The sequence below is a fragment of the Watersipora subatra genome, chromosome 3 (genome assembly GCF_963576615.1).
Source record: "Watersipora subatra chromosome 3, tzWatSuba1.1, whole genome shotgun sequence".
NCBI lineage: Eukaryota > Metazoa > Bryozoa > Gymnolaemata > Cheilostomatida > Watersiporidae > Watersipora > Watersipora subatra.
In genome coordinates this window covers 75,808,966-75,881,054 of record NC_088710.1, presented here as the reverse complement: position 1 = coordinate 75,881,054, position 72,089 = coordinate 75,808,966, and the positions used below count along the sequence as shown (strand labels likewise).

General features: G+C 40.7%; 2 protein-coding genes across 2 annotated transcripts; both read left to right on the top strand.

The window, feature by feature from the left end:
* Positions 1–30,863: 30,863 nt before the first annotated feature.
* On the top strand, positions 30,864–36,793 carry LOC137390990 (ankyrin repeat domain-containing protein 24-like). Its single transcript, XM_068077304.1, has 7 exons — positions 30,864–31,542; positions 33,110–33,225; positions 33,711–34,122; positions 35,401–35,496; positions 35,724–35,819; positions 36,043–36,138; positions 36,690–36,793. The coding sequence occupies exons 1-7, from the start codon at positions 30,864–30,866 to the stop codon at positions 36,791–36,793; spliced, it is 1,599 nt and encodes a 532-aa protein (XP_067933405.1).
* Positions 36,794–64,053: 27,260 nt separating this feature from the next.
* On the top strand, positions 64,054–68,417 carry LOC137391407 (uncharacterized). Its single transcript, XM_068077870.1, has 2 exons — positions 64,054–65,289; positions 67,926–68,417. Exons 1-2 carry the CDS (start codon positions 64,069–64,071, stop codon positions 67,932–67,934), a joined length of 1,230 nt encoding a protein of 409 aa, XP_067933971.1. The 5' UTR covers positions 64,054–64,068; the 3' UTR covers positions 67,935–68,417.
* Positions 68,418–72,089: the final 3,672 nt, after the last annotated feature.

Sequence of the window (72,089 nt, the reverse complement as noted above, 5' to 3'; positions counted from 1 at the left end):
CAGGCTACAGTAGGCTTCAGTCTAAAAATGTGTACAGTTGGAAATGTCAATATGATGGTGCGATGTTTTTGTAATATTCCCTTCTCTCTTTCTTCTCACTTGCCTCCTGTTATAAAAATAATGGGTATTTTCATAGCAGCTTCCTTGTGCTTTCTCTTCTGCAATAAGATGTGAGCGAAGTGCCTTAATTTAATAGCTAAATTCTAATTTTACTAGTGTAGAAGCAATAATAAATTATAAAAAATATGTTATATTGTTTTTGTGAACTAAACAGAAGGGCATGATGATTAATGACTTAATGATGAATTAATGCAAAAACTTGAATAGCTGATTGAAGCGTTAATGTTAAAGGCTTACTTGCAACAAAATTTACATTATAGTTATTGGGTATCAAAAGATTCAACACTTCTTACTCTGCTGTGTTGTAGGTACAAAATATGTGGAAATGTGATTACAAGCTCTTAAAAGCCCAAAACGAACAGTTAATTGCAGCCATCATGAAACCGCCGTAGCTAAAAATGATGGGTATTTTCATAACAGTTTTTGTGCTTTCTCTTCTGCAATAATGTAGGAGCAAAGTTCCTTAGTTCGATCGCCGAGTTCCAATTTTAATAGTCACACATGTTGTACCTGTAAGCAGAAACAGACTAATTGTAACCAACAAACATTTGAATTGTAAAAATAAGTGAAAGATTAAAAATATTCTACACTGTCATGACCTTTCCCTTTTTCATTCCACTCTCATCATCGGTCATGTACTCCTAATATTTTTTTGTAAAAATGTGATCTATTCATATAGGCTATACTTTGGTCAGTTCTTAGTCTTCCTTAAAAATGGCCAAAAGGAAAATCATGACGCTGAGACATTGCCTGACATGTGAGAACCTTTTTGGGTGTCTAAACTGTAGCCTTTGTGTAACGTGTTAAACTCATATATTATATAATACTAAGTGAATGCCCCATACATTACCATTACCATTACCTTACATTACAATTGACATTACAATGCCTACACTATATTACCTAATACATCACTTTTACACTATACTAGGGTTGCACGATAGCTCGATAGTCAATTTCGATAGTCGATAGTTGTCTTTCTCGATATGAATATGTTGCCTAATTTTAGCTTATCGAAACATCCGAAACAAATATAGTGCTATCGAATAATAAAAAGTAGTACAACTCGATAGTTATCGCCCTCGAATAGCTCGAACACATGGTTAACTTGAACGGATTTGTTTGGTTCGTTCCAAAGCAGTGATAAATAACTTTAGATAACTCGACCTCAACTTTGTTAACTCAAACAGTTTCTTGCCCAACGGCTGCTACGAAAGTTGTTATAGCTTTCGAATATCACTTTCTTCCAAGCCATAGAAACAAACCTCAACTTTTAGTAGTTCTTAGACGTCATTATTACCATAATCGGCAAAATATTTTCGGTAACAACTTTTCTAAAGCTTTGCAAAAATCAAATTTTGCCAATTGTAACAGCGCGGTATGCTGCTCTAAGGTGGTTTTTAACTCCTAAAAGCCTAAAGATTTCTTGAGAGAAAGTGTCGGGTCTTATAAGCATTTATTAGCAAGACTGACATGAGTACTGACAGGCTAACGAGACTAACAAAGATCACAAGCTTAGTACAATGTCAGCATTCCTTTATATAATGTTGGTAGCATAATAGTAATTAATCATACTGTATAATAAGCCAAGCACAAGATACAAAAAGGACACCAATAATAAGTAATACTATTATAATTTTGTTGCAGGCACAATGGTCAGACAAAGAAGGTCAACATAGACGCAAATGGCAACTGGGTGCTTTACAAGATCGTGTCCAGGTGTAATGGTGGATGCAGTGCAGTTATTATGTAAATGAATATCTTAAGAAATGAATACTAATAAAACGTATGTAGATCTGTTACACAATCTTTTGAATGGAATAATAGCTGTCATATAGAGGAGATATCGCAATATTTCAATGTCGAGATAGACATATCTCACACCTTCCTCCTTAGATGACGTCACGGTCGTAAATTCTCTTCTAGAGGGGGTGGGGTGTTTGGTTGTAGATCTGAAATGGTTATTGGTAAATGTAGCGTGTTGATGCTATTGAAGGGTCATCTGTATAGTACTTGCTGAAGTGTCTGTATAGTAATTGTTTGTCTGCGGCATGTCTGACATTGTACTGCACTTTTCGCGAATACCCAAACTCGTATGTTCGCAGGATGTGCCTTTGTGTATCTTGTCGATGGCTCACAAATTGCTATGTGCTGTCAATTTCGCGTGTATATAGTTGCAGCTCCTGAGAATAAAAATAAGAACAGGTAGTATACCAAAGCCATAATAAAGTATAAAACCAATACAAAATGTGAGTAACATCCTAACTAAAGAAGCCCTACCCTACTAATCAGGCTTTGGACTAAGGTCAAACAAAACAAAAATTTTAAGCATATATCTCATATATAATATAATAGTTCTATTTACTCATTTCCTTTATTCAACATTTTCTCCCATCCACCGATAAAAAATGGCATGTGGCAAGTGAATAAGTATAATATGAAATAACCCAAAGGTCAAACAGTTGACAATTAAAGTGCTAGTTGATGAACAGTCCAATTACAAAAACAATTTATCTTTTAGGTAGAACGCACAGAGAGTGTCAAAATTAATCATATAATCCTTGAACAAATTAACTTAACTCAGCTCTCAGTAGTCTCGACAAATGGAATTGGTTGTCGTCTGATTCACCAGAGGGCTGTGCTCTCACTGATATTGGCCAGGTAGCTTGGAATGTATCTGCATCTGTAAGCTGGTGTCCTTGATGTTGCTGTTGAGGGAGGGGAACCGAAACTGACAGCTAATTCAGCTGACATTAGGAATTGTGTGCTCTTTACGCACATGAATTTTGAGGATCAATTTAGACTAAGATTTAACTCAGATTACTACATTTCTCAAATAATTGATTATAAATAAGCCAATCTGTAGGAACCCAATCCATATCTCTGCAGACCGCCAAATTGACATTAGGCCTACTTTCTTCAAAATTTATTGAAATATTTTTCTTTATTGCTAAAATCAAAGATTATACATTTAATTATGTTCTGCCCCTTTCTAGTTTTATGCTGCTGTTCCCTTACTTTGCTAAAAATCGATTGCTCTAATAAAAATCTTACCGACCATGATCTCACTCGACTCACACCAAATTCTTATCAACCCTATCTATCGATCAATCTTAATGGAATTCCTAATTTAACCAAAATATTCGTTCCAAGTGATCTACGAGTAATTTTCTCAAATCCACGTCTAATCATTACACGAGGTATGTTTGGTATGCATACTGCGTTGGATTGAGCCACCAACACGTAGCGGCGTACAAAACGTCTTACACCACAGGTAACAACAATCCCTAACTCAGGGAGCACTGCGTTGGACTGAATCACCAACACGCAGCGGCGTACGAGACGTCTTACGCTACAGGTGACAACCAATCACTAACTTCGGGTAGCACTGCATTGGGCCGAGTTACCAACACGCAGCGGCATATGGAATGTCTTATGCTACAGGTAACAAGTCACCAACTCGGGCAACGTTGCGTTAGATTGTGTCACCAACACACAGCGGCGTACGAGACGTCTTACGCTATAGGCAACACAATTGCTCGTCTCTAGACAGGGGTCGACCCCCGGTCGACAGATCGACAATCTACAGCAAGGTCAACAGGGTCGACAGCCAGTAGAGGTCGACAGGTCGACTTGTCCTGATATACCGAGCAGCGCTTAGAGGCAAAATGCCGAGATACTTGCGATAAAGCAAGTAATTCTCCTTATCAGAAAAACTGAAGAGAGAGATGGTTCATGGAACAACATGTATTTCAGAACGAAATAATAAGGCTGATGCCTTCCTTTATATACTATAAGATATGCAAATTAGTGGAACATAAGGCCAGCCCACATAGCATCTAAACTCTCGTCGATCCGGGGAAGGGGGTAGGCGTCCTGGCGAGTGACACTATTGAGCTTTCTATAGTCCACACATAGTCGCCACGCCCCGTCCTTCTTCCTCACCAAGACCACCAGAAAGCTCCAGGCCCCGTGAGCAGGCTCAATCATGCCTTGTTTCTCAAGAACCAAAACCTGTCGCTCGATCTCGGCTTCTTTCTCATGTCCTACTCGATATGGGGGTTGACGGATGGGCTGTGCCTCTGGGAGAAAGGGGATTTCAAGTTGTACCAGGGTGGTAAGCCCCACATCTTCGCTTCCTTGGCTGAACACATCCGCATAACGAACCAAAAGGTCTTCCATCCTTCTGTGCTCGGTAGGGGACGAGCAATGCGGCGCCGCTTGTTGGAGCAAATCCTGCATGGGGGGGCACGCTTGAAGGTGAAGGGGGATGTTCCTTAGAAGTCTCGACATCCTCCTTTGCTGTCCAGGGAACCCCTATTTCGTCCGGCCCTACTCCAGTGTATTGTCCCACAATCGTCCCTGCCGTCACGCTGACTGGATGGTCGGTAGGATTCATACAGCGGATGGCCACTCTTCCCTTTTTACCGGGTTGATGTAGGCTGGCGGCCACCATATAACTGCTTCTTACTCCTTCGATCAGCCCTACTGGCTGATAGGATGAGGACGTGAGACACCCAGCAACTAGGACCTCGGCTCGAGGAGGAAGCGTTGTGGCTCGCATTATTTGAACTCCACTTGTCGGGGGTCGACCCTCTCTGTCAGTGCAAGTCAATTTCTGCCCATTTAACACCAACGTGGGTTGCTGAAAATTCATCTCACAGTGGTGGTCGACCAAGAATGGCATGCCCAGGATGGCATCCTCCTTCAAGGCACACACCACTAGAGATACAGTGACTTGGACACTCCTGACTCTGACTGGGAGAGTGATGAGTCCGTGAAATTGCAGCCGTGTACCATCTGCCATCCGCCCATAGTCTTCTCGAACCTCTAATCGGCTCTTGACATCCTTGGGTAAGTGCTCAAAAACATGCTGTCCCAACAGATTAGACGTGCATCCGGTGTCCACGAGAAACTGGACGGGCTGCCCTCCGATGCGACCTGGCAAGAAATAGCTGCTATTATGTGGCTTCCACAATTCATCTCCATGGGTTTGTCCAGCTTTGCTCATTCTCTGGGGGCCTTTTTTGGAAGGCCGAGACGGCTTTGGCCAGACGTATGTTTCTTTCTTGGTTTCTGAGGGTGGGAGACCTGCACACTCAGGTAAGGGCTGATACTGGTTATGCAAGGGGACCGGTGGCGACCAGGGGAGGAGCCTGTGTCGCCTAGTCCGTCGTGGCCATTGCCACTAGTCTTGCATTGGTATAGTAGATCCACAGTCAGCACTTCCCACTACTGCTGTGGATGGGAACCGTTTCTCGACCTCGTAGCTTGAGGTGGTTGTCTTTGGATAGCTTGAGGGCACCGGCGCTGTACGTGCCCTGTCTGGCCGAAGCCTCAACAGTTAGGTTCCTTTCGCTACGCTCTTCGCCGCCCCAATCGGTTTCCTTCTTTTAGTCCATCTGTTAGCCCTTTTATAGCCAGTAGGACGTCATTCAGGGTGGCTGATGGGGGATCCAAGTGGATGGGGGTGACTGTAGCAGGGGTAGTCTCCTCATTCTCCACTGTCATTACTAGGGGTCGAGCACCAGGCCGAGGAAGAGTGGGCTGAATTTGCAGGAACTCATTTCCTGCCTGCACTGCTTCCTCTAAGCTCTGGGCTTTTACTGCCAAAAGATGGCGCTGGAGGTACGTGTTTCCTAGAGTCAGGGAAAACGCATCCATGGCCATGTTAGCTTGGTAGGAGTCCGGAAGGTCAGTGTATGCTATCTTCACTAGACGCTCCATCTCCGTTGCGTGCTCTTGGAGGCTAGTCTTTGGCTCCCTCTTGAGGTGGAGCCTACTCTTGGCCTCTCTCGGGGAGAGTCCGTACTTTGTGCGTAAGGCCGAGAAGATGGAGGCGGGTGAATCTCCTCGACTGCAACCTCTGGCCCCCTCTTTCAATGTCTCACGCAGGTGGAGGAGAGTGGCCTTCTCATTCCACTCATTAGCTTCTGCAACCTCTTCGAACTGGGAGATGAATAGTTCCACATCTTCACTCCCATCGAATTTCGGTGGCTTGAAGCTAGCCTCCCTCCTAGGTATTTGTAAGGCTCTGGTAATAGCCCCTGTCATCTGACCAATCTGGTCGACCTGTTGTAGCTCTGCCTCAGCCAGATGTCTGGTAGCAGTCCGTCGGCTGCTTGCATGGTTACAAGGGTCGTCTTAGAAGTCCTTTTTACAGCAGTCTAATCCCACCGCTGCCACCAGTGTGTTGGATTGAGCCACCAACACGTAGCGGCGTACAAAACGTCTTACACTACAGGTAACAACAATCCCTAACTCAGGGAGCACTGCGTAGGACTGAATCACCAACACGCAGCGGCGTACGAGACGTCTTACGCTACAGGTGACAACCAATCACTAACTTCAGGTAGCACTGCGTTGGGCCGAGTTACCAACACGCAGCGGCATATGGAATGTCTTATGCTACAGGTAACAAGTCACCAACTCGGGCAACCTTGCGTTAGATTGCGTCACCAACACACAGCGGCGTACGAGACGTCTTACGCTATAGGCAACACAATTGCTCGTCTCTAGACAGGGGTCGACCCCCGGTCGACAGGTCGACAATCTACAGCAAGGTCGACAGGGTCGACAGCAAGTAGAGGTCGACAGGTCGACAGGTCGACTTGTCCTGATATACCGAGCAGCGCTTAGAGGCAAAATGCCGAGATACTTGCGATAAAGCAAGTAATTCTCCTTATCAGAAAAACTGAAGAGAGAGATGGCTCATGGAACAACATGTATTTCAGAACGAAATAATAAGGCTGATGCCTTCCTTTATATACTATAAGATATGCAAATTAGTGGAACATAAGGCCAGCCCACGAGGGCGTAGTGTACTGGTTTTTGTCTTGATCTACCAGTGTGCCTAATGGCGACCTGACAGGTCGGCTTACATTAAGCTTGCCGTGCCTATAACTGTATGTGATTATAGAAGACCACGTCAACCCTAAGGTCCGTCGTCTGATTAGCTTAGGTCGACCTCTCTTCTATAATTAGGTCGACCCAGTCAGGGCACCTTTAGCTGCTGACCCCGTAGTCAACTAGCTGACCGATGATGCCTATACTGGTCGTCTATCCGGCATTAATTCTTTGGCTGACTGCTCAAGCAAGAAATGAAGAGAGAGTGTATGTGTGTATAATTGTATTGACTATATTACAAACAATTGCCCCCACTGCAGGCTGTGCATTCCTTTATATAGGTTGTGATGTCAAGCGTGCAGCTCGCCCATGTAAGGGCATAATGACTATATATGGTAATAATGACCATATAAGGATTAATGACGCGTGGGTTGACTAAGAATATGAGTAAGCATGCACTGTAACCGAACTGTATAATATGGGTAGTAACAAATCTGCCACATACGCCGCCCCTATAGACGGCTATCCATCTATATAGACATATATAAAAAATAATGCTAAAAAAATAAAAAAGAATAGTAATGAGATGATAAAATAGAGAAGGAAATGAGTCTAAACCGCTTGTTACTGTCACAGTTACGGGCTGGCCTCTTGCTGGTCGGCCAGCTTTTCTAAGTATGCGGCCGTCCTACGCAATTGCTGAGCCTCTAACCTCAACCGGTCAGCGGCTGACATTGACTTCCTTGGGATCGAGATTTCCAACCTCTCTGGACGTACACTCACAGTCCAAACGGAAATCTGAGGCTGGTGTTGACTGAATGATTGGGGCATGGCAGCACATTTTAAACTAGTCGCTGCCGATGACGTAATCGCTCCCGAATTTTTTGATTGGATACTGTTCAACTCATACTCCCGCAGGTGCGGAGGCAGATTCCTACTCCTCTGAGGCCTGCTAACATTGTCTGGCTGTCGGTGGACAGCTGACTCTCCTGCCTCCGCACTTGCTGGAGTGCAGTTTTCTGTATCTCGGCTTTGCTCATTGGACGGCTGGCCCTCTGGGTTGTCAAAAGCTTCCTTAGGAGTTGTCCCATCGTCACCTTCCGAGTTGTCTTTCCTACTTGCCTTTTCTGCATTTTCAGCTTCGAAGACGGGCTCTGCCTGAGTTTTTCTGTTGTTTTTTCTTACTCCACGCATGTTAGGCCTCCTACTAGGCTTAAGCAAGACTGGGGTTTTTCCATGATAATTACTGCAGGGTTTGTAAGCTCTCAACTGGTGTACAGACTGTACAGAACGCTGTCCCCGGCGTTCGATTGTGTACGTATGATTTGGAAAGCTTTGGGTTACCCGGTAAGGCCCAACTCTTTTGGCTGACAACTTGGAGTTCTCCCCCTTCCGTCGACGTCTGCGGGTCATCCAGACCAGGTCGCCAGCCTTGAACAGTGGTGGTTCAGTGGTGTCTTCAGCCACGATTTCTAACTGCCTGTGCCTGAGAATCTCATGGGCTTGTAAGAGCCGATCTTGGATTGCAATAGCGTACTCATTCGTACTCTAAAAAGATTCCACCGAACTCCCATGTTGGAGTTGGTCAGGGAGGCGCAACTCCCGACCGAGCATCATGTAATTTAGAGTTTCTTTGGTGGCTGAATGGGGAATCCCCCTCAGTGTTCTCATTAAATGTGGTAACGCGAGATCCCACTCTTCCTGTCCTCTTCCAGTAAGGAGGGCTCGCAGGGAGTCTCCGAGTATTCTGTTATTCCGTTCAACTATACCGTTACCTTCAGGCCGGTATGGAGTCGTCCTTGACTTCTCGACTCCCCAAAGTCGACACAGCTCCTGGAATAGGCCGGATTCGAACTGGGCCCCCTGATCAGTATGGATTATTTCTGGCAATCCGAAATAACTGAAAACCCTTTCTTCCAGCGTACTGGCCACGGTAGGCGCGGTGGCATTTGGGATTGCGATAGCGTCCGACCACCTAGTGAAGTGGTCGGTCATCACAAGAGCCCAGATGTTTCCTCGGGTGGTTAAGGGTAGGGGGCCGACCGGGTCTACAGCCAATCTCTGCCACGGTCGACCAGCGTAGAGCCTCTGTCTATTCGAGGTTGTTGCACCAGTGCCATGTTTGCCCTGTTGGCACACTTCACAGGACATTACCGTCCGACGTACGTCACTGGTTATTCCTGGCCAATACCAGCCCAACTGGACCCTTTTTAGTGTTCGATCTACGCCACTGTGGGCTTGTCTATGTGTCTCCCAGATTAGGTCTTGTCGCACAGGTAAAGGGCAGACGGTGACTGCTTTGCTTCTACCATTTCCTGAGATTGTCGCTGTCAAGACCCCGTCGGGATCGATCCGTAGCTGCGAAAACATGTTGGCTAGCCTCTTCAACTCTGGGTCGCCAAGTTGTAAAACTTGGGCATCTATGGGTCTACCAGTCAACACTGCCTGGTAAATTTTTCCGATTGCCGTCTCTGCTCTCTTTTGTAGTGCAACAATTTCGCCAGCTTTCGTCTGTGCGGAGGGCCGTTTTTCTATAATAGGGGGGTGCTGACCTAAGCCTTGGTCGACCTTCTTGTTTACACTAGGGTCGCCCTCCTGGATTGGCCTGAGGCCGGCCTCCTTGTCTTTCCGAGGCCTGCTGTTGGGTCCGACCTGGTCGCTTTCCACATCTGCCGGGACGCCCACTGCTTGGTTCCTCCATCTCTGGGGTTGTTGGGGCAGAAGTGGCCACTCAATCTCATCCAGATTTCCCGTGGGTACTCGACTTGATGGAATCATCCCCTTCTGTAATTCTTTACAGATCTCCGAGCGGGGAGGCCCACCATCTCGTCTATCTATTGAGGCACATTGCTTGCAGTCTTCACACTGTTGCCTACTCAAGCCATCAGCATTTCCAAGCTTCTCTCCCTTTCGGTGCACAATCTTGTATCTGTGTTCCGACAAGCTTTTCAACCACCGGGCTATCTGACAGGAAGGTTCCTTCTTCCGGTGCAGCCAGACTAGGGAAGCATGGTCGGTCCTGATGACAAACTCTCGACCGTACAAATAGGGCCGGAAATGTTTCACGGCTAACACCACCGCCAGGAGTTCTCGCCTCGTGACACAGTAGTTCCTCTCCGCAGGGGAGAGCGTTTTGCTGTGATAGGCGATAACTCGCTCCTGTCCTTGTTGGACCTGGGACAATACGGCCCCAGTTCCGATGTTGCTGGCATCTGTGTCAAGTATGTACTCTAAGGTCGGATCTGGGTAGCCTAGTACAGGGGCTTGCGTCAAGAGCCGCTTGAGGTGACTGAAAGCTTCTTGTTCAGGTTGACCCCACTTCCAGGTGGACCCTTCTGCCGTGAGTAGTGTCAAGGGCTTGGCAACCGAAGCGTAGTCGGGCATGTATCGGTGGTAGTAACCGGTAGTGCCAAGAAAAGCCCTCAGCTGAGTTACATCGGTTGGCTCCGACCACCTGTGGATCGCTTCCACTTTTTCCGGATCCGTGGCTACACCAGTTGAACTCACCACATGTCCGAGGTACTTCACTTTTGTCTGCATGAGGGTACATTTAGATGGTTTTAGTTTCAAGCCGGCTTGTCGAAGCCTGTCTAGTACTTCTGACAGCCTAGACAGGTGACTCTGGAGGTCGGCTGACATGACTATGATGTCGTCCAGATACAGCAAGAGCGTCTTCCAGTGGAGCCCTTGCAGCACTCGCTCCATAAGCCTCTGAAACGTGGCAGGGGCCGACGTCAGCCCGAAAGGCAGCACTTTCCATCTCCAAAGCCCACTTCTCGTGATGAAGGCTGACTTCTCCTGCGCTCCCGGCGACAGGGGTACCTGCCAATAGCCGCTCATCAAATCGAGAGTGCTGAACAACTTGCTGCCTGACAGAGCATCCAGACTGTCATCGATCCGAGGAAGTGGATATGCGTCCTGTTTAGTGACCCCATTCAACCTCCGATAATCAATGCACAGTCTCCAGGTTTCATCCTTTTTCCTGACCAGGACCACAGGAGAGCTCCAAGCTCCATATGCCTGCTCTATCATTCCTTGTTTGGCCAGCTCAGAGACCTGCCGATCTATTTCCGCTTCTTTCTCAGGGCCAACCCTGTATGGGGTCTGCCGAATGGGTTGAGCATCCATTATCGTGGGTATCTCATGTTGGACCAAGGTAGTCCGACCCCCATCTCCATCCCTTTTGCTGAAGACATCGGCATACTGATCAAGGAGCCTAACTACTTGTTGTCTGTCGTAGTCACCCCTACAGTGCACTATAGCTTGGCTATACAGCTCTTTCACGTGAGGAGCCACCTTTGGGTCAGGCCGGGTATCCTGGCTTGGTCTCGCTCCCTTTGGCCCCCCTCTGTCCAGGGCTGGCCGATTTCAGTTTCATCAACTCCTGTGTAGCTGCCAATCACAGTTCCTGACGCTACCTGTACAGGGAAATCTGTCGGGTTCAAACAACGCAGGGCGACTCTTCCCTTCTCATCAGGTAGGTGGAGGCTGGCAGCCACCATGTACCGATCTCCTGATCCCTCTACCATTCCTAAGGGTTGGTATGTGTGGGTCGTGAGGCGGCATGTAACCACCATCTCCGACCGAGGTTGAAGTGTCATGGTACGGACAACCTGCACCTTGCTCACCAAGGGTCGTCCGTCCCGATCTGTGCAGATCAGCTTCTGACCATTCACTACCAATGTGGACTCTTGGAAATTCATCTCACAGCATTGGTCTGTCAAGAATGGCATCCCGATGATGGCATCTTCTTTTAGGGGGCATACAAGAAGTGATACAGTCACTTGTACACTTCTGACTCGGATGGGTATGGTCAACATGCCATGAAAGTTTAGGCGAGACCCGTCAGCCATCGTGCCATAGTCTGTTCTCTCTACCAGCTGAGCCTTCAACCTCGCGAGAAGCCGGTCAAAGACATGACGGCTGAGTAGGTTGGAGGTGCATCCACTGTCTATCAGGAAATGAGCAGGTCAGCCCATAATCTTCCCAGGTAAGAAATAGCTACTACTGTACGGTTTCCAAAGGGTGTCCGCAGCCACTCTCTCAGGACCGACCTGCTGGGTCGTCCGACCGGTGTGCTGCCACCTCTTACGCCGTCTCCTTGTCTGGAGCTTTTCTGTAACCACTGGGTTTAGGATTTGGATTTCCTCTGTTTGCTGCTCAGTTAGTGAGTCAAAGGAGTTTTGTAGTAGGACTGAGGTCGACCCATGGGGGGTCTGAGGTCGACCTGTCCAACATGGGGTTTGCCAAGGTGGCTTTCTCTGGTTTGAGGGTCCACAGTCAGTATGTCCCCCTACTGCTGTGGACGATGCCCGTTTCCCTGCTGCTGGTTTCTTGCTGGCTGGGTAGCTGCCATCCGAGGACACTTTCGTCTGACATGTCCGACTATTCCACATTCCCAACAGCTGGTCGCCCTTCTGATCTGCTGCGGCTCTGGAGTAGTCCGACCTTGGCTTCTGAGTCGGCTACCATTGACCGCCAGTCTTGTCGTCAAGGTGGTCAGCTCCTTTAGGGCTACAAGGACATCTTCCAACGTAGCCGATTTTGTAGCTTGTGGGAGGTCGACCTGGGCTGCCTTGGGGTCATCCTCTTGCTCCCCTTCTATAGCTATGATGGTTGACCTTTGGGTCAACCGAGGATTAAATGGCTGAATTTGCAGAAAGTCATTTCCAGCCTGCACTGCCTCTCCCAAAGTCCGTGCACCCACCGCTAACAGATGCCTCTGTAGATAGGTGTTGCCCAATGTCAAGGAGAAAGCATCTAATGCCATATTTGCACGATGGTGCTCAGGCAGATCAGCATAAGCTATATTGGCTAGTCTTTCTATTTCCGCAGCATGATCTTGCAAGCTAACCTTGACTTCCTTCTTGAGGTTTAATCGACTCCTGGCCTCTCTAACTGTCAGACCAAATTTAGTTCTCAAGGCCGCAAAGATGGCATCCGTAGTTTCTCCCCTGCCACAGCTTTTAGCACTGTCCTTCAGCACCTCTCTGAGGTGTAGACGTGCTGACCCTGTAGACCATTGATTAGCTTCAGCTACTTCCTGAAACTGACTGATGAACAGTTCAACATCATCACTGCCATCAAACTTAGGGGGCTTGAAGTCCCTCTCTGGTCGAGATTGCCGTAAAGCCTCAGTTATGGCGTCAGCCATCTGCCCATACTGATCAGCTTGATGGAGATCAGCCTCAGCTGCCTCTCTCCTAGTTGACCGCTTTCCAGGCATGGTCAGACGATCCCACCGCTGCCACCAGTGTACTGGTTTTTGTTTTGGTCTACCAGTGTACCTAATGGCGACCTGACAGGTCAGCTTACATTAAGCTTGCCGTGCCTATAACTGTATGTGATTATAGAAGACCACGTCAACCCTAAGGTCCGTCGTCTGATTAGCTTAGGTCGGCCTCTCAAGGCACCTTTAGCTGCTGACCCCGTAGTCAACTAGCTGACCGATGATGCCTATACTGGTCGTCTATCCGGCATAAATTCTTTGGCTGACTGCTCAAGCAAGAAATGAAGAGAGAGTGTATGTGTGTATAATTGTATTGACTATAATATTACAAACAACTGCCCCCACTGCAGGCTGTGCATTCCTTTATATAGGTTGTGATGTCAAGCGTGCAGCTCGCCCATGTAAGGGCATAATGACTATATATGGTAATAATGACCATATAAGGATTAATGACGCGTGGGTTGACTAAGAATATGAGTAAGCATGCACTGTAACCGAACTGTATAATATGGGTAGTAACAAATCTGCCACAGTAGCTACTCGGAAAAAGATAAAAATAAAATAGGGCACAACTCCCTATAAAAAGAACGTTATTTACGTGGTGGCAAATTCACCACAATACTTAGCTATTTCATAATCACCCATTGTACATAAATGGTCTATGATAATTAAGCGCCATCTCATGATACAAGAGTTGTGTTTACTTTGACTCGCAATACATCATAGACTAGTTTTAGCCACATCCGTTTCCTGCTAAGGTATTAGTAATAAGTAAACGCCGTGTTGGCCGTGGATAAATATGCAAGCTATAATAAGGATATATACTGAAACTTCAGCCTAACTAGTAAGTAAGGTACTAATCCGCAAATTTGTTTCATTTTTTTTAGCTGATTTTCCCACTGACTCTACCTCTACCCCTACAACCTCTATTGCTGATTACACCGATGTGAAACTTACGAACAACCTTACTACTGAATATGAATCTACTATTATAGCAATCAAATCTACTATCAAAACACCGAATAATTCATCACTGATTCTTAGACTGTCAATAGCTATTCCCCTCTCTTTAATTATAGTTACCGTTATCATATTAATCTATCGAATCTATGCAAGAGGGCAAAATTGCAATCAACAGCTTACAACTAATCAATTAATTACCTTAGGCCAGTTATTAAATCTTTCTACCATAAGTGACAGTAAAGAAGATGACATTATGTTTGACCGAGGCCATGACTCCAATCCAACTGCTTAATTCTTCTAGTCTTTTCTTCTTTTGTCACAACACTATTATCCAATAGCATTTATCGCTGTTCCTAAAGCATACTTGTCAGCTACAGGTCTGTTTAATTACTTAATTTCTAATTACTAACCATTTGTATTTTGTGCATATTTTACATAACCATATTGACCATGCATTTGGTCAAATAAGCTGTGTTTAAGTGTTCCACAGCCCGCAAAAGTTCCAATCAATAAAAGATATAGGCTTACTTTCCGTGACTCAATACCTCAGCGAAATGCCAGTCTAGACTCGAGGTCGCAAGTTGTATGTGTGTTTAGTCTGTCTAAAGTCTGAGTCGGAAGTATAGTCATTGTTCTGAGTTTTCTGGTTTGAAGTATCAATACTTGCTTGCGGGTGCTCACCTCATTTTACTGACACGTATTGTGGTATGGCTGTTTCATCCAGCAATGGAAGCTTGCACTTCTTGAGTCGTTGAAGATGCGTCACAAATTCGACTCCTACAGGGGTCCCTGCGGTACCCATGGCACATATGTATGCATTCAAACCTCGTAGCTTGGTAATCACATACGGACCATAGTACTGGCTGGTGAATTTTTTAACTTGACCAGGAGCTACTCGAGGTACTAAAATATAAACACAGTCGTCCACAGCGTAATCATGTCTTTTGACATTCAAGTCATGGTAGTACTTGTAACTTGCCTGAGCAGTGTCAATATTGTCTCGCGCTTGAGCCCAAGCTGTGGCCAGAGATTCCCTCATGATGTCAACTCTTGATTTTTCATCGGTGTAGCTCCTAGGCATAGTGATCGGCACACACAGATCAAACGGTATGTCAAGCTCTTTACCATATAACATGTAGCTAGGACTGAAATGTGTGGAGCTGTGAACTGTGTTATTGTAAGCATGCAACACATACTTGGTCATAACATCCCAATTCGTTTGTGAGTTGTTAATTACAGTTGACATGAGATTACTAAAAGTACAAAAAAAACTCTCTATCCCACCATTGGTTGATGCTTGAAAACTTGAAATAGTTCGTTTGTCAATGTGAAGTGTTTTTGCCAAATCAGTCATCACATCAGATGCAAATTCTGTTCCATTATCGCTTAGAAGAATGTTCATTACACCATGAGGAAGTATGACAAATTCAATTAAGTTATCGGCAACCGTTTGGGCTTTCTTATCTGCTATTGGCCTTGCAATAACAAATTAGTGAAACTGCATTGAAAAGCTATTAAGTATTGAACTCCTTGTTCTGTCAAAGGTAGGGGTCCAAGCAAATCCATACTCACTCTCGAAAATGGCCTTTCACAGTCTATCGGTTGTAATGGGTATATTGGATTAACATGCCCACATTTTCTTTGATTGCAGGGTACACAGGCTGCTAAAAAGTCAGCTACACAACGAGACATGCCTAACCAATGGTAACGCTGAGCAAGGCGTTTGAATGTGCGTGATCGACCAACATGACAGCCAAAGAGCGACGAGTGGTAAGTTGCAAGCAAGTCAAACTGTAAGGCTTCTGGAACACATAGCAAAGATCTCACTGCATCCGGTGGGCTGTAATACAGTACCTCGTCTTGCAAGAAGTAGTTATCTTTCTGATTCTCAAAGTGTCTATGTTGTGTAGCATCTAGATTGCCAAGCCTGTCACCGTGTGCAAGGAAACGGATAATTTGTGCCTGGAATTTGTCCTCCCGTTGAAAATGCTGAAATTCCAGTAGGTCTTCCTTGGTTGAAGACAAGCGAGTAATAGTAGAACCAACTACACAGTTGTCTGGAATAGAAACCCTAGACAGAGCATCAGGCACAACATTAAACTTCCCTGGCTGGTGTACAATCTTCAAATTATATTCCTGCAGCTTTAATGCAAATTTGGCCAATCTAGAGCACTTGTGTTGGCAAGTCATTAACCATTTAAGCGGAAAATGATCAGTAATAACAGTGGTCTCATGTCCTAATATGAAATGATGAAAGGTTTTACATGCATCAACGATTGCTAGAGCTTAGCGCTCATAGGTTGAATAACGTTGCTGAGCTTCATTAAGCACTTTACTTTGATAAGCAATGGGATGGTAGCCATCCTCAAACCCCTGGCAAAGCTGTGCTCCCAAAGCGAATCTACTGCAGTAAGTGTGTACAAAAAAGGGTTTACTAAAATCCGGATATCTTAGGATTGGATATTCAGCCAGCTTATTTTTCAATAATTGAAATCTAGTTTCACAGAGCTCAGTCCAGACAAACTTTCTATCATGTTTCAGCAGCTCCAAAAGTGGTTTAATTAGGTCACTATAGGAAGGTATATAAATCCGGTAATAGTTAATCAATCCAATAGTCCTACGGAGCGAGTTCAAGTCATGTGGGGCTGGGAAACGTAGAATTTTATTGACTAGCTCAAATGTAGGCTGACATCCATTTTTGGTATACACATGTCCTAAGTACTGAACCTTGTCTCGTGCAAATGATGATTTTTCTGGGTTAACTTTAATACCGTGAGCAAGGAATCAGTCAAGAACTACGCCTACATGTTGCATGTGCACGTCTATGTTGTTTTCACTGAACACCAAAATGTAATCAAGAAATGAAAGGCAAGTTTTCCAATTTAAGTTTGCCAAAATCGTAGATATTGTTCTTTGAAATACTTGGGGTGAATTTTTCCAACCGAAAAGGAGAACTTTGTATCTGTAAACACCATTATATGTTACAAAAGAACTGCGCTCACGATCTTCTTCGCTATCTAAGCCTATCTGCCAGTACGCTTTCATCAAGTCAAGTGTAGTAAACAAGGATTTTCCTGTTAACATTTCTTTCACACAATCCTGATGTGGCAAAGGAAATGATAGTGTGTGTGCACATGCATTCACTTTGCGATAATCATTGACGATACGCATACTAGTACTGTTTTTCTTTTTCACTAAAATAATTGGTGATGCCCATGCACTTTGAGGGGCCGGTTCAATGAGTCCGGCCTTCAACATTTTAGCTATTTCTTCATCTAATGGTGATTTATGTACAACAGGTATGCGGTATGGTGTTTGTCGGATGGGGTGGGCATCACGAGTATCGCACACTCTACCCGATAACCCAGCAACATTTCCTAAGTCAAAGGAATGAGTTGCAAAAGCTTCACGCTTTGTCTCCAAAAAAATTTTGAAACGCTTGCGGTCCGTTTCACTCAAAACAGATTTACTCAAATCAATTTTACTCATTGGGTCAACAGGCTTAGTGTTCACATCTCTAAAAATTTTATTTGCATTAACAGTACACAATTCATCGGTTGTTAGAGGGACAACTACACCAAAGGGTGTGCCTTCAAAAACTGTTATGTAACTCCTTGAGGTATTTATGACTCGACAACGGACATGGTTGTTACCTGGATTCAACGTTTTTGCAATCATTAGAGATTCACGTACTACTGTTGGCTCAAAAATCACATGATCATCTCCCAATATTGTATTTGGTATGCAGAAATTGCTATCGCTCATGGGTGGGAATATCAGGTCACGATTTGCAAACGCATTGCAATACTGCACTGTGTCATTAGAAACAGCGCAAGAGAATGCTAGTTTCGATTTCTTTTCCATGCTTTTAATTGTCAGTCTGCCCGTGAAATAATCATTGCTTAGCTGTCCAAGCTGTTTTAAATTATCTACACCCAGTATTATAGGATATTTACATATCTCAATGACAAGTAGTACGGCTTTAATTGAAATACCTCCTTGCAAATCAATTGGCATATAAACTTCACCAATACCCTTAACAATATGACCACTCATAGCTCTAACTGATCGAGATGTTTCTTTAATTTTAGATTTGACGCCAAGTTTAATACATAACTCAAGACTGATGGTAGAAACCTGAGCTCCAGTGTCAACCAGAACTGAATGTTTTTGACCAAAAATGAAGGTACGTACTAATGACTCATGGATCAGGCTAGACATATTACAAAAGAGATCAGCCATAGTCGGTGCGGAACGATTAGCACGGAGTCGTCTTGTCCTTACTCTCGATGCAACTGGCGCAGTCATTGGTCTGGTAACCCGTCCTAGTCGTATGTTAGGTCTAGTCAAGTCATGCTGTCTAGATATAGTATCATGTTGTGGTCGATTGTATGATACAAATGGTAATGGAGTTGGTTTGTCAGAATCAGATGGATTATCCTTTTCACCCTGTTCATTAAGTAATGGCTGGGCTGTGTTTGGCAAATGATCAATTTCGGCCTCTTCAATTTCAAAATCAGGTTTTGTTGAGGTTCTTGTTTTGTTACTCTGCGTCACTGTTATTGAAACATTAGCTTTTTTATCCTGGTTGTCAGGGGGGGCATTCCCTAAGAAGTATTCTCTGAAGTGAATTTTAGGATCTCTAGCAAAATTTTGGCACCAGTACAAATTCGTAAACATGTCCAAATGAGCTGTAATGTTACATAGATGCAACAAATGAAGATCCAGAACAGTTTTACATTCCATGTCCCATAGTTACTCAAAAATGAGAAGGTACCCTGGTTAACTATGTTATTGGCTAATGCATCTGATTGTTTCAAGGGGTCGCTATGAAAACTCGAGGTTACACCTAAATGTTCCAATACTTTAGCCTGGTAAGAGGCTGAACTTGTCCAATCATTTAGTGAAAACTTGTCTCTGAACGTATTCCAGTCATATAGCAATAATTGGTGAATTACAACTTTATCATGCTGTGTACCCAACGATGAATAATCCAAGAAAACCAAGTTGATGGAGTCAGTTTTAGTAACGGGTGTCAAGTCACCGGTAGCGTGATGGTAATAGTACAACTGATCATGTAGTGAAACTGGAATTTCCTGGTTTAATGTGCATTCCCCATAATCCTTGTCATGAAAAACAATATTCGTGTGAGTATCCAACCAAACCGTTTGATTGATGCTAGCAATATTGGCTTTTAATGGTATTCGGTGAGAGCATGTGTCGCTTGACTGAAGTGAATACTTTTCAATAGGCTCACAAGGATACACTGCTAAGAATTTATGCGTCAACTTAGCATACACATATGTGTTATTTAGCAGATGTCTGGCGGCTAGGGTAGAGTTTCGCTCAAAAGAATTAGTTACTAGCTGCACAAGTGATTGCATAGAGTGACAATTGTTTAGGAAAAATGCTCGGAACATATGGTTATAGTTAGTATGAATTCTTAATTCCATTGCTTGTAATTTCGAATTGAGTTCACTATCCGTTACTTGCCCATCAACCTTTAGAATATTTCTTTTACCCCGTGAATCCTCTTTTACTCTACTGCAGGCAGTACCTTGGTCTGAAAGTTTTACATCACCACCACAGATTTCTTTTTGTTTTACAACCTTGTTTCGAGTAAAGCTAAGAGCCAACTCACCATTTTCGGCCATCCAAAATCGATCTTGAAATTTCCCAGAGAACATCTGGTGTGGAAGATACTGACACTCCTCTTGTTGGTCAGGTTCCCATAGCAAAGCTGAGCCATCTTTGAGGTTACAAAAACCAGAGAGGTAGGTGCAGTGACCTACCACACCAGCTGGACTCTCTAAATTTTCCACTTCACCATGACATTTGAAGACGGTAGTTTCATACAAGTATGCATTAAATACATTAAATTCATATTCAGAACAACATTTAAATCCAGTATGGAACTCCGGTTCCGCTACATTGTCAGTCTGAAACATGGAACCAATTTGCATTAAGTCACCGTACGGAGAAGTGTGCCAGTTGTACATAGAGTAGCAAGTGTCTCGTGTTACAAGCTGGTCAAGGTAGTCGTCAGTTCGTGTCTGTCCATTTCCAAAAAATCCTGAATATGTCACCATTTTAGTTTGTACAACTTTGCAATGAAATGCGGTACTCTTATATTGCACAAGGTTAGGTTTGTAAAGTTGCAAAGTCAGACTATACGGCTCGTGTGCTGCAGTGGTGTCTGGCAGCACACAAGGTGGTAACTGAGGCAATTGAAAATTGGCTACAGTATGACTAGTTCGACATATCATTGGTGATTGTGCACAACGCAAAGTAAGCAGAGAGCAGAAGCTCAACATCAATAGCGTAGAGTGTGGTGCTTTCAACTTAGCTCCAGAGCAAGAATGCAAATTAGGTGGTCTAGTTGGATGATGTGAGTCTTTACCACGGGGACCACGCCCACTTTTTAATCTTTCTTCTGCATCACTAACACTACTACCACGTTCAGGGTGCATAGGAATGTCACCTTCATTCAAGAGTACGATATCATATACCTGTTGTAGACCTTCCTTTGGACTCGCCCCTGGATTATTACTCACCATTACTGGAGCATTGCGCTCTAGGGAAAAACTGTCTAGGATCTCCGAACTCTCGCTTGCTAAACTTTTGAAGACCACTTTACACACATTGGAAATAGCTTCCCCTACCTGTACTTTGGTCTCCACAACCTCTACTACAGCGACCTCAAATTTAGGATGCACTACCGTTTCAACTGAAGCATTCACTTCAGCAACTGCAGGTAGTACTTCGACTACTTCAACTTTACCTGCATCAATATGGCATAGCTCCGTCTGGTCTTGTACGTGTTCAATAGCCATGTGGTCATATATGACTGTATTATTGTCGCTTACCTGGTTAGGGTTGCCTGAAGCGATGGAGGCAGGAGGTGTTGCAAGTGTATCCTTTGGTACCGCAGCCGAAGCATAGGCTGCCTGAGGCTGATAAGTAGGTGGCTGAGATGTAAGTGTTTGTAGGGGTTGTGTGGCTAACCAAGCCTGAAACCATTGAGGCATCTGACTCTGGTTGTTCCGCTGCCTGTCTCCAGATGGGTTACTGATATTCGACCTACCTTGTTGGTCTGGGTGGTATCTGTTACGGTTAGGATTAGCATGTCTTGGTTGTGCATACACGTTACCCTTACCTTGTTAGTCACAGAATCTGGCAAAGTGGTTTTCCGATTGGCAAATAAAACATTTCCTAACTTGTCTATCGAACCTAGTATTTTGGCTTGGATGCCGTCTGGGCTGATTGCTAAAGTTAGCAGACACATCAGCAACCTTTTTGTCGACCACCAAAGCAGTTTCAACACTAACAGCTGCTTTTAAAATTTCAGAAAGAGATTTTCCTGGTATGCCCATAATCTTTTCTTTGATCTCAGGCCTCAAGCCTGCTCTAAAATGTAACAAGATGTAGGGGTTCTCTTCCCCAGCACTACCACTAGCAACTATTTTACGGAATCTTTCATAGTACTCCCGCACCGTTTCATTTCCACCCTGTCTTACTGCAGAAACTTCCATTGCTACTTGCTGTTCACCTTTTACAGCATCCAATTTGCTTTTCATTAATGTTTTTACTTTGGTATAGCTTACAGAGCTCCCTTCTGATTTCAAAATCTCCTTCAAATAAGTTGCAGCCAAATCTTTAATGTACAGTTGTAAGATTAACACATAGGATGCTCTTGGCACCTCATGCAAAAGGCAACAGGTCTCAAATTGCATTGCAAAACTATCAAAGTCATCGTCCAAGCTCTTGGCTGAAAACTTTAAACCAAATTTCACCCATTCTTTGCGGTATTTCGCATTGCATGTACCGCTTTCTAAATCAAAACTTACCTCTGAATCATGATCATATTTTCTCTCATGTTTCGTGGTCGCATCTACCAACTGTGATACTCTCTGTGTTAAGAGTTTCATCATCTCCTCAATTCTGTCTGCTTTGCCTGTCGCTTCTCTCAAAGCTGTCTGTTGCTCATCCAGCGCGTCACCGACTCCTGCAAATCTTTCATTCATTTGCTCTCTTAGGTCTGGGTCTGCTACTGATGAGCCCTGAGCCTGCTCCGCCGGCTCATCTCCTCCAGCTCTCATAAGGCTGCTCTCATGATCCTCCGACATCTTCTCATTGCCTCGTCAAACCAAAACTTCTGACACCAATGTAACAGCGCGGTATGCTGCTCTAAGGTGGTTTTTAACTCCTAAAAGCCTAAAGATTTCTTGAGAGAAAGTGTCGGGTCTTATAAGCATTTATTAGCAAGACTGACATGAGTACTGACAGGCTAACGAGACTAACAAAGATCACAAGCTTAGTACAATGTCAGCATTCCTTTATATAATGTTGGTAGCATAATAGTAATTAATCATACTGTATAATAAGCCAAGCACAAGATACAAAAAGGACACCAATAATAAGTAATACTATTATAATTTTGTTGCAGGCACAATGGTCAGACAAAGAAGGTCAACATAGACGCAGATGGCAACTGGGTGCTTTACAAGATCGTGTCCAGGTGTAATGGTGGATGCAGTACAGTTATTATGTAAATGAATGTCTTAAGAAATGAATACTAATAAAACGTATGTAGATCTGTTACACAATCTTCTGAATGGAATAATAGCTGTCATATAGAGGAGATATCGCAATATTTCAATGTCAAGATAGACATATCTCACACAATCATCCGGTTAGCGATTGCCCTCCAAAAGCTAAGAAAAGTGAGCTAACCTTCGAAGAAACTCAAAGAAAAATTGGCAAACTTGGTCTTGGTTAAAACAATGATATACAACCCCCTGTATATCATTGCTGGGGGCTGTATATCATTGGTTAAAACGCTCAAAAAAAATATGTCTTTTCTTCTGAGCATTTCAACAGCAATCAAGTTTGGCTAATTTTAATCTGAAAACTTCCTGGCAATCACATCACTTCAAACAACAAACCAATTTCAAGTGATAGAACAGTCTTGATACTCTGTCAAATTTTTTTTAAACTTCACGGTAGAAGCCTTTTAATTTGCAACAAGCCATCTATGCATTTGATTTATATATAGTTGTACACTTATCTACTAATAAATACATAGACTTGTGACAGTGCTCTGATAACTTGAACTATCTGATAACTCGAACACCTTTTCCTATTCCTTCCCACAATCCTCGATCTTTTCAGGCACGATAATTCGATAGTTTTACCAGCTGCCAAGTCACTCGATAATTATCGGTGAACTCTGTCTGCTCATTGATAGTTTGATACTATCGCTATCGGAGGGACAACTCCAACGATAGTCGATAACACATTTTCAAACAACAAATTCCATTCCTACACCATGCTACCTACAACTGTTTATAAGCTGCTTTTGTTACTTCTGCTACGCCGAGCATTCATCTGGTGAGGCTGAGATCCCAACGTGTCACACAATGTCGTAATGCACATTATAACCAATGTAATGAATATCTTCACTATTATTGATTGTTGTACTCAGTTGAAGGCATAGTCTAATGGGTAAGCTCATGGCCTCTAGAACTAGAAGTGCCAAGATCCAATCCTATGTAAAGCATATTTTTGTCACTAAAATCTGATCTCTATCACTGGACTGACAGACTCCCACATTCATATATTTTAGCCAACTGCCAGGGGGCATTGCAGGGGTAATAAAAACAATTACGCAATGAATTTGAGTAACATACTTAGTAAGCCAGCGAATGTAAACTTATCTTTACTAAAACAATGACCGCGTCTGCAGACGACTAAATAATAGTTACGTCTTGCATAACTATAGTCAACTGTTTAGTTAATGACCCCATGAGCTTCAAGCTTGATTATTTTAAACTATGCCATGAAAATGCTAGCAGTCATTGATAGCTTGGCTATTAAATTGTAGTGGATTAGATCGTTCTTCTGCTTACAAGGAGATTCTGAGATCAAATCATTTGTGAGACAGATTTTTTATTCCTAAATTTTAAATGCTATAATTGGACTGAGAACAAACTTAGAGATTTATATACATATATAGATATACACTCTTGCAGAACTATGATCAGGCACATTTCATCCAAGTCCTTCAGCTAGCTCTACCATCATCAGGTCAATAATGTACTCCTGAATATGTTATGAATAAGTCAGTTATGTTAGTTTCCGACGCACTCACAACACCCAAACACTAGTTTCAATTTCAGTCGGTGCCTTTGACACTCCCTATTTATTAGAATGACGTCATTCCAATAAGCCAAAGCTTTCCTCAAGCTATTTGCAGTGTACACGCAGTCACGAAAAACCAAGCTATGTTCATTAATTGTATGCAAGCTACAATATCAAAACGATTCAGTTGAAACCTCAAGCTGAGCTGGAGGTTTTGGGAGATGTCAAAACACTTGTCAAACAGTATTTCTATGTTCTTTAGTAGTTGTAGTTTTGCTGTCTCATTCTTCACTCATCATCAGTTTTAATCTAGACTGTTAGTTTTCATGCTCCTAAAGTCTGATGAGATAAAAAGAGAAACATATCAGTTTACTTTCTAGTCTTAGATTTCTATTATTCAGTTGTCTTCTCTTTATCATCTATTTAGTCAGTTTACCTATTCTATTTTTAGACTATCAACACAATAGTCCATGGCTGTGGTGTTAAATCGCATGACAGAAACAACATGTCATCTTATTTTGGTTTGTACTTCTATTTTCAAATTTTTAGTGTTTTATTCATTTGAAGCATCTACATACATCTGCACCCGATGTTTACATTCTCAGTGGTGCTGCTAGGTGCTGCCAGCCATATTTTAAAATCAGAGCAAACCATGAACTGATGACTAAGTTTACGCTGAATACCACTGTAACAGTTTATTTCTATAAAATGCTCAAAGTTCAAGTCTAATATGTCCCTTTGGTTGATTACAATCTCCAATATGACAGCTGGCATCAAAAAGCTTTTTTCATTCTACTGTTTTTACATTCAGGAGTTATATGCTCTTCTATGTTCAAATAATCTGCTTGTTCAGCCTCATTAACTAACAGACGAAATGGAAACAATGGTGCAGCAATATTTATCATAGGTTAGGGATACTTGAAAATTGATCACATAGGCCTGCACATGTCCATACATTTGAATTTAAGCTTTCCAGATGCATCTCACTCTAATGATTGGGAAATGATCAGTTAGTGACTCTAATAAGAGCATTTGTCATGATCATCAACCATGAATCTTCTATAACAAGCGTTTCATTATCGTAGCCTTTAAGCATTACCTATTTACAGAGATTTCATGTCATTGCTAATATTTGTTTTTAAAAAAATATTTACTTATTCACCTCCAACAAGACTTGCTTATCTCAGCTCATCACGTACCCTGATCATCACAACTACATGTAGCTACCGTATTTCTTGTGTAGCCTTCCTGTTACATTTTGTGCTGTTCCCTTCCTGGCTACTTACTTATACTGGCAGTTCTAGTGTCGTGCCAGATAGGTTAGTGGTTGGCTCCAGTTTCAGCATCCCATTACCTCCGTTAGAGAAGGCTTAGTACATGTCATGTCCAATAAAAACAAGAGTAAAAAAGTTTTGACTTCATTAGATTTTTTCGCTTCAAAGAATCTTCTTGGTTTTAATTTTAAATTTTCACCCTGTGTATTAAAATATATTACAGTAAAACGTCTAACTAACTCAATGGCGCTTTATTTTTCTACCCTTTTTACAGTGGTGGTAAATTGGAGGCAGCATTCAAATAGAGGCAGGCAGTGTGTTTGTTCGAATGGCTCGTCAGAATTTTCGAAAGATAAATTTAGCCCTATTACGGGCGAAGCGAAACATAAATATTATCACTATCAAACATAATCGTATCGTTTACATTAATAACGATTTCTATTATTGTTAGTGATTAATTATCAATACAATGTTGTGGGCCCTTTTCTACTGATCACTTGATATTATGGGTTCATAAAGGTCAAAGAAAGTCAAAATGACAGTCAAATAGAGGTGGTATTCAAATGTAGGTAGTGTTCAGAGGTTTTACAGTTTATCAGAATTGAATTGTTTTATGTTATAGGGAGAGTGTTACTTTAAGATATCAAAGTACTTTTATGTAGTGCTAGTCAAAGCATCTAGAGATGTTAACGAAATGATCCTTCGCTACTTTTTTGTCTCCCATTTAATATTTTCTGGTTCATCAATAGAAATAGAGCCATACCTCAACATACGAGCTAAATGAGTTCTGGAACATAGCTCCCCTTTCAATTCTCATATCTCAAAACAGATTTTCTTCTGTAATTAATAAATAGGAAATAATTTGTTCCTTCCAGTAGAATAAAGAAGCTAAAGTGGATATTACAATGGAAATGTGTTTTTCATTGGTCTAATTCACTACCTGCAGTCACAAAGTAACAAGTACATATCTAATGATTATGGTCTGCAATAAAACAACATCGTTATATGCAGTACTGTATAGAATTTTAGAGGCATGCGTAGTAGAGGCTAGCGGTGGTTAGGGAAATATTTGACTGCAACTCGTTCTTTATACTACAGTTTTGCCACAACACTAAAGAAACTTTCCATTTAATTTAAATTAATTTAGCTGCCTTTGCCTGCAATTGAAATTAAGTTTTAATTTTACATTATACCTATTCAAATTTTGTTTTCATTTTCCTTTGTTACCTTTTCCAATTAAGATCAATTTGCTTCACTTTTAAACTCAATTTCACTTCTACTCATAGCTAGCCTTCTTTATCATTTTTATCTGACAAAAAAAGATGAGTGATGCTGTTCTCGTAATTTATGCACTGAAAACTGTCTTGTATGATAGTATCTCTAATTTGTCTCTTATTTCAAGGCATGTATTGGCTCAGAATTCTTTCCGTAACTAAAATTTCCTACCAATTGGGACGCTCTTTTGTCAGGGTATACAGTGTTTCTATTGTTCGTTTCACAAAGGAAAACAGGGGAGGTTCACATAAAACTGATGTTGTCATCTAAGAATATCTTTGTACTATAATATATTACTAAATAAAGTACCAAAAATACTGTCATCACTGGCAGGTTTCACTGCTGATTTTTTAATCCAGTTTATCGAGGAGTATTAGATAACCTAATTTCTGTGGTGATTGTCACAAAATGAAGAGATGATAGTCAGCATATAGTAGCCCAGTGAAACTTTGCTTACAAGCTATATTATGTGACAGACAATCTGGTGAGTGCCAGCTGGTCACATTCGTTGAGTGCTCTCTTCATTTCCATTCACTGCTTTAAAATAGCTCAACTTGTAGTTTGGGTGGGCTCTCCTTGTGTGGCAATAGCTAAAAATTGTCAGTTTGAGTTCAACAATAGAGGATAGTAGGTGGGCTTTGAGTGTGATACAGAGGGCTGGAGTTTAACACTATAGTGAGACTCTCGGTAAGACATAATAGTAACAAGTAATAATAGTAATTATAATATTAATAATAGCAGTTTATAGTAATTTATAGCTATCAACTATAACTAGTAATTTATTAATTATACTTTGTTTATAGCTCTGTTTCTCTTGTTTTCTAAACAGATAAAGAAGTGGTATCACATGTTTCAATTCCATCCTGTATCACACCTGTATTGTTTGTTAAAGATTTTGTGTGTTTATATGGAATTTTTATCTAAGGCTCAGCATGGCGAGTAACAATCATGCTAATTCTTCACGGACAGTTCCATCTTCTTTTACAATTCCAGGTCAATGTAATAAAAATGTTGATGTCTTCAAGAATTTTATTACTCTTCGATAATTATCTGATGATTACATACGCCCAACCCAAGGTTGACAATGTACGCTTACTATACATTGAGACTATTCTGTACATTTCTCAATTGAAACTATATCATCTGCGGAGGAATTTTGGCTGAATGACAGAACAAGTTGACTTGGAGGGTATGTCAGAGGATATTCAGTTTACAATTTAGAATTCCAGGTCAATGTAATAAAAAGTTTGATGTCTTCAAGAATTTTATTAGGCCTACTCTTCGATAACTATCTATAGATTACATACGCCCAACCCAAGGTTGACAATGTACGCTTACTATACATTGAGACTATTCTGTACATTTCTCAAATGAAACTATATCATCTGCGGAGGAATTTTGGCTGAATGACAGAACAAGTTGACTTGGAGGGTATGTCAGAGGATATTCAGTTTACAATTTAGAATTGTTTACTACTAAAATTACCGTGAAACCTCTATTTGAATGACATTGCATTATATTTTTTAGCTTTTTCCCTATAATGGCGGTCAAATAGATGGCGGCGTTGTATTTTGCAAATGGCTCGTCTGAATTTTGGAAGCCAAGTTTGACCCTTTTACAGGCAAAGTCAATATCTTAACCCTTAATGTCATTAACTTTTTTGAATGCAATAAATCTGCTAGCTTGTCGAGGATCTCTAAATAACAAGCATGGGAAGCTGAGTAATATCTCTACCAGTTGATATCTATTGCTTGCAATTAACCCGCGATGATACATATAGCACGTGGTTCTGTTACCCTGCCTTGCAATTTGTTAGTGCTTCGAATTTTTTTATTTTGTACCCAGCTTGGAGGTATAATTTCATGTTATACTATATTTAACATAGGATGCTATTAAATAATAAATGCTATAAATCTGGAACTGTACAAACTTTATAGTACTAATTTATCAGATGTTACAAATGTGTACATTCACAAACAAGTTACATAAACAAACCATACTTCTTACTACCTGCAGAAACAAAAACTAAGATGTTTGAAACTAAATATTTGCTCGTTAGCTTCGCCAATTGTGTTCTGATTGTTGCATTTGATAGAACAGACATCTTCTGGCTATTCAATACCTTCCATATGGTTTTTTAGCCTCATCTCTCCTTCTGCGTCGCTGAACTAAATGATATTAGCGTCTAAACAATTTTTTGAGCAGAGCGAAACACCTATGTGTTGCATTTCCCACAAATTATAAACCTATAGCGGCATCGCTAAGCACAACTTTTAGACTAAAATTAGTCGCTCACATACCATCGTAAATGTAAACCGGTTTTTACATACATCAAAGTATGAAGACCGTGTCAAACAAAGGAACTACTATTAGTCTGATACAGTTATTAATTATTTCTACAGTGTTGCTTTCAAAGGTAATTATAATTATTAGTTATTAATGGAACCGAGTCATTATTAGTACAATTTTGAGAACACTTTTCTACTGTTCACTCGCTATTGTGGGTTTGTAAAGTTAAAAGAATGTCAAAGTGATGTTCAAATGGAGGTAGCGTTTATTTAAAGATTTTATGGTAAGTTAAAATAAATTTAAAAGAATTTATCAACTGCTTTTTGATTGCAGCTGCTAGTACCAAACTTTGTCTTTAGAAAAGTTGTAAAAATACTTAAATAGTGTTTACTTACTGCTAGCTTGCCATGTCACACGATAAACTGACCAAAGATAAAATATATAATTTTATTGATTTAAGCAGGCGTACCTTATTACAACTATGGCCACATTTTGCAATGAGCAGACAAATCCTTATTTCAAACAAAACTTACCGTGTCTTTGAAAAGTCTAACAAGCTTTTAAGCATCCTTGACTTCAATGCTGTTTATTATCTGCCCTTAAACTAAATGTTTGGTATTTGGGAATTTATCTGAGAAACAGTAGCCTTAATTAGTAGACCTTGACTAGCACCTGCCGTGAGCTATCTTACTATGTGTGACATATGCTAGCAAGTGTCTATAAGTTATGCACTGTTGTTGCTAGCTCAGTGTGAGTGGCTGATATGCTGGGATATTTAACATACTCACTCAGGTCTTTAAATATTTTAGGTTTTTTTTTTAATTGCTATTCGTCACATTACTGTCAGTGGTCACAATGTGAACATTTATAGTGACCAAGGCTATTCTGCCACAAGTAATAGTAAAATAATGTTTTTTATTTTATTGGATGAAATGAAAAATATTTAGTTAAAGTTTATTATCAGACTGGCTAATAATAATCTTTGCAGATATTTCAAGTGCATTTTTTTAGTAATTATAAGCAGATAAACTTCACTTTAAATAATACACAACAAGTGAAACCAGGAACTTAAAAGGCTGTAGAACCAGCCAATCATGAAGCTGCAGTAACAATTTCCTCCTGTTCTTTTATTCAATATCTGATAAATTCATCATGAATCACTGTTTGAATAACTCTTATTCAGCTCAGCCAATCAGGAGACAGATAACATTATTATAACCAGCTACAAGCTATAAAGAAGCCTGTAGCAGTCAGAGCAGGTGACAAACAGAATAGCAACAGGAAAGTATAACTTATATATTATATTAGCATCTGTTGATATTGTACTTACTGGGAATAATAGAGTAGATGAAGAGAGACACTGAGTCAGTGTGATTATAATATAACTCTGACCTCCTGAGACTATCATTCTCTACCCCGAGGAGACTCATAGAGTATGTCATGTAGTGAGGTTAAATTAAGGTCAGGAGGCTCTGGTCTCATTCCTCAGTCATAATCCGACCAGCAAATACTTCCTACTGCAGATATTTCGTGTTTCTCAGCTTTGCCAGAGTCTGACATCCCTGGACTCTTTTTCTATTCTGTAAATATCCAGGGTTCAGCTGCAGCCACTCTGTTAGGGTTGGCAGCTTTCCAACTCTGCAGTTGAGTCGCATTTTGTACCCATTTCTCTATCATATTTTACTGTATGCAGCTAATAGAGTGCAGTACATCTGTTACAGTTAAACATGGAAGGACTGCTGAAGGATTATGTAAGAAATAGAAAGACAAATATTCCTGCATTGAATGCAGCTCTGGAGAGCGTCAAACCTTCTGACTTACTAAGGCTACTGATTACTATCAAGCATGACTCACACACAGCTGTTATGGTAGCTGCATATGAAGCCCACACAGAAGCCTGTCGTCTGCTTCTCTCACCAATCAGAAGAACAGCAGACGAGTTGCTCTGGATGAAGAGGAAGGATGGATGTACAGTACTACACCTTGCTGCATGGTGGGGAGACAGTGAGTGTGTAGAGTTACTGATAGACACAGTGAGTGATGAGAGGAAGTACAAGTTTGTAGCTGAGAAGGATGAATATGCTAACACAGCTATAGGAGTGGCTGCATTGTGGGGAAGGAGCAAGTGTATAGAGTTCCTCCTCTGCAGCTTCTCCTCACTACAGAGAGACTCCCTATTAAACATACAGAGTAACAACCTCTACACTCCACTACACTATGCAGCATACAATGGAGAGACAACTGCTCTGAAGGTCATGTTAGGATCCGTGTCTCTAGTGACTGTCTCTTCACTCCTCAACATAAAGAATAAATACAACAGGACTCCATTGGAGGAAGCTGAGTTTAGGGGAAAGAAGGATTCATCAGAGCTATTAAAAAGATGGCAGCTGGGCTCAGTAGTAGAAGGTAGGATTGTTATACAGTGTGATACCAGCTACTCACTTAAACTGTTCTACTGCTAAACTCTTCAGTCTCAGCAACTTTCTACTGAAAATCTAAACTAAATGCTAGTAATTCATTAATTGTATACTTTTACTGGTAAACCCTGGGACATACCCTGAATAATTGCATCTCTAGTTCCCTGTAAACTCACTGAGTCTTGCATAGACAGAGTGCTGCTTGTCTCCAGCCTCCAGCTGAACAGTTTATAGTCTGAGTATTTCAAGTAATATTAATATTCAAAACTGGTAGGATTGAAGTGATGTTAGCAGCTCTTTAAATATCAACTCCTTGTGGCAGACTCAGTAGCTTGGCTCTCGTGTTCCACACTATTCTGTCTGTTAATATTTCTGTATTTTGAAATGTCTGAGATGTGAAGAATTTAACACAATAGTAATGATACTATGATTTATGTATGTAGTAGTAGACTAGTGAGTCATTCCTTTAAGCTGAGGTTAGAGGTAAAATATTACACTCCTTTCTATGAATAGCTAATCATCTATGCAGCAGTTTTTGAGGGAAAGTAGAAAGTATTACTACCATGTTTTACACTGCTGTAGATTATCCTCAGCCTTTTAATGATTAAATAGTTTAAGTTCCTAACATAACATGACTCTATCCTTTGTCATGTTTAGTAGTAGACTAGATGAAAGGCTAAAGTACATATTGTAGCAGCCTCTTGCTTCAATATTCGGGCTTTAAATCTATAACAATAATAATGTTTGATATAAATATTAAAATTAGATTAACCTTCTCTTATTTTAAAAACTCTAAAACAATGTGGGGTTTCATTTTCTATGGCAGATGCTAGCAGGAACAGCTAGTATGGTGTTGAGTTCTGTTAGAATTTCATATTTGCTGGTGCTGCTTAGAGAATTCCTTACCGAATGGCAAGTTTAATTTTACCAGATGCAGGTAACCTTAATTCCAGTAAAACTGGTGGATGTGAAATGAGCTTTTATTTTATTCAAGCAATGCTTCAGGTCATGTCATGTTTTGCCTGACAGGCAATAACTACAGGATTTTACCACTATTTTGAGCGGTTCTTGCTTGATATTGATTCAGGTCATTAACTTACTGTGTACTCGGCTTGGTCATGCTCTCCTCACTCTAAAAGTAGACTAGATGACAGGCTAAAGTACATATTGTAGCAGCCTCATGCTTCAATATTTAGGCTTTAAATCTATAACAGTACTAATCTTTGATATCTTCGACTGAATCTTCGACTGATAGATGTGAAATGAGCTTTATTATCTTATTAGCTTTTATTTGAGCCACACTTTTACACATCAGATATTGTCTCTTGTTTTACTTGGTTGGCAACAACTAAAAACTTTTACGGCTGTTTTTCTGTATACCAAACGGTACACTGAACTTTTGTTGGTCAAATGATTCTCTAGCGACCCGCCTGCAGGAGGGCACAAGTGCGTGTATGCAGTAAGTTTCACTTCTCAAGAAGCTCGAGCAAATAGGTAGCGTCTGGTTAGCTGGGCAGCTCCACCGCGACTAATATTGCAACTCTTGTCTCTTAAAGCAAGCAGCAAGCTTAGCAGACTGCCTGCCAGCCTCTCTGCCTGTCAATCCACTTGCTTACCAGCCACATCTGCTGGTGCTTGCATTTTTGTGTCTACCTTGCTGTGTCCACCGCTTGTTTGACTGCTCGTCTGCCACCCAGTTCGCCCGCCTGATTGGCTGGGTCAATCATGGTCATTTGTGTCGGCGCCGAGTTGACAATGATTTCTCGCTTTTGCCTCCTAGTAGACAATGGCTATATGTTCTGGTCACCAAATAGAAGAATTGATTTCCCTGCCTCCAAGCAAGCCTGCTCACTCTCACCGAGTCGACAAATGATCACACACTATGCTGATCACACAAATAATCACATGCTCTGCTGCCAAGTCCACAATGATCGCACGTTTTGCCTCCACGTTTTGCCTGCTTGTTTTTGTACTGAGTGTTTGACTTGATTTCACTAATATGGAGTCTGTCTGCCAACCGGCCTGCCTTTGTCAGGCAGCCTGCATAAATATCTGCCGACCATATAGCCGGGCTGATCAAGACAATTCTTTATGCTTGCAGCTAGAGTATGAATTCTGCTGAGCATATCTGCCAGGCCAGCCTGCCTCTGATTTTAGGCTCTTGCCTCTGTACCTGCTTGCCTCTACATCCCTCTGCCTCTACACCCATCTGCCTCTACACCTCTCCATCTGTACACCCCTCCGCCTTTACACCCCTCCGCCTTTATACCCATTCGCCTCCACACCCCTCTGCCTTTACACCCCTCCGCCTCTACACCCCTCTGCCTCTACACCCCTCTACCTCCACACCCCTTTGCTTCTACACCCCTTGACCTCCACACCCCTTCGCCTTTACACTTCTACATCTACCCGTGTCTCGCTAGACAACAGATAAAAAGACTGCAAGAAAATAATGACCAGAAACTATCTGCTCTACAGAGAGAAAGTGACCACAAACTTTCTGTTCTACCGAGAGATAGCCAGCAGAAAGTCTCTGCTCTACAGGAAAAAACTGAGCAGCAGGCAGGAGGTAACTTCCTATGTAAATGTCTTACTAGTCCATTGTTAGTACAGCTGAGGAAGAGCAGTCAATGGTTATAGACTAGTGAGTCATTCCTTCAAACTGGTGTTTAGATATGAAACATTACACTTCCTTACTATAAGTCAATCTGTGTTTCCACTTCTATGGCTGGTGTATAAGGAACAGTTAGTGTGATGTTGAATTTTGGCTGAATTTTTTATTTGCTGGTGCTGCTTAGGGGAATTCTTACAAAATAACATCAAAATTTATTTTTACCAGATGCATTCAACCTATCTTCCATTAACAACTGTAGGTGTGAAATGTTGTGTTATTTTTATTCATACCACAGATCAGATATTGTGCTGTTTGGCTTGTCTGGCAACAGCTACAAAGTTTTATATCTTTTTAAAAAATTTTATTTTTTTTGAGCAACTGCGAATGGCTTCTGCGCGTGAAACACTCAGTACTACTAGAATGCATCTAGTGGCCAGTCGCTATTCAGCCAAGGAAATAAGCTTACTTTTGAATTAGAGCGAGTGTATTGAAACTTCATCAAGCGACCAGCCTGCCGGAATGCATAGGTGTGCATGTTCGCGAAAGTTTTGCTTTGCAAGAAGCTCGAGCAAACTTGCAGCGTTCAGCTAACTGAGAAGTTCAACTGTTATTAGTAGTACGCGGGCCTCGTCTCTTAGGAACAACACCGAGCAGTCTGACTGCTCCACCTGCTTGGAAGTCAACCAGCCAACCTGTCCGCAAGCTTGCCGCAAGTCCATGATGCTCATGCACTTTTGATTTCAAGTAGAGGATGATTCCGCAATTTCACCACTGAGTATACAACTCATCGCACTCCACAGAATCTGCCTGCCTACTTGTGCACAAGATCGCCAGCCTCTACGCTACTATATACAATGTACATAGAGTATATTTATAGAACGACTCAAGACTGAGCTCGGCCACCCACACCTGCCAGGACAGCTTGTTTCTGCCTCTAGGCACTTGCCTTTGCCTTTAGGCACTTGCCTCTGTGACCCACTCACTGCCTCTGTGCTTCTACATACGTTCCTGTTTCTACACCCCTCAGTCTCTGCGCTACCATTTACATTCCTGTTTTATGTCCAGTCATTCAGTTCATTATGTAAAGACATTGCATATCCAAGCCTTGTTAGTATGTAAAGGTGCAAAGATACATCTACTCACCAATGTATTCAGCATCTTCTGTCATTGTCAAATATGAGCAGTGAAAGTGTTGAATTTCTATCAGCAACTTCTTTTTTCGCTCTGCTGCAGCTTTGGATGACACTAGACAACGAATAACAACACTGGAAATAGAAAGTGACCAGAAAGTCTCAGCTTTACAGAGACATAGTCAGCAGCAGGCAGAAGGTAACTTCTATGTTATTGTCTTACTAGTCCATTGTTAGTACAGTACTGAGGTAGAGAAGTCAGTTACTTTTGTAATTGACAATGAATATGAATGCTTTGTTAGCAGGTAAATGTGCAAAGGTACGTATATGCACCAACAATGTGTTCATTGCATGCTGGGATTGTCATGTGTGAGCAATGAAAATGTGGCACATCTATCAGCAAGTTCTTTTTTCACTATGTTGTAGCATTGGATGACGCTACACAACGAATAACAACACTGCAAATAGAAAGTGACCAGAAAGTCTCAGCTCTACAGAGACATAGTCAGCAGCAGGCAGAAGGTAACTTCTATATTATTGCCTTACTAGCCATTGTTAGTACAGTACTGAGGTAGAGAAGTCAGTTAATTTTGTAATTGACAATGCATATGAATGCTTTGTTAGCAGGTAAATGTGCAAAGGTACATATATGCACCAATGTGTTCATTGCATGCTGGGATTGTCATGTGTGAGCAATGAAAATGTGGCACATCTATCAGCAAGTTCTTTTTTCACTATGTTGTAGCATTGGATGACGCTACACAACGAATAACAACACTGCAAATAGAAAGTGACCAGAAAGTCTCAGCTCTACAGAGACATAGTCAGCAGCAGGCAGAAGGTAACTTCTATATTATTGTCTTACTAGTCCATTGTTAGTACAGTACTGAGGTAGAAAGTCAGTTAATTTTGTAATTTGCTATGCATGTCAGAGTAGGCAGATCTATTTACATTCAAGCATAAATATAAGTAGTAACAGTGTCACACATGTAACAGACGGTTTTTCACACCCACTTTTATAGCATTGGTTCAAGCTAGACAGCAAGTAACCATACTACAGGAAGACAGTGAAACCTATAAAATACCTACTAGTATATATTATACTAGCTGAGATATTACTCTGATGATCTGATTTTCTATGGCTGTTGTTGATCAATCATGGCTCACTCCTGGTAACTTCATGTAGATATGTTGAAGCTGCTTGAGTTACATAGTATGTGAGAATTTACTGCAAAAGCTCATGATATGATGTTCAATCGAAATGGCAGAGGTTTGACTTCTAGACTGTTTTTAACAGATTAATAGAGCTTTGTCATTGATATATCTCTGCTCGTTATTAAAAATAACCCTTGTTAATATATTAATTATAATGAGGGATGTCTGTTTATTCAGATTTGGCTGCTACTCAGCAGATGATGGGCCAATTCACTGCGTACCTACAGACTCCAGGTGATACTAATTTGACAAGCAATCAATGTCACCACCCAGACAGTTAATAATGTGGCAGCCGAGACTGACAATCTACCCAGACAGACACTAAATATGCCGAGTGACCTACGATTTAGCCCAACCAGCCAGTGAGCATTGACCAGAAAAATGACCAGCCAGCCCTCAAACCAGAGGGCAGGCTTATAGGAAATAAGGACACTAGCCCGAGACTAGTAGACCGAGCCCCACTAGACGTGCATTGTCAAAGTGATCACATGATGTTGTTCTCTGTATTGTAATACATCCTGCTTGTATTTTATTATTCTTGATTAAATATACTTATTCTTTCAACCTTATCTTTTGATCCATATTTATTGCACTGTTAAACTTTTTTATACAACCACAATATATAACTATAATTCATAACTTTGCTATATGAAGCAGCAATGAAGTCACATTGATGAACATGACTAATAGTTCCTAATACGGTAAATTGATGAACATAACTAGTCTCCTGGGTATTAAATAGCCTACAGTTTAATAAACCATAAGGAATTTGTTGATGACCTTAGGCTATGTCAAGGAGTGCACCATTAATTATAAGTTACAAAACATTGTCTCATACCCAGCAATGTAATGTCTGGTTCCTTATTAAATTAAATACAGCTTGAAGGTTATTTCATGAAAAAGTCCTCCAGATTAAAATTTACTTTTTATGTAAAATAGTTAGACCTGACTGCTGTCACGCCTCCATTAATTGGGTTAAAAGATGCTCTTTCCTGTCGCCATCATACGATGGAATTATTGACACAAATTGTAGAGATAAAATATATTATTCTCATGGTTTCTTGGCATCGGCCGGCATTATGGGTGTTGCAATGCTCTGATAAGACAGTCATTGACGTGGATTGTATGCATAAGGAATCTAAATGTCGAAAGTTTTATTTATTAATTGATGAGATTTCAGAGGGCGTTGCAGTTGTAGTTAGCATTTGATCAATTTTATCAGAGCTTTGATGCCAGCCATGACTAGCTACTTGCCTGGTTCACACACTTTAGCTACCTGTAATGGTTGTCACTTTGTATAATACCAGATGAGGAATAAACATTCCTATAACAAAGTTCATAAAAAGGGAAAAGAAGCCAACTGCCATTTGAGCTCGTAGCTAAGCAATTCAAGCTGATTGGTACAGAAAGAATGAATTCACAAACTGGAACTGGTTTGTTATGAATATTATTCCAAGCCATATTGTGCAACAGGTAAAACGCATTTGCTTAACAGGATGTGTGCGCTTGACACACCTTAATAGACTAAAGTACCTTCCGTAATAAATAGAATGACATTTGCTAGCACAGTGTCATATACCCTATTCTAATAATAAACACTATGTAAACAATGTATAACACAGCACAGACGTTAGTATAGACGATTGAGATATATAGCAAGTACATACAAGTTGTTCTCATGTTACAGACTTGTTCTACATTGGTTTGGGGTTACGTCCTCATGTTTTATTTAGAAAATTGTGAAGTGGTAGCATTGTGACAGAAGACCTATGGTAAATACAAATGCTAAATGAAAAGAAAAATATAATGAATGTATATAAAGAATAAGTAGAAATACATCACATCTACCGCAATGTACTCTGCAGTAGTCTAACATTTGTTTACATGTTTTTGCACTAGCAAAAGGTGAATAGAAGAACAAACTTGAATATTATTTGAAATTTAATTCATTTGTTAAAAGTTTACGCTTACTATTAAAAGGCAGTAGGGAGTAGAGAAAATGTGAGGAGGTACATCACAGTGTACATAACCTAGACATATCCAATACAGTAGCCTACTGCCAAGTACAATGTTTATCAACAGAGACTCAAAGGAGAGCTTATTTAATTATGGTAGCACTTCATGATGGGATCTTCAGAGTGTGACACTGTTACTAAGGGAAGACAACTTCTATGGCAAAAAATTGATATAAAAATACTAATAACAAAAGGGTAAATCAAGAAAATAGATCAACAAGAAAAAATAATAAAATTGAAACAAAGCTGGAGAAGCCAAGCGAGGGCTCCGGTAATAAAAGTAGAGTACATAATCTATAACGTAAGTTCCAGATAACATAAAGAAGTTATGTGAAGGTTTGTACTCCAGAAAAAATTCATATAATGTAAAGTATCAGGTTGGGTGTGTTTTTAAATTCAAATGTTTTCAAATGAAAAAATAAGCAAGTCTATGTAAATGAATGACGGTGTGCGTTTCCTATCAACTTCTTATAGATTGCCGCAACGATGGTCTATAAAACCAGTGATATTTATTTGTTAAAATGAGAAAGAAAATTGAATGCAAACCAATAACACAGCAGTTATGATACAGCCCGCAAATAAAAAAAGTACAGTCAAGTTTTTCTATTTTTTATGGCTAAAGGGGTAAGTTTAAAAAGATATTTGAACAGATGAGCTTATTTATATGTATTTTACTGTTCTTATAACGTAACATCCTTATAACATAAACCTTGCGGAAGCAGATTATTTACGTTGTTGGAGCAAGTACTGTATTTTGAAGTATCAAGATCATGTTAAACAAGGAGCTACTATTAGCCTGAGACAGTGAATCCAATCCAGTACAATCCTGATTGGATTGTTTGGTGTCCAATTGTCTGCCTGGCAGCAGAAAACAAAGTAATGTCCATCAGTCAACCCACTGAGTTGCTTGATGTGCTGATAGATTATTCACATGAAATATTACTCATGTAGAAACCACTGCTCAGATAGACTATGTATAGGAATGACATCTTATACAGAGATGATTTAACTACAGTCCTTCACCCTAGTATCAATACTAGTTATAGTAAACCAGTCAGCATATCACCCTGCTGATGGCATGTACAGGCGCATTAGGACACTTTGTGGGCTGCAGAATGTGACACAGCTTTTATTAACACAGACCAATAAATTGTAACCTTGCTCGTCAATATTCGTACAATCCACCAGAAGTTGCTCTTAAGGTATGGCACACATGCTGATTTTATCATTGGTTCTGACTGAAATCATGAAATGAATGAAAAACACATAATTATTCAGCCAAAATTTATAGAATAGTCAGAGCTGTGCATGCACGCCGAAATCATAGTCGAAACACTTTTAATTGGCTAAACAAATTGTAAATGAGCTCGATTCTAGCAGTTTTCATCATTTATATATTCCAAGACCCATAAAGCGTCACGTAAAAAAATACTAACTTGATTTGCAAAAGTGAATACGATGCAACTGACTTGATTACGCTAAATATGGCAACTCTTTTTACAACAGAACTTTTGCTGCTAAAAAGAAATGCTTATTATTAAAAAAGAAACGATTCATAGCCATGCAGTCCCACAATAAAGTATGAAAAATAGCGCATCATGGGCAGTTGCATTGTATGTACTATGTTTACGTAATACGTAGTGCGTGTCTCGGACTATACCAATCACAAAACTGGTAAAATCGCGATCGCTAATAATTTGTTCAACCAATTAATTAAAAATGTTTCGTTTACGATTTTGGTGTGCAGGCACAGCTCTGACAATTCTGAAAATTTCTGCTGAATAATTCTGTGTTTTTCTTTCAATTTGTGATTTCGGTCTGAACCAACAAAACATTATCACAGACGTGCCTTCAGTGTCATCACACATAGTAGGATAATATATTGACAAACAAAGCAAGTCCCTTCCTTTCCTCAGTGGTTGATCATCAGTCCGCCCGCCCTTACCAAAGCTCCTCAAGTTGCTGAAATTCATAAAAAAGTCAGCACGTTTTTTAGCAAACTTTTGATTAATTGCCTCAATCACCCTCCATTTGCCAGCAACAAGACAGACTAATAATGGAGGGCAGTTTAGGTTAGTCACTTTGCTATTAGTGGTTGATGAATATTACTTACTAATATCACCATCAAGTAACCTGTCAAGAGGGGTGCTACAGGATGGTGTGTGGTGGACGCCGGGCAAATACTTTACAGTTCTTGTAAATATTTTATTATTTGTTTGTATATATTTTATATGTCTGTAAATATTTTATTATACCTGTTGTCTTTTTTTTTATTATAACCTTGTTACTTGTGATATTATCAATTATCGTCGTTTATGTTGTCATATGTATCAACGCACTAGCGGGCCTAAATATTCACATTGTTAGCCGGTGTTTTTACTCAGTCCCATTAGCCAAAATGGGCAGTTTTATTGTATTTAAGGGAGCAACGTTCATTTAGTAGAGCAGAGCAAATGACCGTATGCTCCTCAGCTAGTGAATTTCTTTCGCTATTAAAACATTGAGTGAAATCACACGCAATTTTTTTCTGTAGGAAATAGACTAGATCGTGCTAAGTAAAAACCGGCAAATTCTTTTACACTGGTAGCAACAGTAGAATTGCACCGAACCCGGCAGACACCATCTAGAAATTTGGAAATCAAATTCCGGCAGACCTCCTGCTCTGCTTGCAAAAGCAGCCTCAGATGAGGAAACCGGAGTAATTCGGCAAACACCGAGGGTTTTTAATCTGGCCAAGATAGTTGTATGGCTATCCCCCACATTCTTAGAGTAACCTGATGTTATAGAATAAGCACGTTATCCAGCACTCCAGAGAAGGGTTGATGACTGGCACTACGCCAACCACCATCATTCCGTAAGGCGCTCGATACTGCCAAAAAAAGCTTAGGCACTCCAAGTTAGGCCACGATTGTCTATAATGGTCCCCCTCACTAGAAGAGAACCTCAAGTCATGTCTCAAAGGAAGGCAAGGAGTGTAGACCGGGACACGGATCGACTAGCTGACGTCATTGGGCAACTTGTCAGATTAAGTTGGAACCCAGAACCGGCCTCCCAGTTCGAAACACCCGAGTATAATGGTGTCGGAGACCCAGAATATTTCAATACCAGATTTAGAGAAATCGCAGCTGCAAATAGGTTGGTCGAGGAGGTCGGCACACTGCACCTCAGAGAGGATTTGAAGGGAGAGACAGAGTCCTGCAGAAGGGCGATCAGAGTAGCAGCCATCTTTAAAGCTATCCGAGCCCGATTTGGACTATCTCTCCGACAAGCCAGAACAGAGTTGAGCAGTTTGAAAAAAAAACCCAAACCTCCCTGCAGGAACACGAAACAAAGTTGAACGGCTAGTCCAAATAGCTTATGCTGAACTGCTCGAACCGTTCAGAAGTACCATGGCAAAGGAGTACTTTTCAAACTCCTTAAACTATCCTACCCTACAGCAGCACCTTTTAGCAGTACTCACGGAGACTCTTGCAGATGCAGAACAAGCTGGAGGAGAATTTCTCCAGATCAAATCTGGAGAATCGAGTCTGGGCAGAGCCGTCCGGGCGGTAGAAAACTTGGAGGCCAATACAGGACATGGTGCGGTACGCAGTGTCAAACAAGACACCTTGAATGTATTGCTATCCACAGCAAAGCAGCTAGCGGAACAAGTCAAACAGCGGCAAAACAAGCCAACAGAGCATTCAGAAAGTAAGCCTGCTATTTGTTGGGAATGTGGAAGCATGGGACATCTTTGAAAGGAGTGCCCCAGTCAGAGGAAAAAGGAATTGAGAAACGGAAGAAGGCCGCAGCAGTAGCACCCACTACTACCTGCAATAAGGGCTCTGTGGAAACCAGGAAAAAACGAAGTACCGATTCAGCCATGGCCTCACCCGGATTTACCTATCCGAAAAATTCAGGCCGATCCAGAACTGTACCCTAAGCCACCCCCAGTTACTCAAAACACGTTCCAAACACTACACCTAGAAGAGTCAGGCATGAGTCCGCTCAAAGTAAGCACTATGCCTTCCTTTCAGGTACTTTGGCACCCTGTCTCACAGAGAACAGCCCTCCGCCATCGAAAGAAGCTTGCCCAGGCACGCTCTCTACCTGAACGAACGGAGCAGCCTCAGGCAGCCCCTTCGAGCACAGGGAACCTGCGCAAGCACGCCTGCTGGGGCGCCCACACACTACCAGTTACTTTTTTTCTCGGGTAAAATCGAAAGTCGAGCAGTGCACTTTCTGTTGAATACCGGATGTACCACTAACCTGCTGGGAAAACAGGTGTTCTACCAACTTCCTCGTGGTAAAGGAGAATGATTGGAGGAGAGTGACACCAATGGCCTGTTTGCTGATAAGATCAGGTTACTCTTTTACGGCATAATCCGGCTCCCAGTTATCTTTGAGTTGCTTTGATCTCCGCGAAGTGAAGACCGAAAAAGTCTTCACAGTCAGTCAAATTATTGAAGACGCAATTTTTGGCATGCCCTTCTTTATGGCACACCAATGCTTGATGGAGTTCATACGACCCGTGGTGAAGGTGGATGGGAAGCCATTGGCTTGTACCGACCGAGCGGGGAAGCTCCTCCAGAACAAAGTCCAGGTAACTAGGGACTTGGTTGTGCCAGCTAGAACAGAGGTTGCGGTCAGTTGTAGGTTGGGCACACGAAATTTCTGTCCAGTTGGGATGAAAGAAGGGTACCCTGAAGGCCCGCCTCTAGCTACAAACCTGAACGAGCCCGGAGCAGATGGAAATGTGTTGGTTAGGTGCCTCAATCCGAGCCCCCAATCCCTGACCATTCGTTCGGGAACCATCGTAGGCACTTACACTAGTGTGGAAGCACCTCCTCCCATCGCCGGCACCCTTTCCCTCAAGGGAGGCCCTGCTGTGCCTATCACTCGAGTCGAGGCCGAGCCACAGATTCCCTAGTATCTCCAGGAATTGTACCAGGCTGCCAGACCCTCGTGCCAGAATGCAGAGCAGGCTAGAAAGTTGGCCACCCTACTGACCAAGTATGGGTCAGTTTTTAGCACTGGAGATAACGATGTGGGTAGAACGTCGCTCATGGAGCACTGTATACCTATGAAAGACGGGACCCGACCTATTCGTCAACCTCCTCACCGCTTAGGACCTGAAAAGGAAGTGGAGGCCGAGCGACAGATACAGGACCTGTTGGCCAGAGGGTTGATTGAGCCGGCTGGAGGAGCATGGAGCTCGCCTATTTTGCTAGTAAAGAAGAAAGATGGAAAATGGTGGGTCTGTGTAGATTACCAAAGGCTTAATGCAGTAACAGAGCAAGACCCCTATCCCCCTCCCCAAATAGACAAAAGTTTAAATGCCTTGGCTGGAAGCCGATATTTTAGTACCCTCGATCTTGTCAGCGGATACTGGCAGGTTCCGCTGGATGAAGATGCCAGGGAAAAATCAGCCTTCATCACTCGCTCAGGATTGTGGAAATGGAGAGTCTTTCCTTTTGGACTGACTTCTGCCCCAGCCACTTTCTAGCGATTGACGGAGAGGGTATTGCATGAGCTCCACTGGAAAATCTTACTATTGTACCTGGATAAGGTGATTGTTGTTGCACCTGACTTTGAGACCTATTTCCAGTGGCTGGAAGAAGTATTCAAGCGGCTGCAACAAGCCGGACTCAAGCTCAAACCAACAAAGTGCAAACTTCTACAGTCTCAAGTGCGGTACTTAGGCCACATAGGAAGTCGCGAAGGGGTTGCCACGGACCCAGCCAAAGTGGAGGTGGCAGAGCAGCGGCCAGTTTCATGTGGTGTCTAGAAACTGCAAGGGTTCCTGAGTACTGTCGGGTACTACCGGCAGTACATCCTTAGGTTTGCCACCATTGCAAAACCTCTCCACCGGCTAGTGGGGAAGGAAGAACCCTGGCGATGGACAGGCAAGGAGCAGGCAGCGTTTGACACCCTGCGCCACAGCCTCACCACAGCACCGGTGCTTGGGTATCCAGATTCAGGAAATACCTATATCTTGAACACGGATGCTAGCGGGTGTGGCGTAGGAGCTGTGCTGTCACAACAGTATCGCGACCAGGAGCGAGCGATTGCTTACTACAGCAAAACACTCACTCCCTCGGAGTGAAATTAATGCGTGACACGCAGAGAGCTGTTGACAGTGGTCAAAGCGGTAAAACACTTTCGCTCATACTTTTACGGGCAGGAGTTTCGGCTTCGCATGAACCATGCCTCCCTGCGATGGCTCTGCCGCCGGAAGGAGCCCTCTCACCAGGTGGCGGGATGGCCAGAGGCGCTAGCCGAGTTCAAGTATAAGCTGGAACACCGCGTAGGATTAAAGCATGGCAACGCTGATGGCTTAAGCAGACAGACCTGCGAAGACTGTCGACGGTGCGCCTAGATAGAATACAGCAATGGGGGTCCAACCTGGCTGGAGTTGAACCAAGAGGACCAGGATGAGGCTAGGGTGATCGGCAGAAACCATGTTCTGTCAGGGATCGCTGACCCCCGTGTGAAGCGGCCGGTCCACGGGTGCAACCCCCTGTTTCCCGAGACCAGTCGAGGCCATCCTGGAATTCCCTGACATTGAGCGGGTGATGACCCGAGGCACTACTAGTTGCCACCAGGAACCACATAAGAACTGGGCAGGGGTCGCCAAGACCGCGGGCGAGACGACCGGTCATACTGGCCGGCACCCTGCTTCCATGGGAGCACGGGCGGGTTCGAGGTTGGTTGAGGCCACCCTAGACACCCTAGACACTAGACATTGGCTCAGCTAACTAACCAGACCCAGTTGGCTCGGCTGCAGAGCAAGGGCAAGAGTGCCGTAGCCCTAATGTACCAAGCACTTCAGAGCCACACCAAAGTGCCTTCAGAACAGTTGAAGTTGAAGAGCCAGGAGCTCAGGGTTCTGCATAGCAGAAGGGAATCCCTGAAAATCAGGCAGGATGGCATGCTGAAAGCCAGAGTGGCCCCTCATGGTAAAATCCGGTGGTGTGTCGTGTGCCCCCCGGTTATGAGGGAGCCAGTTATCTGGCAGACACATACCATGACCCACTTCGGAGTGGGGAGGATGGTAAGCCGCCTCCAGCTTACATGGTACTGGCCCAGGCTGACAGCTGCTGTTTGCAGGTGTGAGGTGTGCCAGGCCGCCAAGCATGGAGGACCAAGCCTGCAGGGAGCCGGCAGCGATTATATGCTGGCCGACCCTAAAAGAAGTTCGCCGTCGACCTGGTAGGCCTCCTCCCTACCACCCGTAGGGGCAATAAGTGGATCTTGGTGCTCTCAGACCACTTTACCTATTGGCAGGATGCTACTGCCATTCCAGAGGCCACGGCTCCAGTGATTGCCAGTGCCCTCGATGAAAGGGTGTTCTGCTACTTGGTGTTTCTAGAGCAAATCTATACAGACCAAGTCGCCCAATTTGCGAGCCAACTGATAGAGAAGCTGTGCCAGCTCTGAAAGGTGAGCAAGACACAGATTGTAGAGAAGATTAATAGAGGCCTGGGCAACTCTCTGAGGCCATGTTGTTGAAACGAGGCCAGGAGAAATGGGATGAGCTTCTGCCCCAGCTCATGCGGGCATATCAAGGCACCTCCTACAACGTGACAGGCGAGACGGCCAACTTCATGATGTTCGGCAAGGAGTTGCGTCTGCCCAACCAGTTAGAATTCGCCCCCTCCCCCCTCCTCTCACGGAGATGCAATCAGCCAGCGACTACGTGCTGCGGAGGCAGCAGAGGTTGGAAGAAGCGCATGAAGCTCTCAGGGAGGCGCAGATGGAAACTAGACAGGCAGATCAAGAAGAGCCACTGCTCTTCACACTTAGGGATTGGGTGTAGTTAGTAAACAGGCGGCGGCGAAAGGGGGCAAACGCTTAGCTACAAGCTACGTTTGTGGGCCCTTACCAAGTCATAACCGCCTGGCCTAACCACACCTATGTGGTGGAAAGACAGGGCCAAGCCTCAACTCAACATGATTTCAGGTTGAAATCTTATCATGCCTGCCCAGGGAGCTCTGGCCGTGCTCCGGCAACATTTGAGCCTCAAAGGGGGCCAAATATGAAAGGAGCAAGAGAGCTCGGCCCTCACGTAGAAGCTACCCACAACTCGATGAAGAACTAATGGAGTTCCCTTCCCAAATGAGTTTAGCTGATAAGCTTGACGAAATGGGAAAGGTGACTCTACAGACCAATACTAGAAGAGAAAACTTGCACGAGGGTCCAAACTCCGGACCTTCTGCAGCACCTCCCCCAAATGAAATTAGAGAGAGATAAACCCTCCCCCCTAAAAAGCCTCGATGAGTTAGCTATGGACCTGGACTCTAGACACCTAGCGATGTCTTCCCCCCAGACTGTGAAAAACCCCTAAACCGCTACAAAAGATCTAAATCATCGTTTGTCCCGTACTAGAAAAAAACGGAACGGTACAGTGATTGGGTCTATCAGACAACAAGAGGATACGACGGCTTAGCCACAGACCAAATGACCTGGGAGTCTAGTCTAAACCGCTCGACCACTTTATTAGGACAGCCTCCAGCTGGTCACCCGTATTCAGGCCATGCCGCAATAACTTTAGAAAGAAAAGAGACAGTTTCAAAAGGCAGCCCGCAGTACCAGAAACGAGATATGCCAGCTACTGATGACAAACATTTGCTTAATCAAGAAATTAGCCGCTTGGGGGATCATGTTAAGGAGCTTGAGACTTGGGCCCAGCTGGTTTGCTTCACCCATGTTGTTTAATTAAATAATGCATGGGAGTGTGTGGTGGACGCCGGACCAATGCTTTACACTTCTTGTAAATATTTTATTATATGTTTGTATATATTTTATATGTCTGTAAATATTTTATTATATGTGTTGTCCTTTTTTTATTATAGCCTTGTTACTCATTATACTATCAATTATCGTCGTTTGTGTTGTCATATCAACGCACTAGCGGGCCTAACTATTCACGTTGTTAGCCGGTGTTTTTACTCGGTCCCGTTAGCCGGAACGGGCGATTTTATTGTATATAAGGGAGCAACGCTCACTTAGTAGAGCAGAGCAAATGGCCGTACGTTCCTCGGTTAGTGAATTTCTTTCGCTAATAAAACATTGAACAAATCACACGCAATTTATTTCTATCGGAAATAGACTAGATCGTGCCAAGTAAAGGCCGGCAAATTCCTTTACAGGTGTAACATCATAATACATGTTTTAGTGTGGTGTAGTGAGTCATAACATTCAGTGTTTATATAGTGATTGTATGAAGCCACCAGAGATGCTTATGCTGACCACTATCATACTGGGTTACATATTGTGACTTACTGTGGTATATCTTGCTGGAGTCTCTGTACACACTGTTGTTACATTCGCAAATTCAGAAAAAAGAGAAGGATTCAAGACAAACTGATGCCCATGAGTGCATCACTAGTGAACCAATTCATGCAAAAAAGAAGGCATGTGCACCGCTGTTCTTTACTTTATGAAACAGTTTTGTCTTTAGTCTCATGCTATTGTTGCTTGTAGTGACAATCAAATTTATATTATCAATATTAAATTTTAATTAACCAAAATAAATAGAAGGAACGATAACACTTTGTTATTATGATAAGAAATAGTATGCGATTAGTGACTGACAACTCTATAGATGTATTCTCAGATAGCTACATACACCATTTTTAGTTGGACCAGACACTGTACTAGGCATTAGGTTAATGGTTGAAAAAATGGCTGGTAAAGATAGCTTAGAGAAAATGCTAGAGAGTACATGCTTAACTCGGACATTATTCCCTTGACTTGTCTACAAATGTCATGTACCACACCTGTTTTGATGAATATTTTAACTTTGCTATGTATATACATCTGCCTACATCTATATATATATATTTCTCAAAGTCTGTCTGTTGAAAATCCGGCTATAGCTATTATTAGAACAGCTGAGCTGGACAACAATACAGACTCAAAGTCATGGCTTACCGTCATTGGAAGCCTAACCTTATTAACTAGCTTAGTGGAGTTTTCCATAGGCAATATGCCAGGCTACTAGCTTGAAAGGTACAGTTGTTTGACAAAGTTTTAAAACCTTTACAGTTGTTTTTTATTTTTCTTCTAATTTATTTCAACTACACGACACACTTCTCTCATGATATTTACTTTGTTGAAAGTTATAATGGCAAATGTTGTTATATGTTAAATACAAATCAATTTTCTGTCCAAAGACTCTTCTATTACATGGGCAGCGCCGAGTGTCACAGCTAGTCATAGATATAGTAAACCCCAGATATGCGAATAATCAAAATAGGTGAGGCCTATAAATATGTAGCATGACGCAGCGTCATGATGATGTGTAAAGTGAATCAGCTGATCTATGAACTCCTATTGACTTAACACTAAAAACTGCTCAATTTTTCCATAGTTTGTGCATGTGAGACTGCATATTTTATTGATAATATATAAAACTTAGTTTGGATGAGAAAGACAAGAATCTTACACACATGGTAATGGATAATAGCAATAATTTAGAAGCTTGTATATCATTGATAATACAAAGAGTGATCAAATAGAAATTAAACTAATAACAAACTAATGAATCAAATAAGGTTTAGAAGCAGTAAAGCTGGGCCACTGTATTAAACACCCATTAGACATGACTGTAAATAATTAGACAAGATAGCTTTTGTCTAAGGTTGGTTGAACTACATGTAGATTCCTGATCTGAAGCGGCATAGTGTATTCTGATTTTAATATAGCGATTACATCCAGATCATTACAGTTAGCATAAGGACTTGGTGGGATATCTGCTTTTATGAGCAGTGCACAAAGTGCAGATCTAAAGCACTGCACATTCGGGTTATTGTTATAGCCACCCTTAAATCGTATCTTGGAAAACAGAACCTCAATGTGATTCGGGTTGATCTTAAAGGCTGACTTGCAAAAAAATTGCAAACAAAGCATCGCCTTCAAAAATTCATTGCAAACACTTCGTGTTCTAACGATAAAATTGTCTGTAAAGATGGCCGACAATGATAAAATGACGTCTCGAAAAATGAAGGATAAGAGGGTTAATATAAAACTTCGTGTAGCACTAGTTTATGACAAACACTTCAGGTTTTACCGAAGAGCCCTTACCAAATATAGATGCACTACTTTGAGCTAAGGTTGAAAAATTAAACAAATATTTACAGGGGTTTTGAGATATCAGTGCTAAAAATGACAGCATTACAATTATGATGAAATAAACGCGTAAAGACAATATAGACATAGTTTTATAGAATGTGTGAAGTGAAAAAAAGAAATTGTAATCTACGGCAGTTTCGAGATATCGACGATTAACTGTTCATTTTTTAGCTTTTAAGAGCTTGTAATCACATTTCCACATATTTTGCATCTACAATATAGCAGAGTAAGACGTGGTGAATCTTTTGATACCAAATAACTGTACAGTAATGCGAATTTCGTTGCAAGTCAACCTTTAATGGGGGTCCTCCCATGTTTTGTGACGATTCTGACGACGCGACGACAGGGATATTCAAAAAGTGACAGACGAGACGACCATTTACCAATGCAGGTGACGAGGATTGCGTAAATAAGATTACTAAAGGTACGGCTGCACGTAACGAATTTTTCGTTGGTTCGGAGTTCTGGCCGAAATCACGAAAAACGCAGAATTAATCGGTCGAAATTCACAGAATTATTTGAGCTGTGCATGCCCACCGAGTTTGTCGACGAACGCTTTTAACAGATTAAAGAAATTATTAGCGAGCACGATTCCAGCAGCTTTAGCAATTAGTATAGTCCAAGACATGTACCGTGATACACAATAAAAATACGAAAGCATTTCAACATAAAACACACGATGTAACTGTCTAAGTCGCGCTATTATTAGTTGGCGAACACAACTTTAGCAAATTTTAAGATATATGTAGTCCGAAAACATAATGCGACACACAAGAAAATTATTACAGAAAGTTATCATAGTAAATACGATGCAACTGACTTGTTTGCGCTAGAGATGTCAACATTCTCTACCACAAATCTTTTGCTGCTAAAAAGGAAATATAATTAAAAAATAAACAAATTGTAGCTATAGCGTCCAAACAATAAATACATTCAATAACGAAATCTAAGCAGTTGCATCGTGTGTACTATGTTGATTTGCAATTATACTTTTACTATTGTGTGTCATTATACGTCTCTTGGACTATACTAATTGCAAAAGCTGCTGAGATCGTGCTCGCTAGCACGATTCTAGCAGCGCAGAATAATTCTGTGTGTTTCAATCATTTCGTGATTTTGGTTAGAACCAACGGAAATTTTGTTACGTGTTGCCGTACCGTTACTAACTTATTATTTGTTCATAAATCACCACGGTCAACCGAAACTTCACTAGTTTTGGTTTGAAGCATCTGGCCCAGCATTTATAGACTGCCAAATAATTAAAGCAATGAAATGCCACGACATTGACTGCAAATCCGTTTCCAAGTCTGTGACTGACAGTGATTATTAAAGGCAATCTCGGTCTATTTTCAGTACAAGAAATATAGCTCTAAAAACCTAAGACGGCTGTCACTCTTCGCGGAGTAATCAGCAACGCTCCCAAACATCACTAATATGTTTGTGAAGGTCGCTGGTTGAGCCATGCTTTTGGTTAGCAGAAGTTCAAACCTAGCGAGTTTCAGATTTTTAACGCAACCCAGTGCCACCAGTATAGATATTTGTATTAAAATAACGAATGTGAAGAAAGAGGTTGTTTTGGTTACCAATTTGAAAAAGGTGACAGTGATTTTAAAAGTGACGACAGTGATTTTAAAAGTGACGACAGTGATTTTAATAGTGACTATTCTGACGACAGCTTTGTGTGGTAGGACCCCCTTTAATGGTTAGGAAGTAGTTGATGTATGGGTAGTAGCTGAAAAGATATTGAGCAATGCCATGTGCAGATTTGGCTGCTGACTCAAAACCAATGATGAAAGTTTTCATATTAATTTTCCCTGGCAGCTTTCCGCTTGGTTTCTATTATTGGCATACATAGCTTATGATATTGTTGAGAACTTCTTGTTTTGAATTCAAGTCCTGTCTTGTTATGGGCAATTCAGGATATACCTGGGGTGTTGTAGTCTCCTCTAATGACATTTCACTAAGAATTTGGTCATTGTTCCGTTTTTGACTTAAAAACTAGTACGATAAGTTTGCTTTTACTACTAAACTCATTGCTCAAATGAAGGCTCTGATGCTGTGATTCACATCACTGCGACCAATGATAAACAGCCTCCAAGGATAGGCGACGGCTATAATATGGGCGGGGTTTAATGATCGTTCTCTGTTGGGATGAACCCGAAGGCGGCACCCGAGCAACCAAATATACTGAATAAAGCCCCTTGTAAATTTACAAATATTATGAACTATAGTGGTTATTTTACTGATCTGTTGAATTCATTTTGTTGTCAAATAAATATAGTATCCCAATATTGTCACCATCATGATCAGCCAGTTGCCATTCACAAGCATTCGTGATATTAATAGTCACAATCGTAAAATAGCCCAAACTTGATTTTATATTTAGATTTTGAGCATGAAAACTACACTGCACAGCTTTGCCTGCTGTCCCATCTTATTGACCAGGTAGAACAATGTGACAAAGATGAAAGACTGGCATTTTATGTTAGGGGTGGCAAAATATTGTTTGGCTAATTACCCGAACAACGGGTAAATTACCCGTTGTTCAGGTTATTTTGGGTAAATTATATTCAACCTTAAGCATATACTACGACCTTTACCAATTTTAAAATTAGTAAAAGTAGGTCAATTGAAATGTTTATTTTGCATGGATCCAATATTTTGGTTAGGTATTACCACTGCATTGTAGAAATTCAAGGCTTGCTTTGTGAACCTCGGGGTCTACTGACTGAGTGAGCTAATGAAACGATAACAGTGAGTCGTGTTTTCCAAAACCTAACAAAGCAACGCGACCGCCCCGCGAGAGTTGTGTTAGCTCCGAAACCCAGGCTAGCACAATCCTAACAGACGATGATAATTAAACCCCGCCCATATGATAGCGTTACCCATTGAACTTAAAACCTCTGGAATGGCAATCACGTGACTTTTACGTTGATTGTGATACGTAACGTATGCGCCTTATTGGAGAGCTAATCGAATGCTACAGTAGTTCCGTTTGTAAACAAACGGTGAAAAATGACAGAAATGTACATAATGAATAGTTATTTTCCAGCTGGGTGTTAATGAAAACTCCTCCTACACAACGTTTTGAGTGCCCTGATAGAAGAAATCCTATTTATAACATATGGAGTGGGATATATCAAATGATAAGTAGATGTAAAATAGATTTTCGTGGACCATGTTATTCATACAAACTGTTGTATTACAGATGCATAAACCCAGCAAATGATATATTCAGGCAAATAACAACTGTTCCATTACATTAAAATTTATATTACATATGCATAAATGCATATGGAAAAACTTAGCACATGAAGTATTTCGATAAAAACGACACATAGGTATGCTGCCAAAACAGAAACTGTTTTCAAGATTTCAGTGATAATAGCTTATGAATGTATGATATGTATAATACAGTATCTGTAAAAGATGGAATGAACCACTGCAACAACCGAACGGAAATTAAAAACAGTTGTAATAGAGGATAATCAAAATAATGTAAACAAGGAAATGCAGGAATTAGTGGAATCAGATGATTAAACTTATACAAACACGTTACGGAAACTGTGTAAAAGGAGATTTGTATAGCACTGGATATTGAGCCAAGGTGTATCAGAGTTTCTTAGAACTAAATTAGATTAGGAATAACAGCACAAAAACAGCTGCAGATAAATATTACAGTGATTACATTGTTACTGGCCTTTAAAAAGTACTACTTTAGTATTATACGCCACAAAGATGCCCCTTGCAGTTTGAGTGTAGGATTTTAGCATAATGATGCTGTCGGAAATCATAAAATGTCTGAATAAGGTTTTTCATCAATGCAGTGGTTGGATATGCCATCTGCCATATCCGTATGGTGTTTCCCAAGGCATAGCACATCACTAGATCTCACACTACTGATAAAATACACCACACAATGGAGTGGATCTGGCTTTGTATTAATACGAAAGTATTGATCTGCAACTAGCAGGATCCTGATGACATCGTCTGATGGACGAACCAATCCTCCATTGTTTTATAGCTCGAGGAAAATATAGAGATGTCGGTACTGGATACTTGACTTGGTGGTAACCAGCGACTGACGGCCAATGTCACGACAGCACTTTAGTTAGCTTTTGCACAATGTAGCCAGCTATATAGACTATACTGTTACCTATAACAGAAATTTGATACCTGAAATCATTGAGTTCCACAAACTGATCAACTTCTGGAGTAGCCTGTATGATGAGAATCTCGTTTTGAGCAGTAACATTACCTGTCTTACCAGCATCTGATTTTGCACCAAATTTGCTGATAACTTTGCTTTGCGAAAGGTAGCCTGAAACTGAGTAACAGTAGGATTATTATTCCAACCACCTAAACAAAAGCATCAATTATAACAATTACGTAGAATCAACAAAAATAAATGTCTTATTCACATAAACGTAGTACCTTTAATATACAACAATACAACTAGTAAAATAAGCGAAAATAAAACAGCTCAAAATGCTACCATATCGCTATGTAAAATGAAAATGTGGCAATTTTCACTGGAAGTCATTCACACCCATCTTAGGCATAAAGCTTAAAGGTTGACTTGCAACAAAATTCACATTACAGTTATTTGGTATCAAAAGATTCATCATGTCTTACTCTGTTGTGCTGTATATAGGCGCCAAATATGTGGAAATGTGATTACAAGCTCTTAAAAGCTCAATAACTAAAAGCCGCCGTAGATTGAAATATGTTTATTTATCTGACGTAGTCATTACAGTTTGGTTAAAATACTTTAAGTTGAACAACCTTGCAGCATTGTGCTTGACAATATGGTTTTAAATTCAATCATTGAAAAGCATCATTCAACATTGAAAAATAATACATTTAAATGACTTCACTCGAACGTTTTAACCTGTTGTCAAAACATGGATCATTTAAATGTTCGTTGCAGATAAGTGCCCAAGGATCAGGCTTATTTACTCTTCTGCAGTTGCAATACCATTGTAAATAACGAGAGTTCTCAGTTGCTTTGTTTGGAAATCTAAAAATTAAAATGAAACCGTAGTAGTTAATTAGCAACAGTAGTAATAACAGTATTATTATTACTCTTATCTCCTTGCTGCTACCTATATCCAGGTACAACAATAAATAATATTATAGGCACTACAAACATTCTTTTCAAATATAAATATTCAGAAATAACCTAATGGTTTGTAGTTCCAAAATATTAATTTAAAAAAAATTCTAAGTTTAAATAATAAAAAACCTTCGTTCTGAAGGAAGAACATTTCACTCACTAGCTTATAAATTTATCTAATCACCGACAAAATACAGTCAAACTCGTACACTCAGTAGTGACACTGATCGACTTTTACTCACCCAGTGACTAGTGTAGTAGAACTAACTAGTGGCAGTAATAACTAGTAGTAGCACAACTAATAATAGTCGTAGACTTTAGCAATAGTAATAGAACTAATAGTAGAAGTGACTCACTTGTGAAATGTCATGCCCTTTCCTTTGAAAGTCCATTCTTGCGGTTTTTGCAGTTTATGGAATAGCAATAGCGCTGTGCACCTATACACCCTTCTCTATCTTACATAAATTATTAGTAGTAATCTCAGTAGTCTGTCCATTTGATATAGCGGTGTATTCGTGATCTTCCATAGCTGTTAAATTGGTAAAGTAGCTTGGGATAGCTTGGGGGCATATTATCAGCTTGACTTGTCTACAAATATCATGTATCACGTCTGTTCAGATGAGTATGTTGACGCTGCAAAGCATAGACATCTGCCTACAAAACTGTGTGATACAAACTCTATGTATTGTCATCAACAAACATGATCAGTATTATAGAGTCACCATAGTAACTGCCAAATCTTGGTTTTTGCAATGCTTATGTTGACTGGCTGTTTCAGCTATTTCTAACACCTCTGTCTCTCATTTTCCACAGCATAAAAACAGACATTCACATTGTTGGTGCTCTTTGACTAATGAACGCGGATCGGGCCGGACTTTTTTATACATGTTTCTATCACGCCTGGCAAATGTAAAACAAGAAGACATTTTCTTCCCGTTCCTAAAGTCAATGACGTGTAAGAGAAAGAAGAATTATTGAAAGACTGGTTATAAATGGTTATATCAGGATATTTGTTTGTCTATCAATGGATACAACCTTACAGAAGCCCTCCAAAACTGCAATAGAAATGTGTGAGTTCCTCGACCGTGTTTAAAACTTAGAAATCATACATCTTTTTGGACAGTATAAAGGGATGATTGACTCCTTGAAGGTCAACCAAGGCAGTATGTATTTTGCCATCAACTCTAATTATTAGACAAAAGTACCTGCTACTGCAGCTCATATCATAAAGCTGTACATGGAGAACATTCCAACTCAGGATACCTACACCTGTAATGAAGGTACAAGAATTTGAAGAATCCGTGTTTGCTGGTAAGTTAGATTAGAAGCTGAGACAGAGAAAAATAGTCTAGGAGCAGAGTAACTCAATTGTGAGTTGTTATTACTTTACTCAACTTATGCAATATGATGCGTGCAAAAGATTCTTCAACATTTATTTATTGCCTGTTTGCACGTTGCACTCTGTAATGTCGTTACTTATATACTTTCTTGTTTAAATTAAATACTCATCAAATGGCGGAGGCGTAATAAACAAGTCGATCACTGTTGCCATTGTGACAAGGAATTTCACAGACTGTGATTGGATAATTGAAATAAAACGTCATACTGTAGTTCGCCAGAATGCTTAGTAATAGCGGCCCAAACTAGTAGCATGAGCTGCGTGCACTGCATGCCTGAGCTACTAACCTCAAGTTATTTAGTAGTTTTGTCACCTCAACAGACAAAAACGGCAACTGAACATGTTGACCATTATAAGTTCACTATTTGGAATCATTTACAACCATTGCTAGATAAGCAGAACTAATTATTTCCATGATCAAACCGAAGACCTCGTTCATTCACCCGATAGCCATTACTTCATTGTCATTGAATATCAAGAACGATGTTTATATTAATATGATGATTCAATCACTATTGACTGATAATAAATTCTAAGCAACTAACAGATGTCATCACGGACCAGATTTTACATGTGATGTGGTTAAATGTTTCATTGTATCTTGTTGTTTTGTTCGTGTGAATTTGATGATCCGGTCTCCTACTAATCATGCCGCCTGATCCCACAAATCATGGCTGGAGTAAAGACGATGATGAGATTTCTGTGCAGTGATTTCCTGATGGACACAGAGCTATTCCTAGGCAGTTTGTCCATTAGACTAATTTCTCATGCAAAAAGAGTAGATGTGAAAGCCGATGATGATGCTAAACTGCAACTTCAGTTTGCACAAGTTTCTGTGTAGACTGCAGCAATGAAATGAATGATGAGGTTGAAGATGGTAATCATATAGACATTGATGATGAGCTTTAAGATTCTATTTAATAGTTTTATTATATACTTTGCAATATGCTTTCTAAAATCAATTGAGTGTTTTCGATGTATAATGATAAACAGACTGTGTACCTTGGTAAACATGCTATATAATATAATAATTATGCAATGTATCAAAATACACATACAATGTCTTATGATATTAATTATTCATTCATAAAGTTAGTTGTCATCGAACATACTGCACCAATATTGTTTTAGCACGCTACCTGTACAATAAATCTAAAAGTAAGCAAGAAATTTCGCATATAAATGTCAGTTAGATAAAAAAAATAACATGTACCGACGAAAAGTACTAAGAGAAGCATAATAAATGCTTTATGCTTGTCATGAGTCGCCCAGCAATATAATAATTTAATTTAAAATATTAAACATTAAATTCGTTAGTTAGTATTCGTCACAACCAGTGTACCCAATGAGGTATACAGCATAGCCTGTCAATCAGTAGTTGTACAGGTAGGTCCCATTGTCAAGAGTATGAAGAGCGTTCCTGGCAGACCAGTGGGTAAGATGATGAGGAGAAATGTCAGTCATATTGAGTCCCTGACGGCTGACTACAAAGTAAAGAATCACATCCATTACATACAATGAGTTCAAAATACAAAACTATCATAAAGACACATAAGAGCTTACGTTTATGGTGCAATATTTATCCATCATAACTTATCAGAAGAAACGATCTAGCAAATCATGTAAGTATAAATTTAAAACTTAAAAATAGGAAGAGGTACAGGACTGATTTTGATGTGTAGGCAATGTGCATAGCCCTACATGAAGAGAATAGAAGTACACCCTTCAGCTCTCACCACAATAATATTTAGTTAACTCATACATCGCACACTTCTGTAAGGTAATAATTGATATGTGAGCACTATAATAATAATAATAATACAATATAACTCGATAGATTAAAATTCAATGAAATATGTATTACTATATAATATCGCACAACATATTGCCACACATAAATCCAATAAAACAATTTAATGCAACGCAGTTCAATACAACATATAAAATAAATATACAATAAACCGGATCATCAAATGCACACGAACAAAACAACAAGATACAATGGAATATTTAACCACATCACATGTAAAATCTGGTCCGTGATGACATCTGTTAGTTGCTTAGAATTTATTATCAGTCAATAGTGATTGAATCATCATATTAATATAAACATCGTTCTTGATATTCAATGACAATGAAATAATGGCTATCGCGGTGAATGAACGAGGTCTTTGGTTTGATCATGAAAATAATTAGTTCTGCTTACCTAGCAATAGTTGTAAATGGTTTCGAATGGTTGAACTTATAATGGTCAACATGTTCAGTTACCGTTTTATTTGTTGAGGTGATAAAACTACTAAATAACTTGAGGTTAGTAGCTCAGGCCCGCAGTGCACGCAGCTCATGCTACTAGTTTGGTCCGCTATTACTAAGCTTTCTGGCCGACTATGGCGTTTTATTTCAATTATCCAATCACAGTCTGTGAAATTCCTTGTCACAATGACAACAGTGATTGACTTGTTTATTACGCCTCCGCCATTTGATGAGTATGTAATTTAAACAAGAAAGTATATAACTAACGACATTACAGAGTGCAACGTTCAAACAGGCAATACATAAATATTGAAGAATCTTTTGCACGCATCATATTGCATAAGTTGAGAAAAGTAATAGAAATTATTTTTATGACAGATAGGGTTGTCCTGCTCTCTGACTAAAAAGAGTTACTTCCTTATAGGAAATAATTACTTGTTGCAGTCACCTGTAGGAAAGCTCATGTTTGTGTAGATGTCCGGCAATATCGACTCTACTGGATTTTTGGATTTTAATAGTATTATCATTAAATTTATTTTGTCAAATATTGGTTTTTATCATGTTTATTTTCAAATAAGGTACGTCAGTTGATTTGATCAAATTTGTACAACCATCATCTAAGTGATTCATCTCTACTGTGGCTGCTCCAGTTCCTACACTATATGGTGCTGCTGAACTCAGTGGTCAGGAAGACCAACTGGAAGGAATTAGGAATAAAGGTGAGGGAAGTAACAGCAGCACAGCCATTCATTACACAAAAGCTGGTTTGGGGAAAGCAAGCATTAACACTAGGCCTACTTACCAGAGAAACTCTAGCTAATGCGCACAATACACAGAAGATGATTCTACAAACTCAAACAGGTACCTTCTGTTTCAATACCTTCTGGTGGGTCTCTTTTACAGCTAAAGCAATGTGTGATCGGACATACTTTGTGTCACATCTTGGTGGTCAAAATACCCTTTTACTTCTAATTGGTGATATCGAACTACAACCTGTTGTTCAGGTGACTGACACTTTTGACAACTAAGCCAATACAGCTGAGGAGTTGGAATACAATAAACCAAAAGTCAAAAATCTCCGATACTTAAAGGTGTGATTATATCAATTTCTAGCAGATTTTACAAGAATGTAAAGATATTTTTGATCTTGCCAGAATTTGCTCTTCATTTTATATGATCTGAGTGCCAGGATGCTTGAAAATTAAACCTACAAATTATGATCATAATTAAAACATTTAAAAGAAAAAGATGTTCCAAAACATCATCTAGAATAAGGTCAATAGTCACACTTCCTGTGAGAGGTATTTGGTATCTTCTTCAGCTAATCATTAGCCTCAGGTACTCATATGTTTACACAGTAGTTAGAAAGAAAACAATGGGACAAATTCTAAGCAACCCTATGCTTAAAGCACATAAATTACATTTTTTTATTGTATATTTCAATACATCAGAGTCTTGGCTTTCGAATGAGCCATTGTTTGCCATGGTGAGACAGACATTGGTTGGTGTTTATAGGATTTCCCCAGAGCTCTACCGCAAAAAAGTTTACTGGCATAGTCTCGAAAATTGTGACGACACAATTCTCATATTCGTTGTTGTGTGCTCTTACCGCTTATTTATCAACTATGAAAGTGACGATGATAACGTTAGTGGCAGGCGAAGGTAGGACAACTCCAGAGAACGAATGAAGATGACAAAGGACTCAGTGTCATTAGTTTTCCATGTACATATTATTTCTATGATGAGTACCTCAGACTCCAAGAACCATACTATATTTTCCCGATGATATTATGCACTAGCTCTTTATTTTTAATGCGATGTTAAGGGTGACAGACTGAGACTAATTAACTTCAAGCATTGTGTGATCTCACGAAAGTGCGATTGGCATTTAGTCCTAGGACCACGCAACCGCAGGTCATAATTTAATCGATGTGATTACATTACCTTTATCAACGACAGTACAGAAAGACTTCAGCTTACAAGTGCTCCAACGTACGAGAAACTTGAGATACGAGCCAGCTTTTAAGCAAGTTTTAGCACTAACATACGAGCCATGTTTGAGATACGAGCACGCGAGTCAGTTGCCAAGTATGCCGGAGGTGTTTTATGACAACAGCATCAATCTGTATTTTTTAACCGCTCAGGTTATACTTTTGTACCGTGTTTTTGTGCACGCTTTTCTGTGCAGAATTATGTGAATTAAAAGTACTGCGCGTAGACCGAAAGTTTGCCAGTAAAATGAAAAATAATGCAAAGAAAAAGCAAATGATAACAGTTGATATTAAACGGAAAATTGTTGAAAATATGCGAAATGTGTATGCGTGATTGAACTAACTCAGCAATATGACAGAAATACATCCACAATTATCAAACAGAAGGATTATATTCAGGGCATTTAGCTCGCAAAAGGACTAACCATAGTTTCTAAACGGCGCAGCGATCTTCCTGACCGCTGATGGAGAGACCGCTCAGGCAGTGGGATAAAAGATAAACAATTGGCTGGTGACAGCATAACTGAAACGACGCTACCTATTTGAAAAGGCCGGTGCTATCTATCAAAACTATAAAAGTAGACATTCGCACAAGTTGGCTAGTGGTCGTGCATTAAACCTTTGTGACGACACCTGTGTTCGTCCTAATCGCAACATGTTGAAAGGGCGACAAAGGCAAACGTCCTTAGATAGGTTCATCTTAAAATGGCTGACTAGTCATGAAAGCAAAACAAAGGAAAAATTAGCTAACCAGCGAGAAAATTCAAACTATAAATGCCGAAGAAATTTTAATTACGTTAAGTTAAAAAAGAAAGTTTGCTTTTAGATTTGCTTCTAAGTTTGTCTTTTAAGGCTTTGACAAAATCCAAATTTATCAAAGTCAACTGTTGTAAGGAAGGATAACTTATATCTCACTCTCTGGCAAATACTAGCATTGGCTGCTATTGTATGTATTTAATTTTACATTTTAACTTATCACATTTCCTTGCATTATTTTTTATTTGTTTCTTTTTGAAAGCGTGTGGTAAGTTAGGACAATAACCAAAATGTTCTTTCTGTTACAATATCTTGTTTTGAGTGTTTTATTTGCATTTTTTAGAGTATGGAAACCAATTAATATATATTTAATTGTTCTATATATAAATAAATTGCACTAACATACGAGTAAATTGACATACGAGCTCAGTCTCAGAACACATTGAGCTCGTAAGTCGAAGTATGACTGTAGATTTATTAAAGCATAATTAATTAACCCAGAACATGTGTTTGTATTGGTCGGGCATTAGCACGATCGGGCATTGTTGATTATCTAGAATCTTAGTTTATTATTAGCGCTCTCCGGGTTTAACAGCACCGATTGTCACAGAAAAACGCAGCCGCAATGGCAGCAAAAGGGATCGACGACCTAAGGCTAAATGAGAATTATGAACCAAGTGGTTTTTTTTCAGGTTGTACTTTTGACACCCTGTTTTTTATAGTTCTATTATTCTTTGTGTATTGAATATAGGCTCATTTGAAAGCCAAGACTCTGATGTATTGAAATACGTATATAATAAAAAAAATATTTAATTTATGTGCTTTAACTATACTGCAGTGTCTCTGAGGCTATATTTGAAGTTTTGTCCCGATAATCATGAGCAAACACAAAATAAAATAAATGTCAAGGGGCACACAATACTGCAAATGGCAATGTGATAGTTGATGGTAATAGCGAGAGGGTCAAGGAGAAAGAGTGGCTATTGGTGTCATTTTACTGCCCAATGATGAGAAGTATATATGTACTGCCCTGTCACTAGTGGTTGCTGGGATCATGCTGGGTCTGACTGAGACATACTGGTTGATAAAGGTGGACTTTAACTTTTAGTTTTCATCTTAATAAATAAAAATAATGAACACTTATAACAAAATTACAACTGAAGTCTCTTTGCAAAAAAGTATGTTCTGAAATTATCTCAACTAAAATTTAACAGTTTCATTACACAAAATCCATTTCTACCCCTACGATTGATAACAAGCCATGCATGTTTCAGATGCTAGCAGAAGTTGAAAAGTGTCAACAGGTGTAAAAGTTGATCAGATCATTGGCTGGCACCCACTCATGAGCAGCTTAGAAATTATACAGTATGAGTACTCTGACAGATTAGTGTGGTACAGACAACCACTATATGTACAATTATTCTGAAAAGTTGATGGGTGATTGATTAGTGCAGTTGTTAAGATGTGAGGCTGTTAAAGTTTTAGTCAACCAGGCAGAATGAGTTGAGTTCAAACCCTCTACAAAGCTATATTTTATCCAACCTCCAAACCGTGGTTATAAACACATAAATATGTGTTTATTATTTTTTAGCATTGCATAAACCAGTTCAAGCAAATTACAGTAATTAACAAGACATGTAATGTAAACAAGCTTTGCTATAAGGTAGAAGTGAGAAAAGGCTTCAAAATCAAAAACAGATATGAAGCAATGATCTCAAAATAGTACTCTGGCAGTCTCAAATGCTATGAGAGATCATCATGTGTAGTACGTATGTGCACAATCATTCTAAAAAGCAATAAGGTGGTCGAGTGGCACAGGTGGTAGATAGCTTAGTGGAAAAAACAAATATCAATATGAACATTGCTGTTTTGGCAATCGCTAATTAGCAACTGACATTCAGCAATTGTCAATTTGCAACTAGTAATTGCTAATTAGCAATTGACAATTGCGAAATGCTAATTATCAAATATATAACTAGAAATTCCACTGTCATACAGCCCACGACCCGACCAATGAGATGGCCAGAGATATTGGCAAAAAAATAAAGGGTACTAATGGTTGAGAAATGCAATATTAGCAATCAAATGGCTCTGCAGTGCAATAGGATAACTTCAATGGTAGCTGTAATGTACTGGGTGTGGGTGTTATTATATACAACAATAAGCAATAATGAATGGAAAAGATGTTTATATTTTCCCCCTGCAACAGGAGAAATGCAATATTGGCCAATATTAGAAGTAAAATGCACTGATATTCTTAGAATAATCAATTTTATTAATATAGTAATAATAGAAAACCAATACACAATTTTGTTTACATTTCAAAACGTCATAGGTAGCAATATCAAGAAGTTGTGGAATTTATATAGGTTTTTAGAAAATTTATTTAAAAAGTGTTTGGTCATGACAAACAACAGCAATGAAAGGAAAATATTACGTTTATATCTCTCTCTTGCAATAGGAGAAATGCAATGTTGGCCAATATTATAAGTAAAATGCACTGATATTATTAAAATAACCAATATTGTTAATATAGTAATACAGCAATAATAGAAAACCTATGAGCGTTAATGCGTCTCGAAGATTTCTGCAAACTGCAGCAAAATAAAAGCTGTTATAAAAGTGTTATAAAGCTGTAGGCCTAATTTACTGTAATGTATGTAATTCAACAACGATAAAGAAATATGTTTATTATTGTTATATACTCACATGCTAATGCTCATTGGTCCTTGACCTTTTCACGTGCTTCCTGTTTACGGCATTAGGGCCGCTTTTACGTCAGTCGTGTTTATGTAGCCAATATGGCCTAATACGTTTAATAAAGAGTCTCACTTAATCCAAGCAATCTGATCCAAGTTATAACAGATTGGCGACAAGGTTGTGTTTATCGGACTCTGTAACTACTACAGCGATGCCTGTTGGAAATTTGCAAGAATTTAAACCCGATGTTGAGGACTGGTCTACCTATAAAACGAGGCTTACCTCTTGGATGGTTATAAACGATATAACGGCGGCTGATAAGAAGAAGGCGTCTTTGATTGCTGTACTGGGCGGTGAGGCGGTACAGCTGCTGATCAACCTTTGTTCACCTGATCGTCTTGATGATCAGTCGTTTGCCCAGTGTGTGACTTTGCTTGATGGACATTATGGTCGTAGAAACGAGGTAGCCGAGGCCTATGTTTTCGACACTCGTACACAGTCTGCTACTGAGTCAATCCCGGAGTTTGTTTTGGCGTTGAAGAGGCTCTCAACGCACTGTAACTTTGGCCCGTCTGACCAACTGAAGCAGAAGTTGCGAAATAGGCTTGTGGCAGGGGTGAGGTCTGACGCTATTCGTCAAGCCCTAATCAGAGAGGGGCCAACTTTGACATGGGATGCGGCAGTCACTTTGGCCTCACAGATGGATGACTACCAGTCAAGCGCAATGGCTCAGCAGTCCAACAACCCTACGGCAGAAATCAAGACAACTCAGTCTGGCAGGAAAGGTCCAGCTGCTCAGAGGTTCCAGGTCCCCCAAAATTCAGCCCCTGGCCTGGGACCACCAGCAACCAAAGCTAAGTATCTTACTTCAAAATGTTGGAGATGTGGAAAATCCAATCATTCAGCTGACCAATGCAGGTTTCGAGATGCTACTTGCCACAACTGTGGTCGACTCGGCCATATTAAGCCTATGTGCACCAGGAAACGAGCTCAAACCAATTCAACTCAAGCTAATGCTGCTCATGCTGCTGACCATGTCGAAGCTGAGCAAATGTGTTCTGATTTTGACAATGTTTCACTTGCACAAACCCTAAGAGCAGCAAATTCTCATAATTCTAATCCTTATTGTGTTACTGTATCTGTGAACGGTGTCGATCTTGTCATGGAAATTGACACTGGTGCAACTGTTTCTTTGATCCCTTATGATGTGTACCAAAAACATTTTGCTAATGCTAAGCTTACTCCATCTGGTATGCAATTCTGTAGTTTCACTGGAGATATGGTGATGAGTGAGGGAAAATTCTTGGTGTCTGTCAAGCATTTTGGCCGGGCTAGACAGCTGTGGCTGCATGTGCTGAGGGCGTCCCGCTTCACGCTGTTGGGAAGGGATTGGCTTAAGGAGTTACCCATTGACTGGCAATCGATCAAACTAGTAAGTTCACCGGTAAGTGGCCTGCACGAACTTCTTACGAAGTACTCTGATATTTTTAAGGGTCAAGGCGTGCTGAAAAGTGCGCCGGCTACTCTTGAGTTGGTTGAGGGTGCCGTTCCCAAACGTTCTAAGCCTTATAGAGTGCCCATTGCGCTACAGCCTGCAGTAGATAAGGAGCTTGATCGTTTGGTTAGTGAGGGCGTTTTGGAACCAGTTGAGAGTAGTGATTGGGCTACTAGCCTGTTGTTTGTTCCTAAGCCGGATGGTTCAATTAGACCGTGCGGGGATTTCAAATCGACTGTGAACCCTTTGCTCAAGGAGGTAGCACCACCTCAAATAAACATGGAGGACATACTTTGTGATTTGGCAGGTAACCAATACTTCTCAAACCTAGACTTCACACAAGCATACAACCAAATGGTTATAGACAAGAGTTCTCGAGATCTGTTGACCCTAGTTACTCATAAAGGGTTGTATCGATATACGAGACTACCATACGGCATTAAGACTGCACCGTCCTTGTGGCAACGAGCGGTTGAACGTGTGCTTAGTGGTATACAAGGTATTCATATATACTACGATGACATACTTGTGGCTGGGCGTACTATTGAAGAGCATAATCAGAGGTTGGAGCTTGTGTTCCAGCGTATAGCAGAGTATGGTCTAAAACTCAAGAAGTCTAAATGTTCTTTCCTAAAGTCGGAAGTGAATTACTTGGGTCACTGCATTAATGCTGAGGGTACAAGGCCAATCCCGTCCAAGCTGGACACCATATTGAACACTGAAGCTCCGACTGACAAAGCTAAGGTGAGATCTTACCTAGGGCTTCTAAACTTTTATCGCCGTTATCTCCCAGACCTCGCGGGTACTGTGGCACCTTTAAATGCACTGCTTAAGGCTAGCACAAAATTTCATTGGTCCAAGGAGGAAAATGTTGCTTTTGAGGCATCAAAATGCCTGTTGAAAGAAAGCAAGCTATTGGTTCACTATGACCCAAACTTACCAGTGAAATTAACCTGCGACGCATCTAGAGTTGGGGTTGCAGCTGTACTCTCGCACACAGTTGATGGGGAAGATCGTCCGGTTCTGTTTGCGTCGCGGAAGTTGACTTCGGCTGAAGTTCTGTATCCTCAGATAGAGCGTGAGGGTCTTGCCATCATTTTTGGGATAGACAAGTTGAGGCACTATCTTTACGGACGTAAATTTACTCTGGTAACTGACAATCAGGCTTTGAGCAGGATATTTGCTCCAAAACAGGGCCTGCCGGTTATGACAGCTGAGCGCATACAGCGATGGGCCCTAAAGCTCTCTGCTTACAATTATGATTTGGAGTGGCACCGCGGTGTTGAAAACAAAGCTGATTTCCTCTCCCGCTATCCTGGTCCAACGGTTGGTGAAAGTTTTGAGGGAGAGTCGCAGGCGTTTATTTTCAAGGTATCTGACCTTGGTCTTCCGGTTACGTCTTTGCAAGTGGCTAGGGCTACCAATAGAGATGTTTTGCTTGGTACAGTGCTTGGTCTGGTGCAGAGTGGCTGGCCCCAGAAACTATGCCCAGCAGATGCTGATCTGTCATCGTACTTTGCTCGCAGGGACGAACTGTCTGTGATGTGTGGAGTGGTCATGTGGGGTACTCGAGTGGTGGTACCACAGTGTCTTAGAGGTAAGTTGCTGCAGGAACTTCATGAGGGGCATCTAGGTACTTCAAAAATGAAGTCAGTGGCCAGATCCTTCATGTGGTGGCCTGGTCTGGATAAGGACATTGAAAATGTCTCCAAGAGTTGTGAATCCTGCATGGAAATGAGCAATGATCCCAGTGCAACCACATCCCACTCCTGGTTGCCCACTTCTCGCCCCTATCAGCGCGTTCATGTTGATTATGCTGGTCCTATTGGGGGTTGCATGCTGTTTGTTGTGGTGGATTCGTTTTCGAAGTGGCCGGAGGTGGTAGTTACTAAATCCATGACAACAGAAAACACAATTGATATGCTCAGATCGCTGTTTGCCAGGTGGGGGGTGCCTGCGGAACTTGTCAGCGATAATGGTCCTCAATTTACTAGTGTAGAATTTCAGGCATTCATGGCTCATTTAGGCATCAAGCACAAGCGTGGTGCCCCATACCACCCGTCTACCAATGGTCTGGCTGAACGGTTTGTGCAAACTGTGAAGGGGGCCCTTAAAGCGTCTAGCGCTGATAGCGGAGGTGTACAATGCAACTTGGACAGGTTTTTATTGGCTTACCGTAATGCCTCCCACTCGATTACAGGAGAGAGTCCAGCACAGCTAATGCTGGGACGCCCATTGAGATCTAGGCTTGATTGTGTAAAACCTGAGGTTTTGTCGAAGCAGCGCCAGGGCCCTTGTCCAGGTAGTGTCGTGCGTGGGTTTGGCATAGGCTCTTCAGTGTGGGTGAGGTGTTACTTAGGAGCAGTGAAATGGAAGAAGGGTGTTATTGTTGACCAAATCGGTCCGCTCTGTTATTATGTTGAGGTAGATGGTAGGAGGTGGAAACGCCATATCGACCAACTCAAGAGTGGCACGGTAGGCACTGATATTGATTCACCAGTCCATTTTGATATTGACTCAGATGTCAGAGTACCACCTCATTCAGGCCATTTACCATATGTTGCTCCTTCTAGACAATCTAATGCAGCTCCACAGCCAGTCCGCTCTCCTCAGGTGGAAGGGTTGCCCTTGCATGTGGAGCCTCAGCCTAGCACTACGTGTCCTGAAACTGTAAGTAATCCACATCCTTATACACCTGTCACCATATCGCCAGGACCTAGACGCTCTAACAGGGTACGTAGCGCTCCAAAGCGTTTGGACTTGTAAATACATTTAGCATGTTTCGCTTAACGTAATACTCATACTACTAGTCGTAGTTAGTTACTGTTTTACTCAGACTACTGGTCGTAGTTAGTTCCTGTTTTACTCATACTACTAGTCGCAGCTTAGTTACTGAGTGCTCTTTGTAAAGGGAGAATCTGTTATATACTCACATGCTAATGCTCATTGGTCCTTGACCTTTTCACGTGCTTCCTGTTTACGGCATTAGGGCCGCTTTTACGTCAGTCGTGTTTATGTAGCCAATATGGCCTAATACGTTTAATAAAGAGTCTCACTTAATCCAAGCAATCTGATCCAAGTTATAACAATTATAACTCTGAAATGCAAAATTAGAAGTAAAATGGCAAGCTACTGTGTACTATACACAGTTTGAAAATTGGTTGCGTTGAATGGTTTTGATAAAGCGATCTTTAACAGAAAGCGGGTAGGAGCATTCACTCGTATAAAAATGTAGCAAAATAAAAAATGTTCTCGTCATGAAGGGGCGTTGTTTTTTTGCCCTAGCTTGTACGTAAGTTGTAAAGAATTTCGGCTAACATTTTAAATAATGAAACCTTCGGTGATTGGACAAAAAACATATGCTGATAAACGGTGTACCACAATTTCGTACCTGTAAATCGGTCTACGCCTCGAACGGTCTACGTTTATTACAAAAACCTTCGAATAAATTCGATTACAAGTAAACAGTACCATAGACTGGTAAAATGAACACGGTTTTCTCGTGAAATACGCACTACTAAATAGTTCTACAATCGGTCGCACGGCTTTATTGGCGTTTCAATTTTCGGTCTTGACTTTTATTAAACCGAGCTTTTCAAGCTTTTTGTGGCGATTTTCGTTCAAATAAATCTGTCTATTTGTGTATAATCCGATCAGATGGGTAAGTTTAAAGATAATACCGACAATTTACAAAGACTTGGTAACATATTTAAATAGTTTTAAATGTGTTTTGTATCGTTATTATACTTTAATGACTTTACATTCCGATGCTTAAATTTCTTGATGAAATTTCTAGCCAAGGGTTCGTCTCATTGTTGATGAATAATTTTCGTAAGTTGTGTGCACATGCATTTATCATAAAAACTCGCACACATCGCTCCGCTTGTTTGCTCGTGGGATAATCAAATATATAAATAAATAGACAACTTTATAAAAAAATTAAAACACTAAATGCTGTATTGTTAAACAAAAATGATTTTGTAAAAACCATTGAAATAGAAACTACCAACTTGTGTCAAATAAGGTGAATTTTTGTCAACTGTAACCATGTTTCTTTTGTTCTCAAGTTCATTAGAACATTTTGATGATTGAGGGAGTTTAAGAAGTATGATGAAGGGCATCCAAAATATGTTGATATTTTATACTCCACAAGTTCATGTAACAATAAAAACAGCGAGTTGTGACAACTGCTATCCCAATAACTCTCACAAAGGGATTTCCCTGAACCGGAATATTAGATAGATTTATGTACTTTACATACTTTATCTTATTTTTATTAACTTTTTATCATTTTTTACTCCTTGAAGTACAGATGCAACAACAAAAGCTAAACCAGGAAGAGGGATGGTTTACTGTAAGTTTTTAAAGTCATATAAGAGAAGATGAAAGATACAAACAATTTAACTACATGTAAATCTTGAGTAAAACACATTGAGTAAAATCACTCCAAACTAATAGTATGCCTTTTACTAAAAAATCTTACTCACTGAAATATATTTTTGTTCCCTTGACCAACTCCATAAACAAACTACACATACCCCTTTCTTACATTTCCATGAAGGAAAATAGCCCATGCATTATCATGTCACGTGATATTTGGCAGATGTCAACAGGTGACAGAATTGAAGTGGTTGACAGAGATAGGTATGCTGTTTCACAATTATCTTTTTTCCAAGCAGATATTCAAAAACATGCAGTTTTGTATTCATGAGAATAAAAGCTAACTTTTTAAATTTTAACTGAAACTTTACTTACCCTAATCTGTTATGGTTACCTTGACAACCTCCATAAATAAACTCTATGCATTTTCTCTACTTTTCCATAACGCGACATAGCCTCTGCACTGCCATGTCACCACTGGTTGCTGGCTTGTGTCAACAAGTGACTGAGTCATGGTAGTTAACCGTAGTGAACAGGCCCTTTTAGATTCAGTTTTTGTCCCAATACATATATAACAAATAATGAGAACTTATAGCAAAATAAAAATGGAAAATGAAGTCCCTTTACAAAAACAGTATTTTTCAAAATTCTCTTCGCTCACATTTGAAAACCTTAACACACAAAATCCAGACATTCTTCTTTTCTATCTCCCATTATGGATAACAACCCATGTATTTTCTAGATATATTGTAGAAGTTGACAAGTGTCAACAGGTGTAAGAGTTATTGATCAGATCGTTGGCACGCAGACACTCATGATCAGCTTGGGAATTATGCAGTACTTGTACCCTGACAGTCTGGTGAGATGTGAGAGATTGTCAGGCGGCTGATAAACCGCTATAACATAATTATATGCACTTACTATAAAAATTCAAAAGGTGGTTGATTTCCGAAGTTGTTACGGGTGGTCGGTCAACCAGGGAAGAGGCCGGGAGTTTGAACCTTGTACAAAGCAATATCTTATTCCAACCTTTAAACCATGGTTATATCTAATATACATGTATATGTGAATCTCTAAGTTTGTCATTTGGTGTCCAGCTACAGCTGATTTGAATCCAACGATGAGAAGTTCAAATTGCCGAGGATCTGACCTTGGAACCTCCCTTTTACAAGGCGACAAGCTAACCCATTAGGCTACCAAGGGAGCAATTCATTCATTGTGTGATATGAGTCATTGTATGGATTAAAGTACGCATTGCAATGTCCCTAAAACTTGCTCTCATGGCTCTTATCAGTAAGTTAACTAATACGTATAGTAGCTTACTCAAAGTATCACGCAATATGAGTCATTATCCGAGTTAAAATATGAAGAGAAACTCTATGTTACATGCAACAACACTAAAGCTTGCTCTCTAGCGGCTCTTATTCTTATTAATAAGTTTAGCAATACGTATACTAGCTTATTCAAAGTATCCGATAGCAACTACATTACCTGACACTGTTTATAATCTGTTCTTCAACACCCATGCAACACCGAGCATTTGGCTAGTACACCTGTAACCTAGGTTTAGAGGCTATATAACCATAGATAGCCCAGTCTTCTTTTAGTATTGCATAAACCAGCTAAAGCAATTCACAGTAATTAGCGAAGCAAATAATTTGAACAAGGAAACTAAGGCAATTATTGTTAGTATTGTAAATATGGCTTGCTGGAGAAATGGCTTCAAAATCAGAAACATAAATGAAGCAATGATCACAAACTAGTATGCTGGCGGTTTCACACGCTATGAGAGATCATCATATGTAATAAGTAAAGCTGCACAACGATTATAAAAATTGGTCGCGATTAATAACTGGTCTGAACCAGTTAATCTTCGATTAATCTTAGAATTAATCTAGAAAAAATCTGCATATTCAAAAACAATTAATACAGCTACATATAGATTAATTATATTTTAGACAGCTGTTAGCAGTAGCACATGTTATGTACAATGTACATAAGTTACAATGTAATAATTATTATGAGTATGAAAACTGTCTATGAAAGTCTTTAATCAAGTCAGCCAAGAGTTAAGACAGCACAGTTTATTCACATTATCTGAACAAAAAGATGCCCTCTTCCTACATACAACATTGCCAGCTTTAGAGAATAGCCGCTCACAGGGGACAGTAGTGTCGATTGTCAGTAGTATTAGTTATTGTCTGCGACAGCTGGTGATGATTTCTGCACGGTAGGATGAGAATTAGTTAAAATATATCTTAATGATGATGTGCTGTGGTGGTAAGCAGATTCTTTCTGGCATACACTGCACTTCGCTTTCTTGTTTACACTTCTAACAACTTACAGAAATGCGCTAC

Excerpts from the sequence above, each read along its gene's own strand:
- LOC137390990 (XM_068077304.1), top strand. The coding sequence starts at position 30,864 with ATGGAAGGACTGCTGAAGGATTATGTAAGAAATAGAAAGACAAATATT. Across the intron at positions 31,543-33,109 it reads GCTGGGCTCAGTAGTAGAAG|CAAGCAGCAAGCTTAGCAGA; the intron begins GTAGGATTGTTA and ends TGTCTCTTAAAG. Across the intron at positions 33,226-33,710 it reads CCTTGCTGTGTCCACCGCTT|GCTCTTGCCTCTGTACCTGC; the intron begins GTTTGACTGCTC and ends CTCTGATTTTAG.
- LOC137391407 (XM_068077870.1), top strand. The coding sequence starts at position 64,069 with ATGCCTGTTGGAAATTTGCAAGAATTTAAACCCGATGTTGAGGACTGG.